The sequence below is a fragment of the Vicia villosa genome, linkage group LG6 (genome assembly GCF_029867415.1).
Source record: "Vicia villosa cultivar HV-30 ecotype Madison, WI linkage group LG6, Vvil1.0, whole genome shotgun sequence".
Lineage (NCBI taxonomy): Eukaryota > Viridiplantae > Streptophyta > Magnoliopsida > Fabales > Fabaceae > Vicia > Vicia villosa.
Window position 1 is genome coordinate 126,570,243 of NC_081185.1, and position 71,288 is coordinate 126,641,530.

Here is a 71,288-nt window from a genome sequence, read left to right on the forward strand (position 1 = left end):
ATATTTGTTAGCCAATATTTAAAAAATAAAATAAATTTTAGCAAATATTTTTATAATAGAAAATTCTTTTTTAATATATATAGGGATAAAAAAATTGGTGCCCCTAAAATTATTAGGCCCTGAGCTCCCGCCCCGCGAGCCCGTGCTCAGGGCCACCCCTGTATACGGTAAAGACTTTGGTTAATCCTATCTATAAAATTGGTTAATACAGTTCATAACTTGGTTAATGAGTTCTCAAACAAAAAAAATTAAATAGTAAAATAAAATTGGTTAATGGAGTGTAAATGTTGGTTAATATATTTATAATTTAGTTCAGAACATGGTTAATAGTATGTATTTTATTGGTTAATGAAGTAGTGAAAGTGGTTAATGAATTATAAGTAAAATAATTGGTTAATAACTTATATTTTTATGGTCAATACAATTGTGAAGTTGGTTAATGACACAATTTTACATTTGTATTATAAAATAATATTTTAAAAATAATATTTTTTTAAAAAAATAAAATATATTTTTTAAAAATAAAACTATTTTATTAAAAACGATGTTCACCGTATTTATACGGTGAACAGTGTATACGCTGTAAAAAGGGTGTAAGAATAGCATAGCTGGTATCTATATACAAAATTTACATATGTATTAAAAAATGGTTAAATATATAATACCTCTATGTAATATAGACGAAATTCACTTTACGGAAAAAAATTGGATCACCCGTTGAAATATTAACATCAATATTTTTTATCTCCTAAGTGCACAAGTTATCCCTGTAATTTTTTTTATTACCCTCAATATTTAATTTGTACGCTTAAGAAAAAATAAAATAAAAAATTACATAAGATAATTCAAAAAATATATATACTATAAGGATAAAGCAAAATCCGGCTACATTCAAAAGGCAAAGTGGTATTAATCCATTAAAAAAAATAAAGTTTTATTTAGAAGTGGATTCATTAACATGTCATTAACAATTTAATATATTTTACTTTGTATTTATGGTTAAATTGATTACACTAAATATATACCTTAATTATAGTACTTGTCTTTTCTCTTTTTTTTTAATACGATTTTTAATGTTTTAGTATGCATGATTTGGTCAATTCAATAACTTATTTTGAGATGAAAAGTGAATGAAATTTGTGCCTAAATTAAATCCATTCCTACTTGGTATCCACGAGAACAGAAATCCCCGCCTTATCAACGGTAATTTTGTTCTCTTTAAAACCATATAAATAATTCATGCTCATACGACAGCGTTTTGTCTCTTCTTCGTCTACCTCGTATCTGAACCAGAAAACACTCTTCTAGGGTTTCGCAATTCCAATCCAATCGCAAACCCTAATCTTTCTACTATTGCAATAATCATTCCATCAAAATGGCAATTGCGCGCACTGGAGTCTACGTCGACGACTATTTGGAGTGTAAGCATCTTTTCTTCTCTCTTATCTTCTCTCCATTCGCAAACCCTAATTTCACCCCAAATTTTCAACGAATTTCTTCAATTTCCCCCAAATTTTCTATTCAACAGACGCCAATACATTGCCCGCTGAGCTTCAGAGACTGCTTAACACCGTTCGTGAACTCGACGAACGATCCCAATGTAAATTCCTACTCAAAAAACTTTCTTTTTTTGTTTTTGTTTTGCACTAATAGCTTTTTTATTCATTTTTGTTGTTGTTGTTCTTGTGGTTTTGTTGTGTGTGATTGAAGCTATGATAAACCAGACTAGGCAGCAGACAAAGTACTGTATGGGGTTCTCATCTGGCTCTAAGAAGGGTAATCATAATCATAATTATAGTTATAATAATAATTACGCCAATGGCGACGATGACGCTTCTGTTGAAAAACTGCTAAAAGAAATCGAGGCAAACCAGGATAGTGCTTTGAGTCTATGCACTGAGAAGGTTTTGCTGGCACAGCAAGCATATGAACTGGTTAGCTTTTTTTCTTTATTCAGTTATAGCTTTTATGACTTGGACGAGAGGGTTTCATGTATACAAAATAATACCGAAACAGTAGCTTTTTCATGTTGTCTCAATTTACACTATGCGACTGAAGATAGTTGGGACTTGGGAATGTGGTTCTATGTTCTTGTCATGTCAATTTTGTGCATTTTGCATCTGGTTATATATTGCATACAAGGAAGATTGTACAGCTTAAGTTTCAAGTTTCAATCTTCTTGTATTTGCTTCAGATAGATAGCCATGTAAAACGACTTGATGAGGATTTAAACAACTTCGCCGAAGATTTAAAGCAAGGTAAAATAACTATTTGATTTGTACTCTGATTTATTGTGTCATTTATGCACAAATTATATTTTCAATATCAACCTATAAAACCAGTATGATCTGCAATTCTTACTTCTTTATTCGTTTTGCTCAAATTTATATTGGGGAAAATAAGACAGTATGTTCAATATGTTGGAAGTACATCATTTAGGTTTCTTGACCACTGACCAGTATAAAGAAACCTGTAATGTAAATATGTAATGTAATACACTAGAAAGGAAGTGCAAAATCAAAAAGGAATTTTGTTCTGGAATTTACGGGTTTGTTTTTTGGTTTGCTCCATCCCCTGCCTCCCCTGGAATTTCCCTTTTTTCTATAATCTACATTGTTATTGAATTTTTTTTCTCTACATTTTCAGTTTTTGTATTTCTTATATTCTTTGTTCTTTCACATTTGATTTTATCAGAGGGGAAAATATCACCAGATGAACCAGCCATTCTCCCCCCACTGCCTATTGTCCCTAAACCTGAAAAGCGCAGGCACGTGTATGGTACACCTCAATCGAAGAGACTTGATTACAGGGAAAGAGACTGGGATAGAGACTTTGAGCTGATGCCTCCACCAGGAGGCCATAAGAAGGATTATGCGACCCCTATGGATGTTGATCAACCCATTGATCCAAATGAACCTACATACTGTGTTTGCCATCAGGTCATGATATATATGTTGTGAATAATATGCCTTATTGTTCCATGTCTTGTATATTATCTTTTGTTTTTGCTTAAACTGAGCCAGTTTAGTTATCTTTTACTTCAGGTATCTTTTGGAGACATGATTGCCTGTGACAATGAAAATGTGAGTTCACTGTTGTATCTGTTTCATTTCTTTCTTTTTTCTCTCCGGAATTATTGTTACCGAGTTTTATTGTTATTCTTGATAGTGCCGAGGAGGTGAATGGTTCCACTATTCATGTGTTGGCCTGACCCAAGAAACAAGGTTCAAGGGAAAGTGGTATTGTCCAACTTGCAGATTACAACCACACTGCTAATAATAAATCTTTGCTCCAGTTGAACTAAATTCACAAGTAGTCATTGTTGTTTGAATATATTTTTGTTTCCTTTTAGTGAATGCATAGTTTTAGGGTTGTGTTTTGATTAATTAATGGGGGTAAAAGTTTGATGCAAATCCTCTTATAACTCTTTCCCTCTACCAGAAAATACATGTGGGATTTGAATGATTTGCCTTCTACTTTGCTTGACTATTTGCTTGACATATAATTTTCATAGGCAATTGTTTTTGTACTATTAATTTAAATTTTCAAAGTAAAATAGTAACATAAAATATAATAATGTTTGAGGTATGTTTTAAAATTTATCCAACATTATTTTATCATTGATAAAAAAAAAATGGATATTATAATGCTAATTAAAAATTAAAATAAATGAGGCTTGGACTGGACAGATTAAGAATAGTTTTAATTGATTATTTTATAATTGAATTGTTATTATAATATAAATAAAAAAATCAGATTATAGTCTATTAAGAAATTTTTTTAAAAGGAAAACTATAAATGTTTGGATTTACCCCTATTTAGTAATAATTGTGTTTCCTAAACTATTAAATCTAGGGTTAATACCCAATTCTCACATATTATGAGGCGAATTTGAAAAACACCTCCGGAAAAAACACAAATTTTGTTGTTGTTCGAAGATTTTCTAATTTTGCCTCTCAGCAAAATCTATAATATAAGAAAAGTTGTTGTTCTAGAAATCACAAAAATATCATTTTGTTATGATAGTCTAAATTAATAATTTGGGGGGGGAAAATGTCTTTTACTTTTTATTGCTTTATTATTATTATTTCTAATAAATTATTAATCAAAATATTTTAATAAATTATTTTTTAATAAAAAAATTATTATGATAATTTTAAATTATTGTTAAGTTACATTTAAAATAGTATTTAATTTTTAAGATTTAACTTTAATTACGAAGAAATATAATTTTAAAATAACTTTTATTTTAAGATACAATATCTTTTAAGAAAATAAATAATTTTAATTAAAAAAATTATTTCAGTTAAAATGAATTTAAAAATATACTTGAAAATGTGTGTTATTGGATAAAATACAAAAATGTCGGTCACTTACCATTAATTTTAATTTATATAATTCAAAATATTATATTAATATATGTTATTAATGAAGTTTATACAATTAAAATAATGTTTGCACAATTAAATATTAGAAAAATTATGTTATTAATGTGGTTTCACAAATATATGTTATCAATATAAATAGGATATATATATATATATATATATATATATATATATATATATATATATATATATATATATATATATATATATATATATATATATATATATATATATATATATATATATATATATATATATATATATGAGAATGTGAGAATGAATTTGAACTATTAGATTTTAAAATAAATGGTGGATATTATGTGTCAATCTTTTTTTCTCTCTCCTAACTCATTTATTTTAATAATGGAGGAGCGATAAAAAAAATTCACACATAATCTCCACCATTTATTTTAAAATTTAATGGTTCATATTTATTTTTCACATTCTCATATAAAGAAGGCGTTCTCATATGATATGCCATATATATATATATATATATATATATATATATATATATGGGGACGACTCAAGTGAGAACACTTGGTTATTATGAGAAATGAGAACAATGAATCATGACCATTAAATTTGATTTTAATGGACTGGATTGGTTTCTCTTTCTAAGATCCTTAATATTTAATGGACTGGATCCTAGAAAGAGAAACCAATCTAGTCCATTAAAATCAAATTTAATGGTCGTGATTCATTGTTCTCACTTCTCATAATAACCAAGTGTTCTCACTTGAGTCGTCCCCTATATATATATATATATATATATATATATATATATATATATATATATATATATATATATATATATATATATATATATATATATGGGGACGTATCAAATGAGAACTTTGGCTATTATGAGAACTGAGAACTTTTAATAATAACCATACGATTTAAAATCAATGCCTTAGATTTCACTCAAATTTTAAGAAACAATCAATAATACATAGATTCTGATTTAAATACATATCACACCAATGCAAATCTCAGCATTGATTTTTAATCGTATGATTATTATTAAAAGTTCTCAGTTCTCATAATAGCTAAAGTTCTCATTTGATACGTCCCCTATATATATATATATATATATATATATATATATATATATATATATATATATATATATATATATATATATATATATATATATATATATATATATATATATATATATATATATATACTTCAAGAGTAAGTGTAGAAGATTTACTCCAAATCTTAACCACTGATTTTCATTAATCTAACGATTTTAATTGATCTTTTAATATATATATATATGGGAAAAAAAGTTTATTACTTATTCAATTGTAACATTCTATTATTATTTATAGTTAAATTCTATTAGTATCAAATTCTATTGATTCAGATATTTTTGTAAATGATACCTAAACGTAAATAATATTTTTATATACGAAAAAAGATATTTATGATCCAAAAAAATTTTATTCGAAAAAGGTATATAGGAAAAAACTATTATTGATCCAAATCTTTTTTATGTAAACGATAAATATAAATAATATTTGTATACGGAGAAAATCTATTAATGATCTAAATATTTTTATATATAAAAAATGGTATTTATGATCCCAAAAAAAATTATTCAAAAAAGTTATACGGGAAAAAAACTCTAAAGTAAAATCCTTCGCTACAGTCTTGCCTTAAACTTTGGTTCTTCAATTTTCAGAATACCTTCCTTCTTCTTGAATATTCACTTACATCCAACCGCATTTGTTTCCTAGGTAGTCTCACAAGCTCTCATGGACTCAACAAGGTGTTCCTAATACTCTCCTTGAGAATAAGATGAGTAGAGTTTTTGCTGCACCTCCAGAAGAAAGATCAAAGGCGTTTTATAACACACCACCTTCAAAATATGAAATCATTGACCAGGTTAGAATTATATCATATGAACTGTGATTGGTTGATAATAGTATGAAAGATCTTTTATAGAGTAGTTTCTTTTTTCAGGGACGTGAGATTTTCTACAGGGTGATAAGAATGGGATTTGAGGATACTTATGTTTCAAGTCCTGGTTCGATGTCAGAGAAATATGGAAAGGACTATTTTGTATGCACTGGTCCTGCTTCAATGTTGGTGCCTGTGACTGTGAATCCTGGTGAAGAATGGAGAGGAGCACAAGTTATTGAGCATGATAATCTCTCATAATCACATAAATTAACAAATATTAGTTTACATGATTTTTGAAACATTTCCTTTCCTATCTCCCTTTGTTTCTCTCTGCATTGTTCTTCCTATGTATATTTGTTTAGTTGATTTATGTCCCTATAGTACACTACTATCAATAAAATATATTACATAATCTTTGCAGAATTTTTATTTCATTGGATCCCTTGCACTTTAAGAAATTAGCGTAGACATGAGATAAGCCCGCTGTTAGGCAAAAAGGAACAAGATTGAAATTTTCACAGCAAAGGGACTATATGCTAATGCTATAAAATGATTGTGTAATAATAGTTGAACCAGCCTAAACAGAGAAAATAATAGCATTTTTATGTGAAATTCCCACAGCTCATTTTTCTGTGTCCATATCGACATGCTGAGACAAACATATATACAAAGGTTTGAACCAATTAGCTTCCAAAATGTATAACATTGAGCTAGCTTTCTCATTGATAGGTTGACAGACTTATATACAAAAGAGATGCCTTGAGGCACAAATTAAAACAGAAAATAACTGTCATAGTCATAACTATCTATAACAGCTATAATACATATTAAGCTATACACTAATACCCTCCCTCAAGTTGGAGATTATTTAACTGAGATAGAAGCACACCGAAAGGTTGGGGTCCAAGGGTTCTGTGAGGATGTCACCCAATTGAAATATAGCTTAGAAGATAATTTTTCTCTGACCACATGACAATCTATTTCGATGTGTTTTGGTCTGTTCATGAAATGTAGCATTTGCTTCAATGTGACAAGCAGATTGACTGTCACAATATAAAACTATAAAACTGCATATGAAACACAAGACGGGAAATCCCGAGCATAGGTGTCATGACAGGCTTGGCACCATTGTGATGCTGGCTAGACCATAGGTTAAATGTTCCCCACTTTCTAAAGTAAGGCCTCGGATGCTTTGCCCTAACCAACCCTCTTTCTTGATTGCTTGAGAGCGAATCTCAGCGATGATCTGCTTGACTTCCCTTGGACCGGTTGTTACTGTCCTTGGTGTAAACCTGAACTAGCTCGTCGAAACACAGCTCTATTCGTGCTTGAGACTTTCCTTTTTATTATACTAGAAAACCCTTGGCGGCTAGCTTGTGTATAGTGATTTTCAGAGTCTACATACTTCAAGTCGCTGTGGTTGTGCAGCAGTAGAATACGGTATACCCCAGGTTGCCCTTTAAATATCGCACTAGGCTCAATGCAGGCTTCTGATGTTTTTGTGTTGGTTGATGCCTAAACTGAGAGCTTCCAATGTTTTTGTGTTGGTTGATGCCTAAACTGAGAGCTTCCAATGTTTTTGTGTTGGTTGATGCCTAAACTGAGAGAATCTGCTCACAGTACGAGAGCCCTGATCTTGTAAAGCACAGGTAGATAGGTCGTCCCTAGAAATCAATTCCATCTACTTGATGGTAGAGTTTTATATGGTCCCTACAAATCACAATGAATGAGTTCAAAAGAACCACTAGCTTTGTCATCGCTCAAAGAAAACATTTCCCTAGTTTGCTTAGCTTTGAGACACACATCACAAACCTTAGTAGCAGCTAATAAGACCTGTTATCTAATCTTTGTTAGTACTGAATTTCACCTGTTATCTTATCTTTGTTTAGTACTGAATTTCATGGGAAAAAATAGAGCTCATTATTTCGCTCACTCACTCCAATCAGCATCCCAACGTATCAACGTTACTTGTATAATGTTTTGCTCCAAGAAGCAACTCAGGAGCACAGTTGTTGATATGCATCTTTGCTTAGTTGATTTATGTCCTGCAGTACAATACAACACAATCAATAATAATAAATGACACAAAGTTTGCAGAATTGAATCGCTTAGAATGCAATATGGTGACTAGATGTTTCAGTTTGGATCCCTTAAGATAGAACAAGATTGAAATATCTATTTTATATTTATAGTTTAGCAAGAAGCTAATTAACACTAATTGCATGAGTTAACCACTAACTTTTGAGTCAGCTCTAAAAGATTTGAAGAAATAGATACAGTACATAAGGTACTGCAACAAGGAATTTGGAAAAATTGATGAAACATTATATGCTAAATTGATGAGCTTGGATCGATTGTAACAACAAACAAAAGACAGAAACTGCATTCTGGAAACAATTAGTAGAAACGTCACACATATATAGTCCCACATCGGTCGCGCAAGAGTTTTACCAAAAGTTTATATACCCAATTGGCGAGACTATATGTCACGACCTTACTTGAACAGGATCTGTTCTATAGGATCGTACTACTGTGTCCTTGATTTCAAAGGAGACAGGAACATAAATCTGGTGGATGAATCGTGACCGTGTGATCGGAGCGTGATTAACGGTTCTGTGATGAGACTCTACGAGTGTCATCATGTGTGACTGTAGATGATCGTTCTCAGCTGGCACTGTCTGGTTGGGTCGGTTACACGGTAGTCTGACAGATTTCAAAACTTTTTTTTTTTTTATTATCTTTCATTAAATTACAAAACGAAAAAACTACTGACAGATTTCAAAACTTTTTTTTTTTTTATTATCTTTCATTAAATTACAAAACGAAAAAACTAAACTAAATATTTTCTATATCAGATGAGTTTCAAGCTTAGTACATGAACTCGCTTGTTCCGTAACAGAGATTATCTTGCATTTGTCACCTCTTTCCTAAGCTTTTCCGAAAACTAGATCAAACGAAAACAACTAAAGTGCTCTTTAGTAAATAATAAATCGATGATAAGAATATTACCTTCTACTTCTTTGTGTTCTACTATTTAAAAGGATGCCTGTGGTGTGTCAAGGATTTTCCAAAATTGAACATTGCTGTAAAAAATATAATACCAAGCAAATGCATTTCAAATTGGAGAGGTAGAAGAAAGAAGGAAATAAAAGATGAAAAAGACCAACTTTTTTTTTTAGTGAAAAGAAGTCACTGCATATCTACTTGAGACTGAGTGAGTCATGGGGTGGGGTGGGGTGGGGTGGGGAAGATGCCACGTTTAAAATTATATATATATATATATTTAATTTTATAATTTTTTTAGCAATCACAAACGATTAAATAAACTATTTTACGTATTTATATTATTATTATTTTTTATCTTTATCCTACCTCTAATGTATATTATGTTTAGTGAATTAAATCTTCAAAACACTATATTTAACACTCATTAATGTAGTTAAGACCACAATTTTTTCCTTAAAAAAAGAGAGAATATAGGACTTTTAACTTTGTTTTTTTTAATACAATACGCCTTTTTAGATTTGATAGAGTTCTTGAGTTGTCCCATTTCATTATCTTTATCAAGGAGTGGATAATCTGGCTTGCAATGACTAGCTTTGCCATAGTTGTATTATAAACGTCTTGATTTTCCTTTCTTTTTGTCATCTTCCTTTGAGGATGTAGATTGTCTTTTAAATTTGATGATGTTTTTGTCAGAATTCTTTACATTTCTTTTGATGTACCTTATGTATCTTTTTGCAAAAAAAAGTACCATTTCTTCATCATCCAAATTCTCATTGTCACTTATTTCACACACACCTTGCTCATTTGATGAGGACCTTGAACTAGAAGTCTTTAGAGCGATATACTTATTTTCTACCTCTTTATCCATGCCTTTCTCTTTCTTAAGCTTCTTCTCATGATTTTTCTCATGTTTCTCTAAGCAAGTGAGTTCTTGCTCATGTTCTTCAAGCTTATCAAATAATATAGTGAGGTATAGTGTTGTAAGATCATTAGCTTCCTTGATCGCAGTGACCTTTGTTGCCAATCCCTAGTAAGACACCTCAAAAATTTATTAGTAGCAATTTCATTGGAAACAGTTTCCCAAGTGCATTTAAACGATCAATGAGATGAGTGAACCTCTTTTGCATTTCGGCAATGGTTTCACCATGCTTCATGCGAAATAGTTCAAGCTCTTGATTCAATGTATTAATTCTAGCTTGTTTGACTTCATTAATTCTCTATGGGCAACTTGTAATGCGTCCCACATAGCTTGTGCGGTTTCACAATGAGAAACACGATATATTCATCAACACCAAGTGTGAATATGAGAATATTTTGTGCTTTCCAATCGTAAGACCATTTTTTCTTATCATTATCATCCCATTGTGCTTCCGGCTTAGGTACGACAACACCATTATCATTGGTCGTTGTAATTTTGCTAGGACCATTGATAATAGCGTTCCATACACCCTTATCAACCGAGTTGATATGGATACACATACAAGCTTTCCAATAACCATAGTTTTCATGGGTGAAAATAGACGCTCTAATATGCGTCCCTTTAGGTTCGGTAGTCATTATCTAATAAGCGTTTTTTAAGCACAAAATAAACCGGAGCTCTTGAAACCACTCGTTTGATGATGAAAACTTATCTATAGGTGGGTGAATAGATCCCAAGGTAAAATTTCCTTTTTAAAAATTGTTTTTGAAACTTGCAAAATCTACGGCAAGCAAATGATTTAGCCTAGATCGAACAAGTAGTCTAAAGCAAACAGATGATTGGAAACTCGGATATGCACAATACCGTATAGAATGTATAATAATGATGATAAGCAAGTAATACACTGAATTCTCAACCACTCACTTTAATAGTTTCACTAAGAAATCCTATTTCCAATAAAATTAGGGGAAAACATAAAATAGCAAATTATCGAACAATTGGCGTGTAATTGATTTTTTTGATATTTCTTTTGAGTTTGTTGATATCAAAAACAATTTACAATCAATTTAATTGTAATGTAATCAACAAACCAAATTAACTTTGAACAATCAATAATTAACTCAAATTTTACAGTAATAATTAATAACTCAATATTATCAAAATAATTATTAAAGCAATATTAATAATTATTTTTTTATAATTATTTTACCTTACTAATTATTAACTCAATATTATCAAAATAATTACTAATTCAATATTAATAATATTATACTTTTTAAAAATTAATTATTTTACCTTAATAATTATTAACTCAATATTATCAAGATAATTATTAAACCAATATTAATAATATTTTTTTAATAATTATTTTACCTTAATAATTATTAACTTAATAATATTTTTTTTAATAATTATTGAGGTTTTCTGATAAAAATAAGGTTTTTTTGGGAAAATCTAGATTTTTCTGACACTTCGGGAAAAATTGGCACTTTCTGAAAAAATGATGATTATAAAAGATTTTATGAAAGCTTACGATTTTGAGAAAAATTGGTTTTACTGACATTCTCTTGAGAAAATGAGGCTGGAAGAAGCCTAGTGGGGGAGACTCTAGTGCCCCTATTAAGTGCTTCAAGTGTGGAGAACCTGGACATCGCATTCACGAGTGCAAAAGTGAGGAAAAGAAGTGCTATAGATGTGGAAAGGCAGGTCACATTGCTATTGAGTGCAAAGGGAACACTGTAACTTGTTTCAACTGCGGGGAAGAAGGTCATATTAGTCCTAAGTGTCCTAAGCCGAGGAAGAATCAAGCTGGTGGTAAGGTGTTCGCCTTATCTGGTTCAGAGACTACTCCAGAGGATCGGTTGATTAAAGGTACGTGTTTTATCCATGGCACACCTTTAATTGCAATAATAGATACTGGAGCAACTCACTCGTTTATTTCATTGGATTGTGCTAAACGACTGAGTTTGGAAATATCTGACATTAATGGAAGTATGATCATTGACACTCCTGCGTCGGGTTCAGTGACTACTTTGTTTGCTTGTTTGAACTGTCCAATTGATATTTTTGGTAGAGAATTCGGAATGGACTTAGTGTGCCTTCCGTTGGAACAACTGGATGTTATCCTGGGCATGAATTGGTTGCAATTTAACCGGGTTCATATCAACTATTTCACGAAAACGGTTATTTTTCCTGATGATGTCAGTGTTGAGGACTTAGAGATGACGGCTAGACAAGTGGATAAAGCAATGAAGGACGGAGCTGCCGTGTTTATGTTGATTGCGTCCATGGAAGTGAAAGAGAAAGCGGCGAGTAGTGACTTACCGGTAGTATGTGAATTTCCGGAAGTTTTCCCAGAAGACGTAAGAGAATTACCGCCAGAGAGGGAGGTGGATTTTGCTATTAAATTAATTCCTGGAACTAGTCCTGTGTCGATGGCACCTTATCGTATGTCGGCGTCGGAATTGACTGAGTTGAAAAGTCAATTGGAAGAGTTACTTGAGAAGAAATTTATTCGTCCTAGTGTCTCACCGTGGGGTGCACCGGTGTTACTAGTGAAGAAGAAAGAAGGTTCAATGAGGTTGTGTGTGGATTACAGACAACTGAACAAGGTTACTATCAAGAATCGGTATCCTTTGCCGAGGATTGATGATTTGATGGATCAACTAGTTGGAGCATGTGTGTTCAGCAAAATTGACTTGAGGTCGGGATATCATCAGATTCGGGTGAAGACGGACGATATTCAGAAAACAGCATTTAGAACGAGGTATGGTCATTACGAATATACAGTGATGCCATTTGGAGTAACCAATGCGCCGGGGGTTTTCATGGAGTATATGAATAGGATCTTCCATCCTTATCTGGATCAGTTCGTAGTAGTATTTATTAATGATATTTTAATATATTCTAAGAATGAAGAAGAGCATGCGGATCATCTTAGAGTGGTATTGGAACTATTGAAGGAAAAGAAACTTTATGCAAAACTGTCAAAGTGTGAGTTCTGGTTAAAGGAAGTGAGCTTTCTTGGGCATGTAATTTCTAAGGATGGTATTGTCGTTGACCCAACGAAAGTAGAAGCAGTGTCTCAGTGGGAAGCTCCAAAGTCAGTTTCCGAGATCCGTAGTTTCCTTGGTCTTGCGGGTTACTATAGAAAGTTCATTGAAGGTTTTTCAAAGTTAGCGTTGCCGCTAACTAAGTTGACTAGGAAGGGTCAAGCATTCGTCTGGGATTCGAAATGTGAAGAAGGATTCCAAGAGTTGAAGAAGAGGTTGACTAGTGCGCCGATCTTGATTTTGCCGAATCCGGCGGAATCTTTTGTTGTTTATTGTGATGCTTCGTTGTCAGGATTAGGGGGTGTACTAATGCAGAATCAACAGGTAGTCGCTTATGCGTCGAGACAACTCAAAGTGCACGAGAGAAACTATCCGACTCATGACTTAGAATTGGCAGCAGTGGTATTTGTGTTGAAATTGTGGAGGCATTACCTATATGGTTCAAGGTTTGAAGTATTTAGCGATCACAAGAGTTTGAAGTACCTCTTTGACCAAAAAGAGCTGAATATGAGACAAAGAAGATGGTTAGAATTTCTCAAGGATTATGATTTTGAACTGAATTATCATCCGGGTAAAGCAAATGTTGTTGCCGATGCATTGAGTAGGAAGTCCTTGCATATGTCTATGCTTATGGTGAGAGAATTGGATTTAATTGAGCAATTCCGAGATTTGAGTTTAGTATGTGAAGACACTCCTACCAGTGTTAAATTGGGTATGCTGAAGCTGACTAGTAGTATTCTTGAGGAAATCCGATAAGGTCAGAAGACTGATGTAGAGTTGGTTGATAAGTTGACTCTGATTAACCAAGATAAAGGAGGTGAATTCAGAATCGACGAGAATGGTATAATGAGGTTTGGTAATCGTGTTTGTGTTCCTGATGTTGCCGAATTGAGGAAGAGTATTCTTGAAGAAGGACATCGTAGCGGATTGAGTATTCATCCTGGTGCTACCAAGATGTATCATGACTTAAAGAAGCTGTTTTGGTGGCCTGGAATGAAAAAGGAAATAGCTGAATTTGTCTATGCTTGTTTGACTTGCCAGAAGTCGAAGATTGAGCATCAGAAACCGTATGGAGCTATGCAACCGTTATTTATTCCAGAATGGAAGTGGGATAGTATATCTATGGATTTTGTTTCAGGTTTGCCGAGGACGGTGAAAAATTGTGAAGCTATTTGGGTTATTGTGGACAGGTTGACAAAGTCTGCTCACTTTATACCAATGAGAATGGATTACCCAATGGAGAAGCTGGCTCAATTGTATATTGAAAGGATAGTGAGTTTACATGGTATTCCTTCGAGTATCGTGTCAGATAGAGATCCAAGGTTTACATCCAGATTCTGGGAAGGTTTGCAGAAGGCTTTGGGTACTAAGCTGAGATTGAGTTCTGCTTATCATCCACAGACGGATGGACAGACAGAAAGAACTATTCAATCACTAGAAGATTTGTTGCGTGCTTGTGTGTTGGAAAAGGGCGGTGCTTGGGATAGTTATCTACCCTTGATCGAATTTACTTACAATAATAGTTTTCACTCAAGTATTGGTATGGCTCCGTTTGAAGCTTTGTATGGTCGGAGGTGTAGAACGCCTTTATGTTGGTACGAATCCGGCGAAAGTGCTGTGATTGGGCCGGAAATTGTTCAGGAGACAACAGAAAGGATTAAGATGATTCAGGAGAAGATGAAGACTTCTCAGAGTCGGCAGAAGAGTTATCATGATAAAAGAAGAAGGACACTTGAATTTCAAGAAGGAGATCATGTGTTCTTGAGGGTGACTCCTACAACTGGTGTTGGTAGAGCACTGAAGTCAAGGAAGTTGACTCCGCGTTTTATTGGTCCGTTTCAAATTACGGAGAGGGTTGGAGAAGTGGCGTATCGCATTGCGTTGCCACCGACACTTGCGAATCTGCATGATGTATTCCATGTATCGCAGTTGAGGAAGTACATTGCTGATCCATCTCATGTGATCCAAGTCGATGATGTGCAGGTAAAGGATAATCTGACAGTTGAAACTTTGCCTATGAGGATTGAAGATCGGAAGGTGAAACAATTGCGTGGCAAGGAGATAGCATTAGTCAGAGTAGCTTGGGGAGGACCAGCCGGTGGAAATGTTACGTGGGAGTTGGAGAGCCAGATGAAGGACTCCTACCCAGAACTCTTTGCCTAAGGTATGTTTTCGAGGACGAAAACTTTTCTAGTGGGGGAGAGTTGTAACACCCCATAAAATTCTTTATTTAATTTAATTAATTTTTGGATTAAATATTAGAATTATTTGAGTTAACTGAGAATAATGAAATAATGAGGCTAATGGGCCAGGGTCGCGTGTGGTAGAAGGGGGGTGTCAGTGGTGAAGCCCATTACTAATGATAAGCTTATTTTCATAAAATAGAAGGAGTTGTGGAATAGAGAGAATTACAGCGTTTTGGGAAAAGAAGTCTGAACGTGAAAAGAGGAGAAGAGCGAAGAAGTGCGACGCGAGGAAGAGCGAAGAATCAACCTTCAGGTAAGGGGGGACTCTTCCGTTTATCTTCTATTATGGGACTATAGGTGGTATGATAGAATTTGATCATGTTATTCGGATCAATTGGGTTATGCTTAGGTTGTAGAAATGTTAGGTTTTTGGGAGAATTGATTTATAATGAATTGTATTGATCGTGTATGGTGATAATTGGATGGCTGAATGTATTATAAATGTGTTATAATATGTGTTATTTCACTGTATGCGAAATCTGGTTGGAGTGAGTTTGGTTTGGTAGTGATTTGGTGAAAGAGGGACGAAATCGCAGGCTATTTTCTGCTATTCGGAGCGCTGGAAATCGCCAGTTCGCGCCGCGTCCAGGAGTTGGCGCCGCGAACTTCTTGGCAGAAGGCCAGGAAGTTTTGTTGTGCTCAGTACGCGCCGCGAGAGTATGGCCGCGCCGCGAAGGCGTAGTTTCTTCTTGTTCCGCGCCGCGAAACCTTGTTTGCGCCGCGAAGGCGTTGTTCCGATTCGTTCCGCGCCGCGAATGTGTGTGGCGCCGCGTGCTGTTAGTTGTTGCGACAGGCCGTTTTGAAAAGTTCAAAAATGTGTAACTTTTAAACCGTAAGCCGGATTTTGGTGCCGTTTCGAGTACAGTGAAGCTAATCAAATAATTTATATACTCAAATGGTGTTTTGAGTTGTGGCTTGAATTATTTTTAAAACACTCGATCTTATTTGTTGTGGTGGGATATGCTTATAGGTTCACTAATGAATGTCTTACCTGTATGATGATGTGGTTATAACTGGTGTTTATTATACATGTATTGTTGGTATGAAATATGTGTTTTATTGATGATTATGACATTGATCGATGTATGTGGGTGATGAGCATGTTATGGTTGATGCATGCATTCATAATCATTTTGTGGCTGGTCCTTGACGATGGTGGATCAGTGGTAGCTAATTCCCATTGTGTGGAATTAGTGAGTGGGTGTTACCGTATCCTTGACGATGGTGGGTCGGTGAGTTGGGTTATCCCAGATTTTTGGTACCACATGCATGTAATTGCATTGCATTAGGCTGTTTTGCTATTATAACATGAATGGAAGATTGTCCAATGTTATAATATGTGTTAATTTGATTGTTTGCTTGCTGATTGTATGGTTTGAATCTGATCATAACTGTGATTGGGTGAATGGCATGTGAAATGATATTTTATTATCTATATCTTATAACATTAGTTAAATGTGAATGAGACTCACCCTTACTGTTGTTATTTTTCAGATTGAGGAGTAGCTCTCGTACTTGGTGAGGATTAGCTCGTCAAGTAGTTCGTTAGAGTCAGTTGGGTCCGTGTCATGCTCTGGTCGTGTAACACTGGGGGCGTCGTTTAGAGTTACTTGTTAAACTTTTTATTTTGGATGGATTTTTATGTTAACGTTTTAAGTCTGTGACTTGGCTGTTTGTTATTCAGATGTTAAAGATAATTCCGCTGTGTTAAACATGATGATCTGAATAAATTTGGTTGATGTTCTCCTTTATGGCATGACATGAGTATTATTGTTTAATTATTTGGAAGTTGTAATGCCCTTTTTCATGTTTACTCTGATTATTATTTATTATTTATGCGGGGTATTAGAAGGGTGTTACAATAGTGGTATCAGAGCATAGTCGGTCGTTTGAGTCAGAGTCTTAGTGTCGGTTGATCCCTCGTATGCGATTAGTGTAAGATTGACACTGTCGATACTTCTTGTTCTAATAAATATTGTTTGATATTTAGCAGAACAATGGCCGGAAGAGGAGGAAGGAACGACGACGCGATTGCTGAGGCTCTCGGTATGATTGCTGGTGTGTTGGAAGGGAATGCCAATGGAGCTGGAAATGGTGCTGACAGGCAGCTGAATAGTTTTCAGAGGAACAACCCTCCGTTGTTCAAAGGCACTCACGATCCCGAAGGCGCCCAGAAGTGGCTGAAGGAAATTGAAAGGATCTTCCGGGTGATTGATTGTGACGAAAATCTGAAGGTGAGATATGGGACTCACATGCTGTCTGAAGAAGCTGATGATTGGTGGATGGCTAGTAGGGACGAACTGCAAGCTGCAGGTGTTGCAATCACTTGGGCTGTGTTCAAGAGAGAATTCTTGCGGAGGTACTTTCCTGAGGATGTTAGAGGCAGGAAAGAGATTGAATTTTTGGAGCTGACACAAGGTAACATGACTGTGCCAGAGTATGCGTCCAAGTTTGTTGAGCTAGCAAAGTATTATGTCCACTACAATAATGACAAGGCTAGTGAATTCTCGAAGTGTGTTAAGTTTGAGAATGGTCTCCGTGATGAGATTAAACAGGGTATCAGATACCAGAGGATTCGCAGGTTTGTCGATTTGGTTGACTGCAGCCGAATCTTTGAAGAGGACAATATTAAACTGAAGTCGTCACACTCTCGCGAGTTAGTCGACAGGAAAGGGAAAAAGCATATGGATCGTGGTAAGCCATATGGTAAGGGTAATCAGAAAGCTGGAGGCTGGAAGAAGCCTAGTGGGGGAGACTCTAGTGCCCCTATTAAGTGCTTCAAGTGTGGAGAACTTGGACATCGCATTCACGAGTGCAAAAGTGAGAAAAAGAAGTGCTATAGATGTGGAAAGGCAGGTCACATTGCTATTGAGTGCAAAGGGAACACTGTAACTTGTTTCAACTGCGGGGAAGAAGGTCATATTAGTCCTAAGTGTCCTAAGCCGAGGAAGAATCAAGCTGGTGGTAAGGTGTTCGCCTTATCTGGTTCAGAGACTACTCCAGAGGATCGGTTGATTAAAGGTACGTGTTTTATCCATGGCACACCTTTAATTGCAATAATAGATACTGGAGCAACTCACTCGTTTATTTCATTGGATTGTGCTAAACGACTGAGTTTGGAAATATCTGACATTAATGGAAGTATGATCATTGACACTCCTGCGTCGGGTTCAGTGACTACTTTGTTTGCTTGTTTGAACTGTCCAATTGATATTTTTGGTAGAGAATTCGGAATGGACTTAGTGTGCCTTCCGTTGGAACAACTGGATGTTATCCTGGGCATGAATTGGTTGCAATTTAACCGGGTTCATATCAACTATTTCACGAAAACGGTTATTTTTCCTGATGATGTCAGTGTTGAGGACTTAGAGATGACGGCTAGACAAGTGGATAAAGCAATGAAGGACGGAGCTGCCGTGTTTATGTTGATTGCGTCCATGGAAGTGAAAGAGAAAGCGGCGAGTAGTGACTTACCGGTAGTATGTGAATTTCCGGAAGTTTTCCCAGAAGACGTAAGAGAATTACCGCCAGAGAGGGAGGTGGATTTTGCTATTAAATTAATTCCTGGAACTAGTCCTGTGTCGATGGCACCTTATCGTATGTCGGCGTCGGAATTGACTGAGTTGAAAAGTCAATTGGAAGAGTTACTTGAGAAGAAATTTATTCGTCCTAGTGTCTCACCGTGGGGTGCACCGGTGTTACTAGTGAAGAAGAAAGAAGGTTCAATGAGGTTGTGTGTGGATTACAGACAACTGAACAAGGTTACTATCAAGAATCGGTATCCTTTGCCGAGGATTGATGATTTGATGGATCAACTAGTTGGAGCATGTGTGTTCAGCAAAATTGACTTGAGGTCGGGATATCATCAGATTCGGGTGAAGACGGACGATATTCAGAAAACAGCATTTAGAACGAGGTATGGTCATTACGAATATACAGTGATGCCATTTGGAGTAACCAATGCGCCGGGGGTTTTCATGGAGTATATGAATAGGATCTTCCATCCTTATCTGGATCAGTTCGTAGTAGTATTTATTAATGATATTTTAATATATTCTAAGAATGAAGAAGAGCATGCGGATCATCTTAGAGTGGTATTGGAACTATTGAAGGAAAAGAAACTTTATGCAAAACTGTCAAAGTGTGAGTTCTGGTTAAAGGAAGTGAGCTTTCTTGGGCATGTAATTTCTAAGGATGGTATTGTCGTTGACCCAACGAAAGTAGAAGCAGTGTCTCAGTGGGAAGCTCCAAAGTCAGTTTCCGAGATCCGTAGTTTCCTTGGTCTTGCGGGTTACTATAGAAAGTTCATTGAAGGTTTTTCAAAGTTAGCGTTGCCGCTAACTAAGTTGACTAGGAAGGGTCAAGCATTCGTCTGGGATTCGAAATGTGAAGAAGGATTCCAAGAGTTGAAGAAGAGGTTGACTAGTGCGCCGATCTTGATTTTGCCGAATCCGGCGGAATCTTTTATTGTTTATTGTGATGCTTCGTTGTCAGGATTAGGGGGTGTACTAATGCAGAATCAACAGGTAGTCGCTTATGCGTCGAGACAACTCAAAGTGCACGAGAGAAACTATCCGACTCATGACTTAGAATTGGCAGCAGTGGTATTTGTGTTGAAATTGTGGAGGCATTACCTATATGGTTCAAGGTTTGAAGTATTTAGCGATCACAAGAGTTTGAAGTACCTCTTTGACCAAAAAGAGCTGAATATGAGACAAAGAAGATGGTTAGAATTTCTCAAGGATTATGATTTTGAACTGAATTATCATCCGGGTAAAGCAAATGTTGTTGCCGATGCATTGAGTAGGAAGTCCTTGCATATGTCTATGCTTATGGTGAGAGAATTGGATTTAATTGAGCAATTCCGAGATTTGAGTTTAGTATGTGAAGACACTCCTACTAGTGTTAAATTGGGTATGCTGAAGCTGACTAGTAGTATTCTTGAGGAAATCCGAGAAGGTCAGAAGACTGATGTAGAGTTGGTTGATAAGTTGACTCTGATTAACCAAGATAAAGGAGGTGAATTCAGAATCGACGAGAATGGTATAATGAGGTTTGGTAATCGTGTTTGTGTTCCTGATGTTGCCGAATTGAGGAAGAGTATTCTTGAAGAAGGACATCGTAGCGGATTGAGTATTCATCCTGGTGCTACCAAGATGTATCATGACTTAAAGAAGCTGTTTTGGTGGCCTGGAATGAAAAAGGAAATAGCTGAATTTGTCTATGCTTGTTTGACTTGCCAGAAGTCGAAGATTGAGCATCAGAAATCGTATGGAGCTATGCAACCGTTATTTATTCCAGAATGGAAGTGGGATAGTATATCTATGGATTTTGTTTCAGGTTTGCCGAGGACGGTGAAGAATTGTGAAGCTATTTGGGTTATTGTGGACAGGTTGACAAAGTCTGCTCACTTTATACCAATGAGAATGAATTACCCAATGGAGAAGCTGGCTCAATTGTATATTGAAAGGATAGTGAGTTTACATGGTATTCCTTCGAGTATCGTGTCAGATAGAGATCCAAGGTTTACATCCAGATTCTGGGAAGGTTTGCAGAAGGCTTTGGGTACTAAGCTGAGATTGAGTTCTGCTTATCATCCACAGACGGATGGACAGACAGAAAGAACTATTCAATCACTAGAAGATTTGTTGCGTGCTTGTGTGTTGGAAAAGGGCGGTGCTTGGGATAGTTATCTACCCTTGATCGAATTTACTTACAATAATAGTTTTCACTCAAGTATTGGTATGGCTCCGTTTGAAGCTTTGTATGGTCGGAGGTGTAGAACGCCTTTATGTTGGTACGAATCCGGCGAAAGTGCTGTGATTGGGCCGGAAATTGTTCAGGAGACAACAGAAAGGATTAAGATGATTCAGGAGAAGATGAAGACTTCTCAGAGTCGGCAGAAGAGTTATCATGATAAAAGAAGAAGGACACTTGAATTTCAAGAAGGAGATCATGTGTTCTTGAGGGTGACTCCTACAACTGGTGTTGGTAGAGCACTGAAGTCAAGGAAGTTGACTCCGCGTTTTATTGGTCCGTTTCAAATTACGGAGAGGGTTGGAGAAGTGGCGTATCGCATTGCGTTGCCACCGACACTTGCGAATCTGCATGATGTATTCCATGTATCGCAGTTGAGGAAGTACATTGCTGATCCATCTCATGTGATCCAAGTCGATGATGTGCAGGTAAAGGATAATCTGACAGTTGAAACTTTGCCTATGAGGATTGAAGATCGGAAGGTGAAACAATTGCGTGGCAAGGAGATAGCATTAGTCAGAGTAGCTTGGGGAGGACCAGCCGGTGGAAATGTTACGTGGGAGTTGGAGAGCCAGATGAAGGACTCCTACCCAGAACTCTTTGCCTAAGGTATGTTTTCGAGGACGAAAACTTTTCTAGTGGGGGAGAGTTGTAACACCCCATAAAATTCTTTATTTAATTTAATTAATTTTTGGATTAAATATTAGAATTATTTGAGTTAACTGAGAATAATGAAATAATGAGGCTAATGGGCCAGGGTCGCGTGTGGTAGAAGGGGGGTGTCAGTGGTGAAGCCCATTACTAATGATAAGCTTATTTTCATAAAATAGAAGGAGTTGTGGAATAGAGAGAATTACAGCGTTTTGGGAAAAGAAGTCTGAACGTGAAAAGAGGAGAAGAGCGAAGAAGTGCGACGCGAGGAAGAGCGAAGAATCAACCTTCAGGTAAGGGGGGACTCTTCCGTTTATCTTCTATTATGGGACTATAGGTGGTATGATAGAATTTGATCATGTTATTCGGATCAATTGGGTTATGCTTAGGTTGTAGAAATGTTAGGTTTTTGGGAGAATTGATTTATAATGAATTGTATTGATCGTGTATGGTGATAATTGGATGGCTGAATGTATTATAAATGTGTTATAATATGTGTTATTTCACTGTATGCGAAATCTGGTTGGAGTGAGTTTGGTTTGGTAGTGATTTGGTGAAAGAGGGACGAAATCGCAGGCTATTTTCTGCTATTCGGAGCGCTGGAAATCGCCAGTTCGCGCCGCGTCCAGGAGTTGGCGCCGCGAACTTCTTGGCAGAAGGCCAGGAAGTTTTGTTGTGCTCAGTACGCGCCGCGAGAGTATGGCCGCGCCGCGAAGGCGTAGTTTCTTCTTGTTCCGCGCCGCGAAACCTTGTTTGCGCCGCGAAGGCGTTGTTCCGATTCGTTCCGCGCCGCGAATGTGTGTGGCGCCGCGTGCTGTTAGTTGTTGCGACAGGCCGTTTTGAAAAGTTCAAAAATGTGTAACTTTTAAACCGTAAGCCGGATTTTGGTGCCGTTTCGAGTACAGTGAAGCTAATCAAATAATTTATATACTCAAATGGTGTTTTGAGTTGTGGCTTGAATTATTTTTAAAACACTCGATCTTATTTGTTGTGGTGGGATATGCTTATAGGTTCACTAATGAATGTCTTACCTGTATGATGATGTGGTTATAACTGGTGTTTATTATACATGTATTGTTGGTATGAAATATGTGTTTTATTGATGATTATGACATTGATCGATGTATGTGGGTGATGAGCATGTTATGGTTGATGCATGCATTCATAATCATTTTGTGGCTGGTCCTTGACGATGGTGGATTAGTGGTAGCTAATTCCCATTGTGTGGAATTAGTGAGTGGGTGTTACCGTATCCTTGACGATGGTGGGTCGGTGAGTTGGGTTATCCCAGATTTTTGGTACCACATGCATGTAGTTGCATTGCATTAGGCTGTTTTGCTATTATAACATGAATGGAAGATTGTCCAATGTTATAATATGTGTTAATTTGATTGTTTGCTTGCTGATTGTATGGTTTGAATCTGATCATAACTGTGATTGGGTGAATGGCATGTGAAATGATATTTTATTATCTATATCTTATAACATTAGTTAAATGTGAATGAGACTCACCCTTACTGTTGTTATTTTTCAGATTGAGGAGTAGCTCTCGTACTTGGTGAGGATTAGCTCGTCAAGTAGTTCGTTAGAGTCAGTTGGGTCCGTGTCATGCTCTGGTCGTGTAACACTGGGGGCGTCGTTTAGAGTTACTTGTTAAACTTTTTATTTTGGATGGATTTTTATGTTAACGTTTTAAGTCTGTGACTTGGCTGTTTGTTATTCAGATGTTAAAGATAATTCCGCTGTGTTAAACATGATGATCTGAATAAATTTGGTTGACGTTCTCCTTTATGGCATGACATGAGTATTATTGTTTAATTATTTGGAAGTTGTAATGCCCTTTTTCATGTTTACTCTGATTATTATTTATTATTTATGCGGGGTATTAGAAGGGTGTTACACTTTTGCTCTTGTTCTTACTTTGGCATCGGAGTATCTTGCAAGTACAACCCCTTTTTTTCTCTCTCAACCATCACCGAAGATCATGATGTCGCTGTTGGCCATCTGTTTTGACTATACCCGAACATGAAGTTTTTAGGATAACTTATAACCAAACAACGGACAAGGCTTTGAGCAGTTAGTCTCCAAACAAAACAGAGATTTTCCACAGGTTGATCTCGAATCAAGAAGGATTTTTTAGTTGGGCTATCCTTCCGACCAAACAGGGGTTTTACATAGGTTGATCACGAATTGATCCAAGATTTTTACCAGGTTAATCTCAAACCTACTAAGTTTTAACACCAAAATGAACTCATAAACCAAGAGATATTTCAATTAGGATGATCTCAAATCGGTAGAGCTTTTAAAGAGGCTAAGCTCAAGAGCTGTCATGGAGATTTTCACAGGATGATCGTCACGAACCAAAGAGAGTTTCGTCTTTAATGGATAACATCACGAATCGAACGAAAACTTCCTAAGACAATCCCCTAATATAAACAAGAGCTTTTAAATGGTTTAGCTCACAACAAAAAAATATCAAGTTCCTGTGGAAGAATTATTTACATAAGAGAAAAAATGTACTCTTGGTAAATTTACAACTTTGCCCTCACCTAGAACAAATATACCCACTTAGACTCAAGAACACTCTCGAAACACTACGTCAAAATTTGTGAGAGAATATGAGATATTTAGAGAGGTGATGAGAGAAATGAAAAGTGAGGTTTTTTACATTTTCTGAATGTGTAAACATGATAGATAAGCTCTCTATTTATAGGTCAAGGCATGATATAAAAATAGAAACAATCCATGGGCATATTCAATGTCTTAATCGATTAGACTAATTAATTAGGAACCTCCAATAATCAATTGTTGAGGCCCAAAATAGAAGGTTTTGATATAGATTTGTTACCTATCATTAAGAGACTGTCTCAATAGATTATAGACTCAATTAAATATCATCTAATTGAGTAAGCAAAAGATATAATAGATTAGACAATTAGAAAAAGCCTCATAATCAATTGGCTATGCTTCAAAAACATTTTTTGGTGATTTAATTTAAAAAGTGAGAGGCTTCTCAAGTTGTGTGTGCGTGTGTGATTTAGCCATAATGTTTTCATAAATACCCTTGTGTCTTTATGAGACACTAGTAACTCAAATAGACACAATCACACGAGATTTCACACTTTCTCTCTTTCTTACTCTGAAGCTTCAAGTCTTGGCATCACACAAGAGCCTTAAGTCTTCTTGATAAGGTCTAATATGTCTTAATGTTGATGACCATCATCTGAGAGTTTAAAGGGTTAAACCACTAGTGATCCTTGAAACCTAAGTCTTAACTTGAGAGTCGTTGGACTATAATGTTAAATTTAAATATGTCTAGCTTGATTCGGGGGATAACTTGATCAACCATATTTTTCATCTTTGACTGCTTGAGCTATATTCAGCAATTGCTTGACATCAAGTGTTGTCATCATCAAAAATAAGCAGCAGCTAGTTTACATGCATCTTTGTTATCCATAAGCTTCACCATCTTGGATATTTTTTGACTAAATATGCAAGCTCATAGATTCACATTCTCCCCCTTTGGTGATGACAATGCATCTCTCAAGGAAGTTGTAAAAGAGAAAATAGATAGATAAAATTTGGAGTGGTTAAACTATCCTTCACATGAGTATATATTATACTCTACTCCCCCATTTTAATAATAAAAAAGATAGGTAATGATGCTAGAAAGTAATTGTAAATATGCAAGCACATAGTTTATATAGATCAAATAAATTTTACTCAAGAAGGAAAACATATAGTTATTTTAGATGAGATGGTTTAAGTCAAACATGAACAACTTTCATTAAATAATACATGTTTTGTTCAAAGACAACAAGAAATAACACGGAGGAATGGAAAATAAAACAGGAAAGGAAAAACATCTAAAACAAGCAAGCAAACATCTAATCTGCCTCCTCATCATTATTGTTGTGTTAACTATTGATATGTACAAGTATACTCAGTCAAATAGTAGAAAATAATGTAAAAGTAAGAGTAACGTTCACAGAAAGATTGTAATAACTTAAATTGGTTCTCACATTAAAGTCTTATGAATAGCCATGAGCAAAAAGGTAACAATAATAATGGGTTATCACAAGACTTTAATGTGAGAATGATGAACAATGATGAAGTTAAATCAATAGTAAGAGGGGTGTTAGGCAGTGATCCATATAATGAAAGTTCATATTTTGTATGTGTCTGATGAGATCAGTCATGCCAGATGATGTAACACCCCTACATTATTTTAATTAAATATTAAAATATTTGATTGTGTGTGTTATGTGATTAATTTTGATTAATGGTGTTATTATTGGGATTTGGGTGTTTTAAGGGTATTTTACTAATTTAATAATTACTGAAATTATTGAGTTTGAGAGCGTGAAAATTTAAATTAGAATTATTTCATTTATTAGTTAATTGGTAGTAATTAAGATAAATAGAGTTTTAAAATATAAAACATTAGTTTTAATTAAATAATTATTTAATTGAGATATTTAACTATTTAAAAATAAAGGGTTACAGAAGAATTTTGTTTAGTAAGAATAATTTATTTATTGGGATAAGGATGTCGAGTAGGGAAGTCAATGGGGCGGGGAATGTTCAGTGAATGCTTCCCTGTTCTTCGTCCCGCCGCCAAATTTATTCTCCATCCCCACTCTCCACTACGGGGGAATATTTTCCTCCATCCCAATCGCCACAGATTCTCACAGAGATCCACAGAGACTGAATCTAAAGAACATTTCTATATTTTTTTAATCAAAACTATGACACTATCAATTCATAATTTTTTTCCTCTTAGAAAAACATATATATATATATATATATATATATATATATATATATATATATATATATATATATATATATATATATATATATATATATATATATATATATATATATATATATATATATATATATATATTGCATTTAAATCTAAAGAACATTTAAATCTTTCAGCTACTTTTCTCTATGTTGTTTCAATACTAACACAAATTGATGTTTTAAATAAACATTTAAAAAAAAAATAATCACGGATTTTAAATAGAACAATTTACCCGCCCTATTCTGCTTGGGTTATTTGTTCAACACAAATATGATATCATCCACATAAATTTGAACTAGTTAAATGACATGCTCAAATTTTAGTTAAAAAGTCATTTGAATAAAATAATTTTTAAAAATGATTAGAAATATTTTACAAATATGATATCATACCAAACTCTAGGAGTTGTTAAAGTCCGTAAAGAGCCTTTTACATTTTAAAAACATGATTAGAAATAATTGGATTTTTAAAACCGTAATTTCTCTTTTTTGTGAAAATGTCATAAGAACCATTTTTTTTCTCTCAATTTTAAAAAAAAAAAATCTCATTTTCTCAAGAGAATGTCAGTAAAACCAATTTTTCTCAAAATCGTAAGCTTTCATAAAATCTTTTATAATCATCATTTTTTCAGAAAGTGCCAATTTTTCCCGAAGTGCCAGAAAAATCTAGATTTTCCCAAAACAAACCTTATTTTTATCAGAAAACCTCAATAATTATTAAAAAAAATATTATTAATATTGGTTTAATAATTATTTTGATAATATTGAGTTAATAATTATTAAGGTAAAATAATTAATTTTTAAAAAGTATAATATTATTAATATTGAATTAGTAATTATTTTGATAATATTGAGTTAATAGTTATTAAGGTAAAATAATTTTAAAAAAGTATAATATTATTAATATTGAATTAGTAATTATTTTGATAATATTGAGTTAATAATTATTAAGGTAAAATAATTATTAAAAAAATATTATTAATATTGGTTTAATAATTATCTTGATAATATTGAGTTAATAATTATTAAGGTAAAATAATTAATTTTTAAAAAGTATAATATTATTAATATTGAATTAGTAATTATTTTGATAATATTGAGTTAATAATTAGTAAGGTAAAATAATTATAAAAAAATAATTATTAATATTGCTTTAATAATTATTTTGATAATATTGAGTTATTAATTATTACTGTAAAATTTGAGTTAATTATTGATTGTTCAAAGTTAATTTGGTTTGTTGATTACATTACAATTAAATTGATTGTAAATTGTTTTTGATATCAACAAACTCAAAAGAAATATCAAAAAAATCAATTACACGCCAATTGTTCGATAATTTGCTATTTTATGTTTTCCCCTAATTTTATTGGAAATAGGATTTCTTAGTGAAACTATTAAAGTGAGTGGTTGAGAATTCAGTGTATTACTTGCTTATCATCATTATTATACATTCTATACGGTATTGCGCATATCCGAGTTTCCAATCATCTGTTTGCTTTAGACTACTTGTTCGATCTAGGCTAAATCATTTGCTTGCCGTAGATTTTGCAAGTTTCAAAAACAATTTTTAAAAAGGAAATTTTACCTTGGGATCTATTCACCCACCTATAGATAAGTTTTCATCATCAAACGAGTGGTTTCAAGAGCTCCGGTTTATTTTGTGCTTAAAAAACGCTTATTAGATAATGACTACCGAACCTAAAGGGACGCATATTAGAGCGTCTATTTTCACCCATGAAAACTATGGTTATTGGAAAGCTTGTATGTGTATCCATATCAACTCGGTTGATAAGGGTGTATGGAACGCTATTATCAATGGTCCTAGCAAAATTACAACGACCAATGATAATGGTGTTGTCGTACCTAAGCCGGAAGCACAATGGGATGATAATGATAAGAAAAAATGGTCTTACGATTGGAAAGCACAAAATATTCTCATATTCACACTTGGTGTTGATGAATATATCGTGTTTCTCATTGTGAAACCGCACAAGCTATGTGGGACGCATTACAAGTTGCCCATAGAGAATTAATGAAGTCAAACAAGCTAGAATTAATACATTGAATCAAGAGCTTGAACTATTTCGCATGAAGCATGGTGAAACCATTGCCGAAATGCAAAAGAGGTTCACTCATCTCATTGATCGTTTAAATGCACTTGGGAAACTGTTTCCAATGAAATTGCTACTAATAAATTTTTGAGGTGTCTTACTAGGGATTGGCAACAAAGGTCACTGCGATCAAGGAAGCTAATGATCTTACAACACTATACCTCACTATATTATTTGATAAGCTTGAAGAACATGAGCAAGAACTCACTTGCTTAGAGAAACATGAGAAAAATCATGAGAAGAAGCTTAAGAAAGAGAAAGGCATGGATAAAGAGGTAGAAAATAAGTATATCGCTCTAAAGACTTCTAGTTCAAGGTCCTCATCAAATGAGCAAGGTGTGTGTGAAATAAGTGACAATGAGAATTTGGATGATGAAGAAATGGTACTTTTTTTTGCAAAAAGATACATAAGGTACATCAAAAGAAATGTAAAGAATTCTGACAAAAACATCATCAAATTTAAAAGACAATCTACATCCTCAAAGGAAGATGACAAAAAGAAAGGAAAATCAAGACGTTTATAATACAACTATGGCAAAGCTAGTCATTGCAAGCCAGATTATCCACTCCTTGATAAAGATAATGAAATGGGACAACTCAAGAACTCTATCAAATCTAAAAAGGCGTATTGTATTAAAAAAAACAAAGTTAAAAGTCCTATATTCTCTCTTTTTTTAAGGAAAAAATTGTGGTCTTAACTACATTAATGAGTGTTAAATATAGTGTTTTGAAGATTTAATTCACTAAACATAATATACATTAGAGGTAGGATAAAGATAAAAAATAATAATAATATAAATACGTAAAATAGTTTATTTAATCGTTTGTGATTGCTAAAAAAATTATAAAATTAAATATATATATATATATAATTTTAAACGTGGCATCTTCCCCACCCCACCCCACCCCACCCCATGACTCACTCAGTCTCAAGTAGATATGCAGTGACTTCTTTTCACTAAAAAAAAAAGTTGGTCTTTTTCATCTTTTATTTCCTTCTTTCTTCTACCTCTCCAATTTGAAATGCATTTGCTTGGTATTATATTTTTTACAGCAATGTTCAATTTTGGAAAATCCTTGACACACCACAGGCATCCTTTTAAATAGTAGAACACAAAGAAGTAGAAGGTAATATTCTTATCATCGATTTATTATTTACTAAAGAGCACTTTAGTTGTTTTCGTTTGATCTAGTTTTCGGAAAAGCTTAGGAAAGAGGTGACAAATGCAAGATAATCTCTGTTACGGAACAAGCGAGTTCATGTACTAAGCTTGAAACTCATCTGATATAGAAAATATTTAGTTTAGTTTTTTCGTTTTGTAATTTAATGAAAGATAATAAAAAAAAAAAAAGTTTTGAAATCTGTCAGTAGTTTTTTCGTTTTGTAATTTAATGAAAGATAATAAAAAAAAAAAAAGTTTTGAAATCTGTCAGACTACCGTGTAACCGACCCAACCAGACAGTGCCAGCTGAGAACGATCATCTACAGTCACACATGATGACACTCGTAGAGTCTCATCACAGAACCGTTAATCACGCTCCGATCACACGGTCACGATTCATCCACCAGATTTATGTTCCTGTCTCCTTTGAAATCAAGGACACAGTAGTACGATCCTATAGAACAGATCCTGTTCAAGTAAGGTCGTGACATATAGTCTCGCCAATTGGGTATATAAACTTTTGGTAAAACTCTTGCGCGACCGATGTGGGACTATATATGTGTGACGTTTCTACTAATTGTTTCCAGAATGCAGTTTCTGTCTTTTGTTTGTTGTTACAATCGATCCAAGCTCATCAATTTAGCATATAATGTTTCATCAATTTTTCCAAATTCCTTGTTGCAGTACCTTATGTACTGTATCTATTTCTTCAAATCTTTTAGAGCTGACTCAAAAGTTAGTGGTTAACTCATGCAATTAGTGTTAATTAGCTTCTTGCTAAACTATAAATATAAAATAGATATTTCAATCTTGTTCTATCTTAAGGGATCCAAACTGAAACATCTAGTCACCATATTGCATTCTAAGCGATTCAATTCTGCAAACTTTGTGTCATTTATTATTATTGATTGTGTTGTATTGTACTGCAGGACATAAATCAACTAAGCAAAGATGCATATCAACAACTGTGCTCCTGAGTTGCTTCTTGGAGCAAAACATTATACAAGTAACGTTGATACGTTGGGATGCTGATTGGAGTGAGTGAGCGAAATAATGAGCTCTATTTTTTCCCATGAAATTCAGTACTAAACAAAGATAAGATAACAGGTGAAATTCAGTACTAACAAAGATTAGATAACAGGTCTTATTAGCTGCTACTAAGGTTTGTGATGTGTGTCTCAAAGCTAAGCAAACTAGGGAAATGTTTTCTTTGAGCGATGACAAAGCTAGTGGTTCTTTTGAACTCATTCATTGTGATTTGTAGGGACCATATAAAACTCTACCATCAAGTAGATGGAATTGATTTCTAGGGACGACCTATCTACCTGTGCTTTACAAGATCAGGGCTCTCGTACTGTGAGCAGATTCTCTCAGTTTAGGCATCAACCAACACAAAAACATTGGAAGCTCTCAGTTTAGGCATCAACCAACACAAAAACATTGGAAGCTCTCAGTTTAGGCATCAACCAACACAAAAACATCAGAAGCCTGCATTGAGCCTAGTGCGATATTTAAAGGGCAACCTGGGGTATACCGTATTCTACTGCTGCACAACCACAGCGACTTGAAGTATGTAGACTCTGAAAATCACTATACACAAGCTAGCCGCCAAGGGTTTTCTAGTATAATAAAAAGGAAAGTCTCAAGCACGAATAGAGCTGTGTTTCGACGAGCTAGTTCAGGTTTACACCAAGGACAGTAACAACCGGTCCAAGGGAAGTCAAGCAGATCATCGCTGAGATTCGCTCTCAAGCAATCAAGAAAGAGGGTTGGTTAGGGCAAAGCATCCGAGGCCTTACTTTAGAAAGTGGGGAACATTTAACCTATGGTCTAGCCAGCATCACAATGGTGCCAAGCCTGTCATGACACCTATGCTCGGGATTTCCCGTCTTGTGTTTCATATGCAGTTTTATAGTTTTATATTGTGACAGTCAATCTGCTTGTCACATTGAAGCAAATGCTACATTTCATGAACAGACCAAAACACATCGAAATAGATTGTCATGTGGTCAGAGAAAAATTATCTTCTAAGCTATATTTCAATTGGGTGACATCCTCACAGAACCCTTGGACCCCAACCTTTCGGTGTGCTTCTATCTCAGTTAAATAATCTCCAACTTGAGGGAGGGTATTAGTGTATAGCTTAATATGTATTATAGCTGTTATAGATAGTTATGACTATGACAGTTATTTTCTGTTTTAATTTGTGCCTCAAGGCATCTCTTTTGTATATAAGTCTGTCAACCTATCAATGAGAAAGCTAGCTCAATGTTATACATTTTGGAAGCTAATTGGTTCAAACCTTTGTATATATGTTTGTCTCAGCATGTCGATATGGACACAGAAAAATGAGCTGTGGGAATTTCACATAAAAATGCTATTATTTTCTCTGTTTAGGCTGGTTCAACTATTATTACACAATCATTTTATAGCATTAGCATATAGTCCCTTTGCTGTGAAAATTTCAATCTTGTTCCTTTTTGCCTAACAGCGGGCTTATCTCATGTCTACGCTAATTTCTTAAAGTGCAAGGGATCCAATGAAATAAAAATTCTGCAAAGATTATGTAATATATTTTATTGATAGTAGTGTACTATAGGGACATAAATCAACTAAACAAATATACATAGGAAGAACAATGCAGAGAGAAACAAAGGGAGATAGGAAAGGAAATGTTTCAAAAATCATGTAAACTAATATTTGTTAATTTATGTGATTATGAGAGATTATCATGCTCAATAACTTGTGCTCCTCTCCATTCTTCACCAGGATTCACAGTCACAGGCACCAACATTGAAGCAGGACCAGTGCATACAAAATAGTCCTTTCCATATTTCTCTGACATCGAACCAGGACTTGAAACATAAGTATCCTCAAATCCCATTCTTATCACCCTGTAGAAAATCTCACGTCCCTGAAAAAAGAAACTACTCTATAAAAGATCTTTCATACTATTATCAACCAATCACAGTTCATATGATATAATTCTAACCTGGTCAATGATTTCATATTTTGAAGGTGGTGTGTTATAAAACGCCTTTGATCTTTCTTCTGGAGGTGCAGCAAAAACTCTACTCATCTTATTCTCAAGGAGAGTATTAGGAACACCCTGTTGAGTCCATGAACCAGGCTTCAATTCAGGCTCGGCACCAAATGAAATGAATCTAGTAGGCTCAGATTTCATTGCTTCCGACGGACTCAAGATTTGAAAAGGCGAAGCAAGAGGAGGATGTGTGCAGTATGAGCAAGCTTGAAGACCTTTAATAGCAGCACCACCTCTTCTCTTAAATTGAAAATGGCTTAGTATAGCATTCGTTAGAGTAACGGGCTTCGGAGCTTTGTTCTTAACTATAACCGCTGTTGCCATACTCACAGGATAGAGCGACACAATATAGGTCATGTCAAAAAATTTATTTGTGCTTATCAATTCAACCTGCAGAAAACATAGTACATATTTTACTGTCACAATAGCTTCGAAACGTAGAACCAAACATAGACACAGCATTTTCAAGCAAAAGGGTATGTAAATATCAATGAAATTCTACCTGGAGAGCATCAATGGCATCATAATCAACATCTTTTACGGTCCATTCTAGCGTAGAAGGAAGCAACTCTTTTGCACCAGGTTGTAACACTTCATTCAAGACCAAACCAATTCCACCTTTAGCTTTATAAAGACCTGTTTCAGTAGCAGGAATTGTGTAAAGAAATTCCTCGAATCCATCGTCTTTCCAAAACACTTTTGGTTTGTAAGATGTTACATGAGCATCAGGTAATCTTAGGCTCAAAGAGCTTCCATTTCTAACTGTCAACTCAACAATGGGAATGCTATTGGACTCCGAGAATTTGATTCCTTTTCTTCCAAATTTCTCATTGAGTGCCTCGGGAGTTGAAAGAGGTGTTGAAGTTGTAGTAGCTGAAGAGGCTTTTATTAAGTTTAGTTTGGGAAGAGATAAGGAAAGAAAAGAAGCCATTGAGAATAAGCAAATTGTAAGGTGCTTTTTAAGAGATTCTACAGAAGCAGATTATGAGCATGCTAATGCTAATTCAAACACAACACTTTTTGGTTGAATTTTGGTTACTCAAAGGAGTTTCATGTGATTGATTATGTGTGGAAGGACATGTTTGCTTTGAACTCATGGCTTACTATTGAATGAATCAATCTTAATAGTTTCAAAAAAGGACAAAGAGTGCAACTCAGCATTGCCACATATATTTCTTGTTATCCATTTTGATTTTTTTTTTTCTTTGGTGGGTTTTATTTGTTTTTACTTTGTTGAAATGTTAATTAAATTCAATATATATGAACCCAAAAAAATAGTATATGAATTGTGAAGGATAGTGAAAAATGTGGTTTCCAAGAAATACAATTTGTATAGACAAAAAAAAGTCAAATAGAAAATTGTGTTTTAAAAATAATATGATCATTAATATTAGTTTCTCGAATGAATAGATAATATTTAGGAACAAACTTACTTATAATTGTTAGACTGAACTAGAGTTAAAATGCATTAAAAGTTAAAAGCTTAAAAATTATTAAGATTCTTGGTACAAAAAGTAAATAAAATTTGGAGATTGTTCAACAATTTATTCAAAAGTATACATAACAAAACAAACTATGTTTGATGTTGCCGTTTAGTCAGGTATGTGAACACCAGATAAGAGAATAAACTACAACCTTCTTGATGCAATAAGCATATATATGTTCGTCTGTAACACAAATTGTTACAGGTGGCAAAACAGACTCGGTCCGTCGAACATGTCTATTACATATTTCAATGTGTCCATAAACATTCCAGCAAGTTCTATTTCTGCCAAGGGTGGTTCTACCTGAGCAGTCAACTCTCTCCAACGCTGAGCATATTTTTCGAAGGACTCTTTCTAAGACATGTTTTGCAATTCTCAACGATCATGCGCCATGTCCAGATTGTACTTATACTGCTTTAAGAAGGCATCAGTCAAACTCTATCAATTATGAATATGGCTCTTCTCTAGCCCCATATACCATTTCAACGACGCCCCCACTGAAATTGTCTTGAAAGCAATGAATGAGCAATTTATCGTTCTTTGTATGAGCATCCATTTTGCGATAATACATAACTAAGCGACTCCTAGGAAAGGTGTGCCCCTATTTCTCCAAATCAGGAGTCTTGAACTTGGTCGGAATAACCAAGTCAGAAACTATGCACATATCGATGGCAGTAGCTCCAAAGATGTTGTTACCTTCGATGGCCCTCAGCCTCCTCTCAAGGGTTTGGCATTGTTCCTTCACCTCCTCAATCTTATCACCTTCCTCTTGATCATTATCAGCGGCATGATACACAAAACGGAGATCATCAAAAGGACCGTGAGCAACAGTAATAATTGGTTGTGGTTCTGTGACCATTAGGATCTGCACAACTTGCTGAGTGGACTGACCCACTCCAGGGGTATTTTCAAATGGTGGAGAGTAGTTGGGCGGCAAGCCAAACTCAGACCAAGAAGTCATCACCCTTTGGAAGTTTGGGGATCTATAGTTAAAGCAGACATTTATGAGATCATTGTTCTCTGAGGTTGATCTTCTCTAATTTTCAAAGCCTACAAAATCTCCATGATTTTACTCACACTCCCCTTCAGTCCATTAATGTCTTCTCTCATCTTTTCCTGCCACTGCTCAATGTTGTCCATCTTTCTTTGGGTATGGGCCTTAGTTCTGTAGTTGTGTCGAGGAAACAGCTTGTCGATTCAAGATCTCTAAGGACGATAAGAGGTAAAAATGAGTTTTTGTTTTCTTGGAAATTATGCATGTGAATTGATGTAGATGCATGATTATGCAAGAATTATTTTTATTTTCAAGGGAATCTTTAAGACTTCGTTAATTATTTGCAAGCATCAAGAAGCATAAGAACAAAAATAAAAGATAAAACCACAATTGATGCAACATCAAATTGTCTTATTCATTCATTGAAGGAAAGCAAGTACAATACTTTTAATAAGATTACAAGATAAAAATCAAATTGCCTTTCGTGCCCTTTTTCCTTGAGCTCTTTCAACTCCTCCCTGAACCTTCCCAACATATTCCCACAGAACGGAACAAGGTGGAAGAATGTAGGATGGGTATTGTCCTTATTCATATCAAGTTGCCTTCCTTGCCCTTTTTTGGATTGAATTTATGTACTCTTGACTTATAACTTTATATATGACATTTTCTTCCTAGTCTTCGTATTGTTGAATCATAGTATACCTTATAACTATTCGATATGAGAAACATTTAACTTTAAAATAATCATAATTTACTGTTTGCACTAAATACGGAGATACATCTCTGAATTCTTTATGTAAATATATCTCTGAAATAACATTTAACAAAAAAAAAAGCTTCCGGAGATTCATCCCAAAACAAACTAACGTTTAACAAAAAAAAAACGTTCAAAGATACATCTCTAAAAAATGAGGATCATTTTGAGAATTTTGAAAATTACATAGGGTCATTTCCAAGTTCATAGGGTGGCTTAAAAAATTCCCAATTTAAATTCTCATTTGACGCCCTATACTTATTGACGAGCTCTATACTACAAATCCGACTTTTCTATTTTAACCTTCCACGCCCCTTTACCTAACAACGCCCTAAAATTTCTAATACCCAAACCACTAACTATTAATGACCACACACCTTCTCTCTACTAACTCAAAATTATTTTAAATTTTATTAAAATTAATAAGCATCCACTTGAAATTTTACACATTCTCTCTACTAACCCAAAATTATTTTAAATTATTAAAATTAATAAGAGTCCGCTTAAAATTTTAAAATACATGGAGACCAACTTTCAAATTTTATAAAATTATTAATAATAATCAATTTGAATGAAAAATAATTTTCAAATTCTTTACTTGTCATTCAAAATTCTTTAAAGTTAATCCGGACAAAATACTTCTTAAATTATTTTTCCTCATTAAAATATTTCATACAAAGATACTCTGAATTTATAATTTCTATTTTATGCTAAGTTAATATTTTACCAAAGTTTATTTAACTTTTAGACATCATTTTATAATATCAGTCCATTATTAACTTATGCAAAAGAATCGTTGAAACAAAATTTGTAGTAAAAATTATCTGAATCCTACTAGGAAATTGAGGACTAAACCAGACACATTTTATATTATTAAATTAAACGAGACAAGAAATTAAAATGAGTTACTACACTCCATACCAAGGTCAAATAGGCATAAATTAAGACTCAAAAACACCACAACTCTTACACGACTAATGAAATTGGAAGAAAACAAAAAGAACCAGAAAACAATGAAAACACAAATAAAACAAAAACAAATATCAGCAAATAACTATGACTAATTTAACTGCTCTTGGAAGAATCTTCGAATGCTGGGGTGGATCCATTCCTTTCTATCAATACATCTGAATTCACCTTTCCTTGTGCTGCATCTGCAGTAGCTGATTCATTCTTCAAAGTTGAATCAAGAGATTTGGATAATGTAACTGAGCCAAATGTTATATCACTGCCATTGTTGATGGCATTGTTGACCTCTTTTGGTAACTGCTGATGCTCCTTATGCTTCCTCTCCTGAGTGGTCTTTTCACGAGACTCATAAAACCCAAAATCATCCAAGATGCTTGTTTTGCTTGAATGTTCCTTGAAAATCTTTACAATTTGAATGCCCTTATCAAACTTAACCTGCAGAAATAGATATATAAGCATCTAGCCGAAAGAGAGTTTTTGTGCATGGAGTAAAACGAAACAAGTAATTAAGCAAAATACCTCCTGAGTATCCCTGCTATTAGTTACAGGTTTGTCTTCATTGTTTTCTAGTGTTATGTGTCTTAACACACCATTTGGGATATCCTTAATAACATGCCACTTCACATTAAAGCAGCCAGTCCACCTGTCCTGCTGCCAATACTCTACAGTTTTATCAAAATCAACTGGACCAGTCATCTCAGCTAAACCAACAAATTGACCGCTAGTGTTGACCTGTACGGAAAAAAATGAATTAGGGAAAACAAGCAGTTTAATAAAAACAAAATATAATCTGGGAGTTTACAGAGAGAATGATGCATATGACACTCACTGAAAATAACAAAAATATGGGACAGCCACCAGACTTTTCCTTGGCTTCTTGATATGCTGCATCCAGCTTTTTGTTGCCGTTGGGAGTGCTTGCCCAAACATTATATTTTATGCTCTTATGAACATCATCCTCGCTATAGGATTTGATGACAAAAAATTTAGCATCGGAATAATTCTCAGACAAATCTTCTCCATTGTATTGTTCTTTATTCGGAACCACCAGAGGCGCTTCTTTGTTATCACTCTTCACTGGAAGGTTCTGTCCTTTAAGTAATAATGTGACAGATCCAAGACTTTTCACGCCTTTATTATCAGAAATCTTGGCAGCTCTTGGTCCCTTATTTAGCTCACTGAAACCGTCCACATTTCTTCTGGAATCATTAGCAACATAGCCATTACCTATGGCTCTAAACTTGTAATCATAAGAGCCTGTTCTAGATCCATATGCAGAAGAGCCAAAGCGAGAATTAGCTCTGAATGTGTTTCCATATTGGCTGAACATACTGTTGCTTGGATACAAGCTGTTCATGAATCCAGGAACTAGTTCCATTCCAGATGGATGCCGGGAACCATTCAAGTTCTGCAACAAAGAATTTAAGTTTAAGTTGAAATTTAATTGATTTACACATGCACCACGACAGTTGTACTGATACCAATAATAGATGCAGCAATGATATAAAAGGAAAATTGTTTGGTAAACATAACCGATTTGAGTGGATGTTACTAATTAAGACCCCACAGCATATAAGATTTGAGGTTTTGATGATGTTATGGAACTCGTAAAAAAAAACAAAGTTAAACACATCAAATGCAGTTGCACTTAGGAAAAGGAAGATAAATCTGCCATACCATGAATTGTGGAGGCGGCTGAGTGTGTCTACGATTTCTTTGAGATGAGAAATCTTTGACAGGCATAACTTGTGAAGATAATCCAACCTTTCCTCCATGTTTGGTCTGTCTATCAGAAACCAATGACAGATCTGTAGGGATTGATGACTGTGTACCATGAGTACCCAATCTTTGACCCTGATATCCTGACAATGGAGCACAAGCTGGCAAACTAGACCCTTGATAAGAATCCCTTGTATTCAAAGATGTGTGCTGGGAACTGGTAATAAATGACTTTAACCCATTAGGGTTTGTACAATCACCATTGACCATGCTAGCAGAGTTTCCATTATTCATAACATTAGAAGGAACACGGTCCGCATTAACTGCAGTTGACACTTCCCGTTGTGCAACACTGGTTTTGTTCGGAGCAAATACATCAGTAGAAGTTGGGGAATTGTAATAAGAGCAAGGATACTGATACTGTTGCAGCCCGTACAGCTGACCGTCGTGTTGAACCATTGGAGAAGAGGAGTTTGGCGAAGCATACGCTCCATATGGTGTATATCCATAACCTTGATACATATAAGAGCAGTTATCCCCATAAACACCCTGTAAATAGATCCAGCGAGAAAAACAATTATTAAGTGGTTAAAGGCATCTCTTAAAAAAAAAAATGATATTTCAACGAACAAAAATGACAAGCCCAAAAACAACAACAAAGAATTGAAAATTCAAGAGTAGAGGATCAAACTATAACTAGATTCACTACCACTTTAAGATTAGAGAAGAGAAGCATTTGCAAAATACTTCATAATCATTTTAAATTCAAAACAGCCACATTAGTCTACCAACGTAAATGGGTAAAACAGTCTATATGTCTCATAATCATTTTAAATTCAAAACGGCCACACTGGTCTACCAACATAAATGGGTAAAACAGTCTATATGTCTCAAAATATTCAAAACAATTTACGATACAGCAAGCACCAATCAACAATCTTTCAATGATGTAGCTAACATATAACAAAAGCAGCCACAGGTAGAACCTGTGGCAGAAATACAAAAGGACATACATTCATCACAACTCATGAAATCAAAGAACATAGCACTTACTTGAGCCATCCCTCCGTCAAGGTTTGCATAATTGGAATAGCCACTCCAATCTCCTTGACCATCATAACCTGGAAAAAAAAAAAAACAAATGGCCAGGTCATTTTTCCATAAGGTAATACAAATAGTTCAAATATTAACTCAACAATCTTTGCATTTTTTAGGTGATCAGCAAGTGTGTCTGTGTGTGTATATATCCTTACAATATTAAACAGCTTACCTTACCTCCGTAATAATATGCAGTGGACGCGTATCCATTAGGAGCAAAACTTGGATTTGGATTGAATGGCTTGCCCGTCCCCTTAGCTTTACTACCGGCAAAACTAGGTCCATTCTGCATACAATTGATAACAAAGATCAGTGAACACAACAACAACAACAGCCTTATATTGTTATATCAATTGACATGAATATTTGCAACGTTCAACAAAAAACATATGCAGCAGCAATCAGATGAGACTTACCTTCTTCACGGGCTCAGCATCTCCATTAATAGTCTTGGACTGTGAATCCAGAGTCAAATTCTGCAGTAAACTTGCAGCTTCTATAGTAATTAGGTCAAGAAATTACAACTTCATAAACAATGAAAAATACATATATAAACCGCATAACAAACTAAATAAAATTAAGAAAGATTAAACAACTATACACCAAAAATAAATTTCACCGATAGAATCTATGCTTATACAATACAGCCAAAAACCATATACATATATTAATAACCATTAGGTTTCAGTTATGAACTACAAAAACTAAAAGCGAGCCAAGAAATTACGAAACCCTAAGAAAGAGACTACACATGCATACAACAGCAATTCGATGCAGAAAAAAATGATAACCTAGTTAATTTTTGAAACTAAAGGAAAAGACGGAGATGAGAAAGTGAGAAAGAAGGATACTGTCAGGGGAAGGAGCAACAGCTGCCATGATCTAATTGAGAGAGTGAAGAAGAGAGGTGTGGTGTAGCCGCCAAGAGTGTGAAGTTTGGGTTTTATAGAAACGGTGAGAGAAGAATAAAAGGAGGAGGTTTTAAGGGGCGCGTTAATTTATATACCAAACCAAACAGGGAGATGAAACGTATCCGGTTAAAATTTGAAGGTAAAAATTGCGATATGGTGTTTTTGTGTATATTTTTTTTAATATATAAATATAAATATGTAATCTAAGTGAAGTTTTTATTAAACGGCCAAGATTGGCTTTTATGAAATCTAGTTGGGAGGTAATTAAAGAAGATGTGTTCAAATTAGTTAGAGATTTTTATTCAAAGACCAAACTCATTATATCATATATCTTGTATAGCATTTTTATAGTTCTTATACCTAAATCAATAATTTTTAAGTTTTATCTGATTATAGACTCATTTGCTTGGTGCAGTGTCTCTATAAGATTTTGTCTAAGATTCTGGTTCACAGGCCGAGGGAAGTGGCTGGGAGGTTAGTTCCAAGAATCAAACAGTTTATCTTTCAAGGAGGAATATTTTGGATGGTGTTTTGATTGTAAATGAATTTTTAGATTTGTCTAGAAGGGATAGAAGGAGTTGCTTGATGGTGAAGGTAGATTATGAGAAGACTTATGATAGTGTAAATTTGAACTACTTAAGGTTTCTTCTCAATATTAATGGAGTTTAGGGAGAAGTGGAAGCAATGGATGGAGGCATACTTTTTAATAGTTAAATTTCTGTAACTGTTAATGGGAGTGTTAGTAAGGATTTCAAAGTAGAGAGGGGTCTGAGGTAGAGGGATCCTCTATCCTCATTTCTGTTTGTTTTAGCCATGGAGAATCTCACTATGATGATGAAGAAAGTAGTGAAGATAGGAGAATTCAAGAGTTTTTGTCAATGATATGGTGAGATGTGATATTTTATAGTTTGTTGATAAGGAACTTCAAAAAATCGATGGTGTGTAAAGTCAATGCTCATGGGGTTTGAATTGGTGTCTGGATTAAAAGTAAACTTTTGCAAAAGTCATATTTTTGGGACTCATATTAAGGATAATGTGTTGAGTGTTGTTGTCACTTTTCTATCCTGCAAAATGGTTTTTTTTTCTTTCAAGTTTTTTGGAGTGAAGGTGTGGGATAGCCCTATAAGAGTTAACATTTGGAGTGAGGTCATATGCAGTTTGAAGAGAAGATGATCCTCTTGGAAGAAAAGGCATTTATCTATAGGAGGTAGAGTTGTTATGATAAACTCGTTGCTAAACTCTATACCTCTTCACACTCTTTATTTCTACAAGGCCCTTAAAAAGGTGCTTAATCATATCAAAGTATTCAAGGTAGTTTTCTTTGGGGCGGTTTTAAGGTTAGGAAAAAGGTGCATTTGGTGAGTTGGGATAAGGTTTACACGGATAGATAGAAATGAGGGTTGGGTTTAAAGGTTGTTGAAACCTTTAACATTGTGTTGCTCTTAAAGTGGAAGTGGCAGATCTTGCAGGAGAAAGACACATTATGGTATGTAATTTTGGCACATAGGTACAAAATTTTGGAGAAGAATATGTTCATAAATGATAAAATATTTATCAGAAATAATGATTTTATATGGTGGAGATACCTAATCACTTTGGATGTTACGGATGGGTTAGAGAAAAATACTTTCTAACAATATTGTGTGTAATTTGGGTCAAGGGGAAACATAGTGTTTTGGTATGGTAAATGGCTGGGAGACCAATCTTTGAAAGATGTTTTCCCTGATGTGTTCTAAGTAGCAGTAAATAATTTTATGAGTATTGCAGAAGCGGGGGAGTGGAACGGCCGGGATGGATTTGGAAGTGGCAGGATTGTATTGCAGACAATAATCATGTTGTTGTTGATCAAATGGAGGAGATGAAAGCGGTTGTACGGGAGGTGGAACCTAAGCCAAATTATGAGGATGGATTCATTTGAAAAGTTGATAGTTCCAATGGTTTTTCCATTAGTATTTGTTAATCATAATTAGTTAGAAAAGATATTACTCTCATTTCTAATGCATATGTCATTCCGAGTTTGTTAAACTTATGGCTATGCAAAATTACTTCAAAAGTGCTTATTTTCGGGTGGAGATTGGTTCTCAATAATCTTCCAACTAGATATCAACTAGTGAAAGGAGGAATCTGAAGGAAAATTGTGATACAAGGCGCATCAGAAACAAAAAATTTCCTTTAGAGATTCTTACGAATGAGCATGATCAATGATAGAAACAGTTACCTCTTGTGGAGATTAAAACCTTTGATGCAGAATCGAATGAGTGATCACGAGCGTTGATGAAGAACAATGCATCCACTCAGTTCACATGAACAGAATGTCTTCAACCTCAGTGCTAGCTTCTACGAATGAAGGCTTTGAGTGAGAGAGAGAGAGAGAGAGAGAGAGAGAGAGAGAGAGAAAAGAGAGAATTACGGTCAGAGTTTCACAAACTAAATTTTATCAAGTGAGAAAGCTTATGCACAACAGTTGTATTTATATAACCACTTGCGTAGGCTATAAGCAATAAAGTCGAACTTAAGTGTACTTTATAATAATAATAATAATAATATATTATAATAACTATTATTATAATAAACATATTTTATTATTATTATTATATTTAATAATAATAACAATTATTATTATTATTATTATTATTATTATATTATACGATGTTCCATATTTCACTTAAGTACATCGCATCTTACGATGTTCCATATTTTACTTAAGTACAATGTACCTTACATTGTTCCATTATTCTCTCAAGTACGACGTACCTTACAGTGTTCCTTATTTACTATATATCTTATTAATTTGTTCTTATGTGTGTGACCCTGTAGGTTCTCGCGACGTTGGCAATTATATTAAATCACACATTTAACATAATAAACAGTGAGCGGTATCTAGCAACATATCACTGCTACCCAAGTCATGAAAATTTCATGTGATCTAACAAAACATTTCCTGTGATATTGTTTGTGTGTACAATCACCCTCTGCCCTCATGTCTATATTCAACACAAGCCATAGACCGTGTCACCCTTGTCTAGTTCAATATTGGATCCTTAGACATTTATCTTGTCACACAAGATGGGAAAATTTCATCTAGGTCACTCATGTCCCTCAGCATGCTTTGTGGAGTATTCGTCAACTTTCTTTATGGTCATCTAGTTACAGACAATGTTAGATCAACAATAAAGTACTTAACTCTACATCTAGGATCCATAGTGGTTTCAGGTCGAAGGGGGGTATGCATCATTATCACTGTGAGAATAACTTATGACACTTTGCATAACTTTCTATGTAGTATTCTCATAGCGGGTCAATCCAGTAAAAATATTGCTCCAATATTCATACCTATGCGAAGATTTGACAACTCTTTATCCATGATCCATGAGATGAGATCATCAATTTATCCACATAATAGTCTCAATGCTTTAATGTTATCCAACTTTGCAATAAAACTCGACTACGGATACTTTAAGAATAGTGTCCCTGTGTTTAATGGAATCTCATAATTAAGTCACACTTAACATTTCATTAAACAGACTATCTATTCTAGGGACTTTATTATTTTGAAAAAACAAATATAATAAAGAAATGCTTTTTAATTATTAATAAATAATTCGATACAAGTATCAAAACTATTGGCCTCTAGGGCTTACACCAACAAAATCATCGGAGTGGATAACTCTAATTGTAGAAGTTGTGTTCTTTTGTTTTCATCCACGAATGTAAGAGTTGTATGACTAGCAATAGCATTGACTGACGTATATTGTACTTGTATTTAATACTCGTCTTTTAGAGCGACTAAACTCAAGTTTCTGTGGTTGGTGTGTAAATTTTGATCTAACCATACTTCTTGACTGGATGTATTATGATTGATACCCATTTGACATATCCATCCAGTTAGATGAATCCTTCCTACTTACATTTTGAGTGTATGCACTAGTTGAGAATTAAATTGTATTGGATGTTATTTGCATGCCTCGTATATCCTTCCTTTATTAGTAACATGTGTTTGACTAGCTCCTCAGCCAAACCCGACACTTCATGATAGCTCAACCTGAAACAATATCTGTATCAATCCATCAGTCCCACTAATTTACTCATTTCTACCTTAGTTAATAATCTAATAATTATAGTTATTTTAGGTTCCTTATGAGTCCATGTGTTAACTTCGACTAATGGGTCTTGTGTTGTAAAGGATGAAAGCTTCTTTTGAATGGGTGATTGAACTTCATTATTAATAATACCTTTACCCAAAGTCATATGTATCGTCCACTCTTTTAATTCTCCTTCCCTTTTTATCACTTGAAAAAATGGCATCCAATATTATGAATTTGACTTCCAAATGTCTCTAGTTAATCTAGCAATCCCTTTAGCTTTAATGATTGACTATTTATCGAGAAGTTCTTCAAACAACTGTAGTTTAACCGAGCTTTTAGTTGGAAGTCTTCATCAATAAGATTGCATGTTTTTGATGTTACCTTCTTGTATTCTCGAGGAAGTGTTATATGTCTTATGTGAGGTGCATAAAATATGGCTTCAAACATCTTAACTCGGTTCTTATCAACTTCCATGCTTTCTACTATGTCACCTACCTATAACATTATTATCTAGTGGAATCTAGATAGTACATGTCCACTAATATGAATCCAATCCCTATATTAAATGATAAAATAGGAGGATTTACATGTATAAAAAAGGTTAATCATACCTTATTTAGACCTATCACAACATTGGTCACGATAATTTCAATTATACTAGATGTTACACCCACATAGCTAGCCATTTACAATTTGGTTGGGATCAACTCTTTTATGTTTATGCCAAACTTTTTTAAGGTTGAACAATGCATAATATTTAGGATGACCCCACCATCTTGTTGTTGATGGAAGATTTTATGAATAAGGATTTTAGATGACTTACCATATTTTTAGTGGATTTTTCAAACAACATACATTTGGTTTCTCTACATCCGTCTAAGGTATTCACTTAGTATCTTAAACAAAACATATTCTTCAAGTTCCATCTTGTGAGCATCATTTGCCCCCATAATTTGAGAGGCATCAAACCAGTGACATATATCTCAACCATAATGCAATCAAAATCTTCATTGAACATGATTTCTAACATTGAATCCTCGTAGGATTCAAAATAGTCATCCAATCCAACATCACTTAGATTTGTAAATTCAATTAACTCTATCATGTATTGGTACTCGACTTCTTCTTTGAATGATGGTGTTTGTGGTTGTTGGAACAAAATTAGTTTGTACCATATCTCGAAAGTTTTGATAATAACAAAGTATTTAAAGAATAATTGGTACACTATTATATGTTCAAGTGTGCAAGAACATAAACTAAAATTTGTTATATAAACTAAGTAATGATATTGAAAAAAGAAAATTTAAAGATAAGCTAAAAGATTCAAAATCTGAAGAACCAGAACCTAAGAATTACACTCTAAAGGAGGTCAATTTCTAAAGACCATAGTTTGAAGAAAGTCAGCCTCTAAAGATCCAGACTCTGAAGGATGAGAAGTTGGGATCCAAACTCTGAAGCAGGTCTAACACAAGGATTAAGAAGACTCTGATAGGTCACTATTAGACTCATACATAACTTTCTCTTTTTCTAATCACGTGCAGAACCAAACAAAAATATGCATAGACAACAGGGATGCAATATATATTTCCTTTTGAAGCAAAGGAAATTCAAATGTCTTCTCAACGATATTCCAAATGTCTTTTCAATGATGTTATCCATATCAATAAACATTCCATCATCGATGGTCAAGTTTCTCCAAGACTCACTTGTACAAACTTTTTTCTTCAATAACTCTTTTTTGTCTCTCTCTATATATAAGGAGTTGAAGACTTGAAGAAAAATAACCAATCATTCACAATTAAAAGAGTTGTTACTCTGTCAAATCAAAAGCACAAGTTTATCTTATAATTTCTTATCGTTTGTATATCTTAAAAGAGTTTAAGTCTTAAGATTCTTATTGAGTTTTATTTTGTTTACACCTCTGATTGTATATCAATTGTAATATCCAAACAATCTTTTATATGATTAGGATAAATTGTTAAAAGTCTCTTGCTTGTGTGCTTGAGCATCTGGAGTCTCTTACTTGTGTGTTTGAGCTTTGAAAGTCTCTTACTTATGTGCTTGGGCATTGGAAGTTCATTGTTAGTGTGATAGAGCATTTGTAATCATTTGACTATAGTGAAATACATTGGAAGTGTATGGGAACTTTACTACTCTCGTCTTGTGGGAGGAACCAGCATAAAATTGCATGTGTCTTTTTTTTTTCATTCTCTGACTCTGAACTTGTTTCTCCGCTGCAAATAATCAAATTTTGTACCTTGTTTTTAGAATCTTATAATAGTGTTTTACAAAAAAAACTAACACAATTCAACCCCTTTTTGTGTTTTTCTCACATTCAGTTGACATCAGAGCAGGGTCTGTGCTCTAAACACTTAACAATGGTACATAAAAGACCCTAAAATAAAAACATGCCTAGTGGTGATGAATCTTGTGTTAGTATTAGTCAACATGTTGTGAACCATGATGAAAAAGAACAACTATACTTTTAAACATCTAACCTTCAGTGGATATTCTACATAGCTTAAAACTATATACATCCACCACTTTAAGATTTGCAAGATCATTTGCCATGAAAAGATCTCTACAATGGATTGCAATAGCAGAAAATTATTTAGGTTTAAGGTTTGTGTTCTTATAAATTTATTTGAGCAAAAAAACATTTATTTATCTTATCATTTTTTGTTTTTTTTTTTCTTTCAGGAACAAATGCATACAAAAGTAATTGAAAATATTCTGTACCCAATATTTTCTCTTCTCCAAAACTCTATGATTCGAAGATTTAAAATCTAGTTCTTCATAGAAATTAATTTTTACTTTAATATTCTGTGTAAACAATGTAATATTTTTGTTAAACAATATAGTTTGTAAACAAATTAATTTATTAGTAATTTGTGTAAACAATGTAACGAATTAAAAAAACTCATCTTACCCCACAATTTTATGGATAAACCAAGAGGTATGATGCACTAGTTTTGAAAATAATTAAAATGCAGAAGTTAGGGTTCGAACCCGTGTGCAGATAATGTAACCCCTTGGTTTTTTATTAATCGATGGGTAAAGTGACAGTTTTTTATGACGCCCTTCGTTACCTCGCTTATGTAGCTGATGTTAAATGCATTTTGTGTCTGAAGTGAAACGTATTATTTGTAATAGTGAAGATAAAATGCATAAAATATATAGACTGGTTGATTGAATGTGTCAAGTAATTTATAATATGAAATTATTTTATGGGATATAGAATGTCGATGGTCTACTAAGATAATACTGTCTTATTTTGTTAATCACGCAAGTAGAGCATTAGTGTTCCATCTACTTTAGGATATGCAACATCTCATATTTGACATAGTTATTATTATGTTTCTCGATATATTCTGTTGATATTATCCTTAGTGTGCAGCTTTCTTAGGTTTTGGTTCCACAATATATGTCTTATTAAACCAGTGGTATTATCAAGATGTAACATGACCATAAAGTCCAATTGTCTGTCTCGTCTTGACAACCATGATAGACCCCAACAAACTTGAGAAAGATTGAGTTGATTCATTTTCGGTTGTGTCTTCACCCACGTGGATTGCCATTGACTCAAGGGAGATCATTTATCTATAAATAATCTATTTGTTAATTTGAGCTGATGTGTAATTTAATCTTAGGTGTAAAGAAATCTCCATTTGTGTTGTATTGTCGACTAACTTTGAGACGCGAGATAATGTTGCATAACCAGTAGTTATTACGCTTAAATAAGGTCATCGTTATGCCATAAAGTAGAAAATTAATTGATATAAACCCTACCTTGGCTCCTAAATAGTCAAAACTTTTAAACTTGATGTCGTTGGAAAAAGTAAATAAAAAAGCACCACTGATTTATAAATAAAACACAAAATTGTTGTCACTGGGAGTCGAACCTATGGCCTGTTTAGCTTTTCCCCTTAGTTGGGAGTTGTAAACATGGTGAAATGGTATGTGTTTTTAATATAAAAATAAAAGAGGAAAGAGCTCGAAGTCGCACCCCTGACCTCTATAGCTATCCCTCGGGTTTGTAGTTCCAACTGATGTGATATTTAATTTATTTTAATTTCAAAATAAAAAAGGAAGGCATCTAGTTTTAAAGGTCAATCTTTGGGCTTACGAACAACTGAGGGAGAAACTTATTAGAAAATGTATATTTTATTGTAGTGCGAGGTTGAATCATGTGTAGAAATAACCAACTTAACACAAATTAATGAGCTAAAATATTACCTCTCTAATAAGATGGTACATGCCAACGACAAATAAGCTTGAAAGATCAAACAAGTTGTTGACTAGTGTGCCCTCATAGACAAATTTGTACACGGGAGAATTCTCATAATCTCTGTTGCTATGATTGGAAGAGAAAGAAGCAAAGTACGACATTAAATAAATCTAAGAAGGGTTGTAAGGAAATCAATGTGGGGCTAGAACTTAGTCTTAAAAGTTATCAGATTAAGATGCTATTAGCTAACCATACAATTATATTGCAACGAAATCATCCATAAATGTGACAAATGATAATAATTCACCAACCAACCACACTACCCTACCAAGGTCTTAAATTAGGCTGTGTGGTTGTTCAATTGGGACTTGAAATCCTTGACCTTCTTACATTAATATAATGGAACTTGACATCCTTATCCATTATCACTGCAGGGAAAAAAGGAAATTATGTTAAGATGGATTTTTTTATATAAGCACAATCTCCTCAACACGTAAACCATCCTTTAAAATGGTTTATAGATCTTATGTGACAGTATTAGTGAAACTCACATTAGTGTCTATCTGAGCACACATATCAAGCGAGTTCATATGGGATCTAAACATGAGAACTAGCCTAAATCTCTTTGACGAGGTCAGAGAGTTTTCACACGTCATTGAAAATACCACAAAATTCAATGTTGCTAACAAGTTTAACATATAAAACTTAAATCTGAAAACTTCAATTAAGGAGTCTTAGTCATTTGAAAATGAAATACTATAGAGGTAAAGACAGAGATTGTACAGGAAAATATCAACTAGTTAGAAAAGTGTAACATCCTAATATTTCTATATACAACATATTTAACATATTTAGTAAGTTTTATTATCTATTCAACAATTTATCTTATGTATAAAGTGAATACAATTATATGGGATCTAAACATGAGAACTAGCCTAAATCTCTTTGACGAGGTCAGAGAGTTATCACACGTCATTCAAAATACCACACGTCATATTTATCCCATATTTAGTAAATTATATATATATATATATATATATATATATATATATATATATATATATATATATATATATATATATATATATATATATATATATATATATATATATATATATATATATATATATATATATATATATATATATATATATATATATATATATATATATATATATAATTTATTTTAATTATTTATTTTGTGAATAACTATCTTAATAAGTAAGTGATATTGCGATTAACCTTAATTATTTGTGTAGTCATTATGTTGTGATAATTTTACATATAAATTGATTGGATTTAATAATTATCATTTAGTGTCAATATTATATTTATTATTTTGATAAAATTTATAATATATGGTAATATTTTAATATGAATATTTTAATAAATAATAATTTAAATATAATTGAATAAAATAGATAAGTGTATTTTTATATAATTTAATTGAAATATGTGTTAGAAATAAAAAGGTGGGAGTTACTAAATAAATAAAAAAAAAAGTATGACTCAACTACTAAAAAAAAAGGAAGAGAAAATTAAAAATAAAAGCTTAAGTAAATAGAGTTTTATTAATATATGAAAAAAAATTAGAGAAAATTGGTAAAACGACTTAAATTTCATTATCTTCTATCAATTAATTTGTTATATTTTTATATTTATTTTATCTTCCCATCTTCTTTTATATCATTTAAAAAATCATTTTCTCTGTTTGATTAGTGTCGCTATTTTGTTCATATTTTCATCGTCGTAACTTTGATTTGCACAAAACCAACGACAAAACAACTAGGTGAACGTAAGTGATATTTTTATCAAGTTTGAATTCCGTTTTGGGGTAATTTTTTTCCTAATTTCAAAATTGGTATTTTTAGTGTATTTTAATATCATATTTTTAAATATTTATTCATAAATGATCGAAAACGAAACAATTGAAAGATGAAAATTTGAGAGATTGAAATTTCTTCATGTGAACTCGAAACAATATGTGAAAGCATGATGAAGATTGGGTTTTTCTCGAAGTGATCTTTAAATGCGACTGAGAAGAAAAATGTCTATAGAAAAGGCATTTTCCCATATTGATTATAACAAAACTAATAGTTAGATATTATAGAATAAAACGATACAATGCATAATTATTCTAAAGAGAAAAGATAATTGAAATATAGTTATTTGGTAGTTTAAAAATAGGAATGATAGTTTTATATATAGTATTTTTTAGTTTGTTGATGTGATGTGGATGAAACACTGTGTTGTTTGTGAGTTGTTATTATTATGTGTAGTCGCAATGTAAACCATATGAATTGTGTTGGTTAAAACTTAAAAGTCTATTAAAAAGATTGAAATTGATTATGTTTGAAAATGAACTATTATGTGAAATAAATTTTAAAATGATATGAGTTAATGAGAGTTTGTTGAAGGTATATGTTTTTCATGGCATATGCATATTTTGCCTTTGTGGCAGGTTGCCTTAGTGGCGTGTTTGCATTTTATCATCATCATGACATGGCATAAGCGTGTGGTGCCTTAATGGCAGAGTTATTTTCCTTATTAATATGATATGAATTCAGTGTGGTGCCTTTGTGGCGAGTTGATTATATCTGGATATTGTAGTTATAAGAGCATGCATATTCATATACGTAAAGATATTTGTAAAATAATGATTTTTTGTGAATTTGATTTCTCTTTGGCTATTATATTTTGTATGATTTGTTTTATAATACCGTACTATATGTTTTTGTTTGATTTGATATGGATGATGGAAGATTGACCCCTTACAACGAACATTTTAGGTACCTATGAATTTGAAGATGTGAAGTGAAAATGGTGTGTTGTTTCACGCGATCACTAGGAGAAAATTAGGTTTTTATCAAACTAATTTGATTTACTTTAAATTACATATCTTTCAGAACTTGTAATTGTAATTTTATCTTAAAAATAAATTGTAGCATTTTATAACGTAAATTTAGTTTTTTAAGTAATGTCTTGGATCAAAATATGTGGTGTTACAACATCCATTTCTAACGCCCCAAACTGCTTTCAAAAATACCGAATGACCCCACAAACTAACACGGGTATTTTCAGTATGCTTTGTCCTCACTCATGCACTCTCTAGGAAACTTTCTAGTAGGTCACCCATCCAAATACTACTCCAAGTCAAACACACTTAACTATGGATTTCTTATTTGTTAGGCTACTGAAAAGAATATGTGTCTTGTTGGTATACATAGTACAAATTAATCCTTATAAGTCTTCCTTCAGCCATGCAGTCTCATACTTGCATAACCTCGAGATTTCTCTCATTCCAATGTGAATTCCATTTTTGCTTAGAAGCTTCTAGGAGCCGCTCATTGTCATGCCTTGTGCACCGGCGACCACTCCCCGCCCTCGTCGCCCTTGGGTGTTATAGAAAGGCCATATCATATCGATTGTGTATCCCCAAAACGTCATATGGACCATAAGATATAATAAATAAATTATATTCAAGGACTTGGAATGCCACACAACTCCAAATTTACTTTCACTAGAACCACGTATCATGATGCTGTGATTAATCTACTTTGACATTTTTCCCAATTTTTTTTTTATTTTAAAAGGTTTTAACAAGACACTGCTCTTTTCCTTTTATCAATAAAATCTTTATATGGTAAACCATGCTATCTTGAAATCTTAAATACAAACACATAATCTTGATATTCACATGAACACCCTGATATGACAAACTATCGTGGTGGCATACAAGCTAAACATGTAACTCTAACGCCCTAACACGACATCCTGCCAACAAGATACACAAATGTATTGGATAAAAGTACAATAAGTGTGACAACCCTTAATGGATAAGGGTTATTAGAGGCTTTATGATTTTTTGAGGATTAGAGCTAGCTCACACTATAGAATGAGAAACTCTATATTAGTGGTTTATCTTTTTGTTAGAGATATGCCCTCCTTAGTATGATAATATCGATGTATTTATAATCTCAGGAACTAAATAGAGCCCTATATAATTTAACAACCACTTTAAACGTGTGTGGTGAGTTCCTAACATTTAGGAGGTGTGGTCCCACGACTTCCTACATAGAGTTAGTAGATCCATTAGACACATGATTGTGTATCTTGTAAGGGAAATATGGAGATTTAAGCAAAACATATAGACAAAGGAAGCTCGAACCAAGACAAGGGCACCCAAGCTAATGCAAGGGCAATTTGAGAGGATGAAGTGTACGCCCCTTACCTCACACTAAGCTTCTCTAAGTTATACCACTACAAAGCCCCTAAATCACGAGGGCTCGCAAAGACAAAAATGTTTAAACTTATTATTCATATTTGGAGCTTCGGGATGAGCTTCGTCGAAAATCTAACCTGAATCTCGAATGTTACCTAAGGAAGAAACTTGGTTGAGTCCCTCATGCAAGACTTGGTTGAATTCTTCAGATGAGACTTGCTTGAATTCCTCAGGCGAGACTTGGTTAAGTCCCTCAGGAAAAACTTGGTTGAGTACCTTAGGCGAGACTTGGTTAAGTCACTCAAGTGCTCTTACAAGTGTCGACTTGGGTGACGCGTATCAGCTGAAAAGACTCAAATCATACGTTGGAGAGAACATATGAGGTATTTAATATCATCAATGATGATTTACGCTTAGGACGCCCAATTGGTCTTTTCCCATAACACTTCTTAAGTCGTGCAAAACCTTTCACCTCCGATTTGAAACCTATAGACCTTTGATAATTCCCTATTCCCCTCCATATTTAAATAGACGAGAACCATATTTATTCTCATTTTTTACAAACTTCCTCGTTTAGGGTTTGCAAATTGTTTCTTCTGCTTTGAGAAATTTCTCCTTATTCGCGAGTTCGAGTTATAGTCCTATGTAAGTATTCTCACTTTTCTTTTCCCTTTTCTTCTAGTTCTTTAGTGCTTGTAAGTCACAAGTAATATTGAAATGTATATCATAATCAATAAGAATAACATTAGAATATGCACCTCTCGTAGATGAAATATCTCAAACATAGTCCTTATTTGTCACTAAATCACTCAAATAACCAATAAGACACATATAGGGTGCGTTTGATTTATAAAATGATAAGTACTGGACAGGACAGTAAATGACATTGCAGAACAATACAAGATAATTTTTGTACTATATTGTGTTTGATAATTGAGGCACTGGACAAATTTTTTAATCTATTTTGTTTGATAAGTTTGTTTATTGAATACAATAATATAATTTTTTTTTATATAATATTCATTATTATATATAAAATATGATATTTTGATAATTTGTGTTTGGGACAAAAAGTTGTCCTATGGTTTGTTGAAGGACAAAAATTCATATTTTTGTTTAGTCCCCTGACACATTTTTTGTCAAGTCCTATGATCTATTTTTGCATCAAACAGGGTATAGGAAAAATTGTCATGTCCAGTCCCTCAATTTTGCAATTTTTTTAATTATTTTTATGTTCTTCATTATGTTTGTTAACTTGGTTATCCATCAAATAGTTAACATCAACATGGTTGACCTTGTGCATGTGCAATGAGACCCATAAATCAAGGCCTCAAATAACCAGAGGCCCCAATTTTGTGTCGGACTTTATAGAAATATAATGAAATAGATAGTATATAACCATGTTTTTGAAAATAAATAATATGTAGCATGTAGCCTAGCAATAACAATGAGTTTTAATGTGTAAAACATCATTGGTTCAAGTCCATCTACAAGACATTTGTACTTTTAATTATTTTAAAAGGTTATATTTTACTATTTGCCTCAGACCTCTGTATGTTTTGGTTCAACCATGATCTTTAATATGTAATGGGATTGCACAAGAAGTGTTTTAGAAAGGATACTTGGAATTGTCATTACCTCACAGACGTCTTTCGCTTGCGACCAATGTGATTCTAGCTAAATATCACATGAGACAACTTTTAATGACTATAAAATAACCTATTTAAGGATATGTTTAGTAATGAGTTTTCCCCCAGTATATTCATCCACACACTTTTGTCTTAGAAAATCTTTCAAAGAATGTCCGGTTATCAAATAAGGTCGTTGGAATTGTCAAATAATTGGTCATTCTTTGAAAGATTTGCAAGCAATAGGAGTGTATCATATTATACATCGACATTAAAGACATAACCTCTTTTTCCTACCAAAAGAGAGTCGTGTAAGAATTCAAAATATCAATCCACCACTAATATAACTAAATACCCAAGCTTTTTACTACTAGTGACTTTATCTAATGCTAAAAGAATTCTAATACCCCATAAAATAGTAAAAAGAATCGTAGACCTCTAATATTCAAGAGGAAACAGTGAAGCCTGATTCAACATTGAACATTAGTTTTTGTTCTATGCATATGTTTAAATTTGACATGAACACCATAAACGTCTCTAGCTTGCGAGCTACGTGATTCTAGTTAAATATCAACTGCCACGATCTTTAATGAGTATAGAATAATTTTCTTAAGGATATATTTAGTAATGGGTTTTTCCCAATATATTTTAGAGTAAACTATTCATCCACACGCTATTGTCTTAGAATATCTTTCAAAGTATGGCCAGTTATTTGACAAGATTCGCAAAATAATATGAGTGTATCATATTATACATCAACATTATAGGCATATCTTCTTCTTCCTACAAAAAGAGAGTCATGTAAGAATACTCAAGCTTTTTGCTACTAATGACTTTATATAAAACTAGAAGAATTCTAACACCTCATAAAATAGTAAAAAGAATTGTAGACCTCCCACACCCAATAGGAAAACTGCGAAATCTAATTCAACATTAAACATTAGTTTTTATTATGTGCATATGTTAAAATTCGACATCTAATTAAAAAACAAAATATTTTCATTGTAAGGATCCAAGCTCTCGCAGTAAAAACTCTATGTAAAATTCAATAGATGAAAAAGTGAAAATAAACAACCCTTTACCAATAGATGTAAACGACTATTTGTCCAATACCTTCCAAATGTTGTTTAATTTGTCATGCAAGCCATTTAAAGTGAGATGAGTATTATATTTCATGAACATTAATCTCTCGTGAATGAGAGTTTTGCAATGGTCAACCTCGACAACATATGTTGGTTTCATAATTGTAATAATAACCACATCACATTTAAAACACGGTGTATGTAATTGATATGTCAAAGTGTTCTTTAAAGTTGTTCAAATACCAATAACTATTATCATTATTCTTTTCGATCAAATTTAATGCAATGGATGTATCAAGGAATGACCTAGACAACTATTGATAACACATTGTCATTGAAATTATGCTTAAAATACTTTCAAAATTAACCAATATCAAATACATAATTACGATTTTAATAGTTATTTTAAAATCAACATTAAATTTCGAGAGAAGTTTCAAGTTATCTGTAACTACTTTAAAGATACGAGTGATTTTAACTAATTTTTTTATCTACCAAAGACGAGTGGTTTTAACTCATTTTTTCTATTGTGAAATTTCATATCAAAATCACTAGCCAATCTTTTCACTTAAATAAGACGATATTCACATAAATATGTGTTTCTTCTCATTTTTCGTGATTTCATCACATGAGTCTAGGAGTGGAATTAGGCTAGGCTATAGAATGTCTAAGTCGGACCTTCGATAAACTTAAAAGGCTTGAGTCGTGTCTATGACCTATTATAGACTCTTTTTTGGTATGACCCGGTCTTTTTAAAAGTTTGGCTTGGTCTAAAAGCCTATTTAAAAGTCTGTTCTCATTAAAATTTTCAATTAATTCATATTACTTAAGAAGTCTTATAGACTGACCTATATGTGCATATATAGTCCGACATATTTAGTCTTTGTTATAATATATATGCATATATAAGTCTTTCTATGTAGTATTTTTTTCTAATATATATATATATATATATATATATATATATATATATATATATATATATATATATATAACATATTCATCCTATTTTTAATACATATAAAAATATAGGTCGGTCTATTTATGCATTTGATAGTATAAACTTAAAACATTGTGAGTTTATTTGTAAATTTGTATTGTGAGTTTATTCATAAATTTGTATTGTTAATCTTTAAAATGTGTTTGAATTGTTACCAATATATTTTTTTCAACTTAAATGAACAAACACATTATTTTAAAAAAATCCATAATTATTTACAAAAAATAATTAAATAAACAAAATTAAAACACTATTAAATAAAACAAATTACAATAATAAAAAAACAATGCTATTTGAATATCTAAAATCTGTAACGGTTTTCCAGTACAATATTAAATTATATAATTTACTATTTATAGCTAATTGATATCAAGATTTTTTTTTTAAAAAACAAAATAATTTTGAAGCCATGATGTAAAAAAATAACATTTTTGACAATAAAATATAATACATGCCTTTGGATATTACGAAGCCACATTTGCATGGTGCATATAGTCTCCCACACACAACAACACTCACACACGTACACAACCAACAACAACAGCAATAAACTCACCATTACATTACCGCATTCTCTCCGTAGAGCGAAAATTAAAAATAAAAAAGAAACAAAAAGAGAGAGAAACCATTATATAACAAAAACCGATTATATCTAATATCTTCTTCTTCTTCTTCTTCCCAACCGCTCTTTTCTTCTTCCTCTTCTCACAAACCCTAATTTCATTCGTCGTTCATCGTTCATCGCGATGCTTTCTTCCTCGTAGTTTCTTTACTTTCCTTTCACAGTAACCAACTCTTCCAATTTTTTCACCATTACGCATTTGTTCTTTTTTTTTGTTCTCTTACTGATTCTTCCACGATCGTTGCTTTCGTCGCGTTCTCTTTTGTTTCGTTCGTCAATCGTTTCCCGATCCTTCTCGTTTTGCAGCTATACGTCTCGATCTGTAAGTTTTTTGTTTTTGATTTTTTTTTGTTGTGTATGTGTGCGTGTGTTTGGATTATTCGTTTCTTCTTCTTTCTTTTTTATGTTTTTTTGCGATCGGTTTGGATTTTTGTTGACGATGAGCTAGTTTGATGACGGTTATTCAGTTTTTTTTTGTTTTGTCTTGGTAGACTTTGATTTTTTTTTTTTGGTGTTGTTTTGTGGATGATCGGGTTTATGATTGGTGATATTCTTTGAGTGTTGAATTGAAAAAGTCAGTTTTGGATTTTTGTGTTTTTGGTGATGGTGTTGTTGTTGGCAATCGGTGGGGTTTGCAGGTTGGAATTTGTGTACTTTGTTTTGGAGATGGAAGGGTTAGAATTATAACTTGTCAGTTTTTGTTAAATAAAGTGTTTGAATTATTGAAAGACCATGATAATATATGAAGTGTGTGTTGAATTTTGAATGCAGAAAATGATAGTTTTCTTTGTGTGATTTTAGGTACATTGTTTTTGTTGTGGAGAGTGTGTATTTTGCTGAAAGTAATATCTTTTTCTTGGTATAGAATGTCTTTTCAGTATGCTGCTTTCTTTATGTTGTTATCTGATGTTGAACTGAGGGTTGTTTGATATATGTTTTTTTCGAACTTTTTAGTGTGATGTGTAGATGTAGCTAAATATCTTTGGTTTATTTTGGAGGTTCTGTTGTTGTTGCTGAAAATTTGTTCTAGATGAATGCGTTGATCTCATTTGTCTATTTGCTGTGGTTATTTTTGTTGCAGAGTCTGTTTTTGGGGTCTATAAGGTGGGCTATGATTTGAATGGGGAGAGGATGCCAGAGTTGAGAAGTGGAGCTAGAAGGTCAAAGCGACTTGGAGATCTTCAGCCTGGTCCTGTACCTGTTGACCAAGGAGAAAATTGGGCACAGCCTGAACCGAACAGAGGTAGGAGGAGAGTTGGTGGTGGAAGAGGAAGAGGTGGTAATGCTACAGGTTTAGGTAAAGGGTCTTCACCAGCTGTTCCCACTAGGCGACCTGCAGCTGGTAGAGGCCGCGGAGCAAGATTGATTGATTTGGATCCTGAACCTTGTGAGGTCCTTCCTGAACCTGTTGCATTAAGGGCTCAGGAACCTGTTTACAATCACTTAGAGGTGGTAGCTAATAATAACATTGTAATGGAGGGTGGAAGTGGTGATAAAGTGGCAGCAGCCGCCGAAGAAGAGGCAACCACAACCCCTGTCCCCGAGAGGGTATCTTCTTTGTTGCACATTTCTTCTCTTGCATTGCCTTATTGCGTTTCAAAGATATTGCTGCAAATTTGTTTTAATAATGTGATAATTAGTTGTGTCATTTATTACATTTCTTCGCCGCTTTGCTGTTTCCATAAATGTTGTTAACATATATCAATTGGGCTGTTCTGGATTTTTCAAATGGTAATGGAGATTTTGGTTTTACATTTTGTATTAAATAGTGTCTGTTATTCTTTGGTTCACCGGTTCATCCATGAATTAGTTATTCTAGACTGCATTGCGCTGTTGTTATTAACATCCTGTTGATATAGGTTTGGTAGTATCTTATTTTATTTGAACACTTATTTATGCAGGTACAAGTTGGTAACTCTCCTGTATATAAGACAGAAAGGAAGTTGGGTAAGGGTGGTTTTGGCCAAGTGTATGTTGGCAGAAGGGTTAGCGGTGGCTCTGATCGAACAGGTCCTGATGCTATCGAGGTATTACTAAGACTTTCAAACTCTCCCACCTTCCCTCTCCCCTTCTCTGTCTTTCAGATCCAATGAAATATTAATAACTCTTGGAAGATACATTACCATTTTTTTATTTAACTCTGTTTAAAGGTTGCACTCAAGTTTGAGCATAGAAACAGTAAAGGCTGTAATTATGGGCCTCCTTATGAGTGGCAAGTTTACAGGTACAAACAATCTGACTTTCATATATGAAAAGGCTTACCAATAATGCAATTTATTCAAGTGCTTTAATTTTATGATATCCAATTCTCACTTTTGTATTTTTGGCATTGGTTAGTACTCTGAATGGTTGTTATGGCGTTCCCTGGGTTCATTACAAGGGTCGACAAGGAGATTTCTACATTTTGGTGAGATATGTCTTCAACTTCCCTATATCAGCATATGTTGAGTGGCTCTTTGTTCTAAAGAAAAACATATTATTTCAGGTGATGGACATACTTGGGCCCAGCCTTTGGGACGTATGGAATTCTCTTGGTCAATCGTAAGATTTATTTTAGACCATTTGTTTCATTATATAGGTTCACTTGGTGTAACTGCGAACTCTTTAAGTTCGTTCCATTTTTGCTCCTCTAAACTTTTAGCATCTTGACAGGATGTCGCCAAGTATGGCTGCTTGTATTGCAGTTGAGGCAATATCAATTCTTGAGAAGCTCCATATGAAAGGGTAAATCCTTTTTATAGCTTTTTAGAGTCAATAGTAATGTTCCCACTTGTTATGACTAGGTTATGGGTGAGTACATTTTATAAATGAAATTTGTATCATTAAATTAAATTAGGTTTGTGCATGGAGATGTAAAACCGGAAAACTTTTTGCTTGGTCAACCTGGAACTGCTGATGATAAGAAGTTGTATCTTATTGATCTTGGTTTAGGTATGTTGCATTTCCACTGAGTTTTATTTTTCTCTCTATCTACCCTTAGGCTTTAGTTATTTGGAGTTATGCCATATTTAGACCGTGCGTTCATGTCCATACCATTTGTATGTTGTCTTCAGCTTCGAAGTGGAAGGATGCATCATCTGGTCAACACGTTGAATATGACCAGAGACCTGATATATTCAGGTTTGTAAATGTTTTGAATTTGACATGGTTTTCTTGTGTTTACAAATTACCTATGGATACATTGTTAATATGTCCCTTTTTGTGCAGGGGAACAATAAGGTATGCTAGTGTACATGCACATTTAGGTAGGACTGGCAGTCGAAGGGATGATCTTGAGTCACTGGCATACACCTTAATATTTCTCATAAAAGGGAGATTGCCGTGGCAGGGTTATCAGGTGTGTTTTGTAGTATCTCATCATGTATAGATTATTGCTCGCTTCTTGGAGGTTTCATCTGATATGCATGATTTGTTTCATTTACCCCAATCTACAGGGTGACAATAAAAGTTTTCTTGTTTGTAAGAAAAAAATGTCCACTTCTGCTGAGTTGATGTGCTGCTTTTGTCCCGCTCCATTTAAGCTGTTCCTGGAAGCAGTTACGAACATGAAATTTGACGAGGAGCCAAATTATTCCAAGCTCATATCACTTTTTGACAGCTTGATCGAACCATGCACTCCATTGAGACCTATTAGAATTGATGGAGCTTTAAAGGTTATTTTAACTGCCGTTCGTATTTATGTGAGGGAAGTGCTGCATTGATTATTATTTATCTGAATACTTAACCTTATATATAAATAGGTTGGTCAAAAGCGAGGAAGAATGCTTATAAATCTGGAGGAAGATGAGCAGCCTAAGAAAAAAGTGCGATTGGGGAGTCCTGCTACTCAGTGGATATCAGTGTATAATGCACGCCGTCCCATGAAGCAAAGGTAATTATTCTATCGACTTCAATATGTCATCTTCTTAATGATACTGTTATATGATATGTTGTAATGTGATATTTTCTTTCTCAATGTTTGTTTTTGTTTCTAGCTTTGCTTTGTATCTATGGGTTTCTTCTCCATGGTTTTGGTTATTGGTCATTGGTTATTGGTTATTCAACCTTCATCTTTACTTACATATTGTGGCTCCACAAACTGGGATGTTTCACTCTCATACTAAACCGATGCCCAGAGTTCTCCGTCTGCTTTGCTGGACGATGCATTGCATTCCCTTCAAAGGGTTATCATTCACAATAACAATCCCGTGCATCTGCATCAACTAATGTAGTATAGAAATGTTAGACTCCTACAAATGTAGCATATGCTTAAGCCTAGAAATGTTAGACTCCCCCAAATGATCCTGTGCATCTGCATCAACCAATGTAGCATAGGCTAAAGTATAGAAATGTCAGACTCCTACAAATGTAGCATATGCTTAAGCATAGAAATGTTAGACTCCCCCAAATGAGGCTGTGATACATGATTGTCTGCTACCTCCTTCGAGAACACTGCTGCATACTCCATTTCTTTCCAACAACTGTCTGGCAGGTTGGATCAATTTGTTAGGAACCCAGGAGAGGGGAATGCAGAACTGATAGAAACAATCAGACAAAATGAACTATTTTATTGATTACATAGAATACTATATGATAAATACTTATCCATGAATTTTCCTTTTACAACCTGGCCACTGTTTTTCTGATGTAACAAATCTCAACCCCCTCCCTTCTATCCGTAATTCTATTAATGCTAAACCATCCATGATTCATATCCTTCTAACCTCTCTTAATCTCTACTAATGATTATACTGTTATGACTGCCTATAACTGACCATTTATTTGGGAATATCTAACATCTACTAATTTTCAAATTTGTTAACTAGTTTAATTGATGTACCTGATCTTGAAATTTATAGATTTTGATTGAACATTGTACTTATCTCATTACAATGCTCTATAAAATAATTTATACATAGTAATGCTGTGTAATTGCTGGTGCATGGTAAGGGACCTGTCTTTAAAGGAGTGTACAGACAATTGATTGCCCATTGTACATTTGTATGTGTTGCTTATTCATTTATAAGTGGTCTCTCTATTTTGCTTGGTTTAAGTAACACTTTCTTGTGTTGCAGATATCATTATAACGTAGCGGACAATAGGCTCGGGCAGCATGTAGACAAGGGTATTGAGGATGGGTTGTACATAAGCTGTGTGGCCTCTTCAGCAAATTTGTGGGCGTTAATCATGGATGCGGGAACAGGTTTTTCTTCCCAAGTTTACGAGCTATCACCTGTCTTCCTGCACAAGGTTGGCCTTTTCTTTCCCTGATCCCTATATTTCATTTTCTACAAACAAAACTTTATGAACAGAATAATTGATGTTTGGCTGCTGCTATTTTGATAATCCATCAGGATTGGATTATGGAGCAATGGGAAAAAAATTACTATATCAGTTCAATAGCTGGTGCAGTTAATGGAAGTTCCTTGGTTGTCATGTCCAAAGGTTTGATCACTACACTCTTTTGCAACATTTGTAGATTTATGATGTATTTTTGCTCTCTTTCATATTGTCTCAACCATTTTTATGTACTATTTATTATCAAGGAATTGTGTCTTGCTTATCATTGTCCCTAACCATCACTTTTCCACTCTCTTTTTTCCTCTTATTGCCTCAATCATTTTTATATACTATTTATTATTGAGGTATTGTTGTACCTTGCTTGCCATTGTCACTATTACCATCACCTTTGCCATTTGTGCCCTAGTCATAGATATTTTTCCAATGTTTGTTTTTTTCTTAATTTTTCTGGGTGGTTTGTCTCTACTGTTTTTTCTTTGTTCTTTTATGGTTACTATGGCATATAAGTTATGTGTGAAGAGAAACACTGCAAAGTTGTAAAACTACACTGCAAGTGTATGCCATTTTTATACCAATTTAAGCGCTACCTTGTATTAACATGGATGACAAAGTTCATAGGTGCAATCGGGGAATCATTTGGTCCTTTAATGAAGCCTGACCTAAGTTTTCTCAGGTTCTAAGAAGCCACTTTTTTGGTTTTCTGCCTCCTTGGCCCCCTTAGACATGTATACATTTTTATGGAATTACAAAATTATTATAAAGAAAAATTAATTCTCTCCATGTTCAATCTGCTTTCCTATTTATGTGATTCAATTTGTAATAGTTCATTTTGGAAACCTGCAACAGTCTTGGCATAAAAATGAACCAACGAGACAACACTTCCTTGTAAAGAACTTAATTAGTTTTAAAAACTGACAGATTTCAAATTGTTTAATCAAGGGGGGTGCTTCTCTTTACCTCGTTTAACTTCTCCGGGCTGTGAAAAACATTGACTATTCTTCGAAATATGACTCCCTGTTTATTATCTTATGGTAGAGTCTTTGCTGTGCAGGAACTCCTTATACACAGCAGTCCTACAAAGTGAGCGATTCTTTTCCTTTCAAATGGATAAACAAGAAGTGGAAAGAAGGATTCCATGTTACCTCCATGACTACTGCTGGCAGCCGCTGGGGTGTTGTAATGTCCAGGAATGCTGGGTATTCTGAGCAGGTATATAACCTTTTTAACAAAGATTTTTGGTCATGTTTGGGTTTTTTAACAGTAACATACTTAATATCTCATTTGGTGATTCAAGGTTGTGGAGCTTGACTTTTTGTATCCAAGTGAAGGAATTCATCGACGATGGGAGAATAATTTCCGGATTACTTCTATGGCTGCTACTAATGATCAGGCAGCCTTCATACTGAGCATACCAAAACGCAAATTACTTGATGAAACTCAAGAGACTCTGAGAACATCTGCTTTTCCTAGCACCCATGTAAAGGTATATTGCATTCATTGTGCCCTATTATATCTAGAGATTTGTGCAGTTTTAGCATGCCTGGTGTTTGGAACCCCTTATTAGCATGCCTGAGTATCCGGTGGGTACCGACTGATATTAATTGTACCTAAGCAGTTTGTATGGGGTGTGTCCTTTTCCCTTGTTGAATCAGCCAAGTGACTTTTCTTTTATTTGGGAATGCTTGTTAATGCATGGAATAAGGGCTGGGAAAAAAGTATAAAAACAATTCCAATTCTTCGTCTTCACAGCTAAGGGGAAGAAGTACTTGCTGTCATCTGTTGTGTGAAGTCCTCACTGTCTTCTGTGTGCCACTGTTATTCTCCCCCTATTCTTTTTTCTGTCTCACAACTTAGTAACATCTAATTTGATTGTATTTTTTCCCGTCTTCCAATATTAAATGTTAATCTTCGCTGAGAGTTGTAGTTGAGAGCATACAATTGCTCATTGTTGAGAATGATCAGTTAAATCTCTGTGATTTTAAAATCCTGATTGCAGCCTCATGTCTGAATTTTCTGTGGTGTGTGCTGCTGCTACTATCTCTTTTGGGTTTTTCCATCACCAAGTATTAATATCCTACTTGATGATTTTGCAGGAAAAATGGGCCAAGAATCTCTATATTGCCTCAATATGTTATGGGCGAACTGTTTGCTAGCTTCTGCAGTGAATGATTTGCTATATCCTTTTGGAAAGATGGGAGGATTTACGCTATTAAAGTTGGGGATGGGGTGGGTAGGTTTGATTTTACCCCCAAACTCAGTCACTGCCCAAAAGTTTTCCCATATAAAAAATTGCGTTATAATTGTATAAAAAAGAAAAGGGTAAATGAGAAACAGAAGCGATCTATGCCGTGAGATCATGTTCAATGGGAGCAATGATTTGTTGAATAGTATAACATGTTAAAGGGGCTGGCTAGTTTGGCCATGTTTCATGGTTGCGCGTTAAAAAAATTATTACGATTTTGTTTGTAATGACATAAATTTTTACCAACTTCTTTATCATAATCATAAAATAATGAATTCTAAAGATATAATAGTTTCTAGATTTGAAGACTCTAGTTTCTCCAGTCCTTGACTATTAGTTGTCAGGGTTTTCACTATATTCCCGATATCTAAGCAACAGGGGCCACTAATAATGTTTAAAAGGCAATTTCTTTGAATAAGTAGTTCATGCTTTTGAGAAAAAAGGACTCATTCATATGTTTTTAGTCTCTTTCCAGCTGTCTTACTAGTTACTCTCATTCTCTTTTTGATGAGCTGCAAACAGTTAGGAGTGCTCACATATGCTGATACAAATGAATTACAAATCGTTTATTTTTAGTCTTTACCGTCCATTAGCGGGGGCCCCGTATAAAGCCAGAGTAAAGTTTTATATAGATTGATTCAACACAAAGTTACTCTTTTGTATAGATTGATTCAACACAAAGGTTGTTAACACCTAGCTGGATTCAAATTCAAGATTTTGAGAGAAACACATTCTCAATACCTAAGTCTCCACCACTAGACCAACCATTGGGAGTTGATTATTCTAGCATTTGTATGGAGGAGGGTAGTCATTTGAGTCTGATGAAAAAAGAACGCCCTGATACCTCATTCTTTTGGCCTGTCTTGAATCCACCTCTCCCCTGTTCTCATAGTCAAAAATTTTTGCTCTATTGTGATCGTATTGCTATAATCATTCTTGACGATGCTATAACCATTCTTGACGACGAGTAAACTAATGAACAAGGGTGATCGTATTGCTATAACCATTGTTGGAGCTTCAGCGGTAGAAACTTGCAAACAGAAACTTTATGGTCAAATTATTTGGCCATAAATTTGTCTCCCCTGAAAGTTAAAGCCTTGGGAAAAAGCATTCTCTTACATGGAATTTCTCTTAGTAAGTGGGGTTTAGTTTCTCTAAGCTTTTTTTTTTTTTTGTGAATTTTTTTAGGTAAAATGGGTTTAATTTTTCTAGACCAGGGCTTTGAATTTACCTTTTCTTCTGTTGAAGATTAGAGAAGATTTGAGAAGTGTCGGAGTCCTAAACTCGTGGAACTTAAATCTAGGGTTATTAAAGCTATTTGATTAGACAAAATATTTTTTTTTTATCAAATTGTCTTAGTGGTTGAAATTCACCTTAGGTTTATTAAAGCTATTTGATTAAACTCGTGGAACTTAAATTTAGGTTTATTAAAGCTATTTGATTAGACAAAATATTTTTTTTGATCAAATAGTCTTAGTGGATGAACAAGTGCGATATCGTAGGTTCAAACCCGCGATGCTACATTTCATATCCCTGCACAGCTAACAATTGAGCTGACTTAACGAGTTTGAACAAGAGATTTTTAATTCTTATGTGCAACACCAATTTTTCCCACATGTTTGAATTAGGATAACTAAGTTTTCTTAGGAGTATTGGAGGCCGAAGATTTTGTTTATCATTGACTCGCTTATTTGTATGGATGAGACTGTCAAAAATTTGATGTATGATAGGTCATCTGAACATTTTGCTAGAGTCCTTGTGGATTTGGACTCTACTATAAGAATTAGGAAAAAATCTAGTTGAAAGGAAAAGCTTTGCCTTTTTGTGGAAATTCAATATGAAAATTTACCAAATTTGTGATCACTGAAAAATTGTTTGTCATAATGTGAGCAGTTGTTTAAGAACATGTAGGATTAATTTGAACTCTGAACCAAATAGTAGGAAACCAATGATCAAACTAAAATCTATGTGGCGAATGATGTCAATCTTTTCGGAGTCGATGGTATTTCTGTTCCTGTTTCACTAATTGAAAAGGATATTCCTAATTTAAATATGCAAAACTCAGTTTAGTCAGTTAACACCCACCTGTGTGCATGCTAAGATGGAAAGCTGCACAAAGATCTTCATCTGGTTCAACATTATTCTTCTGATCATACTATTGAAGGTGCCATTAATGTTGACAAAAATTCTGACAGTTCTGATGCTTTTGAGTACGTGGAGGCTTTTCAATTGGAACCCAAATTGACATTTGAGTCACCTATTCATAATGTTCCTGAATCTCCAAGTACCATTCAACATGACATGAATTTTCTCAAACTATCTTGGGCTAATATGGATGAGGATCAGGATAAGCAGGTAGGCCAAACTGAGAAAACAGTATTAGTGGTGCAAGATTTCAAAAAAGATAAGTCTCTTAACCAATTTATGGTGCACATGCTCTAATAATTTGAAAATGAGGTTATTAATATCGACGACTTACAAGTTTCTTTTTTGTCAAGCAAGAGAATATCTCTTTTGGTAGCGCTATCATTTATGCCTCAACTAACTATATTAAGAGAATGAATTTGTGAAATGCTTTACATAAAGTACGAATTCTGCAACCTATTCATTAGTGTTTGGTTGGTGATTTCAACTATATTATTGGCTGTCATAAGCACATGGAGCCTGCTGCCCCTGCTAGAAGAAATGGAAAACTAACTACTTGATTCATTTACCTGCAAGAGAAGGTGCATTCACTTGGTTTAATGGTAGAAAAGGTAGGAACCACATTGAAATAAGACTAGATAAAGTCATAAGTAACCACAATTGGATCAATCTTTACGGTAACTGTAACACCCCATACATATTGGTCTAAAATAATATATAACGATGTTATAAAATGGTACATAGAAACATATAAAAGCAGGAAATGATAAAATAAAATCGTATACAAGTCTTTACTCAAGACATTCTAGAAATTCTTTCACATCTCAACTGTATTTGAAAAACGATAATAGGAATGGAGTGAGGTTGCTAAATCTTAGTGAGTCCCTTATCTTACGGGTCATCTCGGATCTACATGGTACATGCATCGAATACAAATACATCATTGATTCAGGGTTTCCCCACTGTCCAATACAAGAAAACACAAACATCACATATCATTACAGTTGGAGACCATTGACCACCCCAGCAAGCACAAAATATAACAATCCAATCAAGTATGCAAACCCGTACCCAAGTACGAGGAATCCATAAGTAGCTCATACTTTTCGACCTAGGTCACACACGCACACCAGTGATAAGTAACCAAGTGCCTGGCGTCAAGAGACTTGCATAAGCACACAACACGATGAGTCAGATGAGTCCACGTCAAAACATAACGAATTCCAGAACCAAGTGAATTACGCCTATGTGGCTACACAAGCCCGCTAGAGGTGAGTAACAAAGCTACATTGCCTACGGGGCGTTACAAACCCACCATACCAATCATCTGTGTGAGTATCCAAGTGAGTATTCGTCTTGTCAGGCCCCACAACACAACGATCGATAGCTTAGGGTTGTACTTTCGAACCCAGACTAGTATCCCAAGTGATTTACCACCTCAATTTTAGGACTACTTCGGCTAAAGCATACAACTAAATCACATTCGAACATTCAACCAGAATGAACGAGTAAACAAATGATCACAACATATCCACCATAAGCAATGATGCGTCACACTAGGCACATACATAATTAAGCACAAACTGGTGATCACATCATATCATCAATCATCCACAATGTATTACAATAAGCACATATTTAAATACCATATTATGTCATTCATCATAGTGCATTATTTTAAATACAAATATAAGAAAGGCATGGAAAGTGATCACGTCGTATCGTGTGTCAATCCATAATTCATCATGTCGGTCACACAATAGGAGGCGTCCCATTCATATCACGGAACACAAATGCACTCAGGGGAAACAGAGATAAAATTCAAATAACAGAGGCTCGCCAAGCGAAGGCAGAGCGAGCACCAAGCGAGGCATGTAGAACTTCCAAAAGTCAGAACCTTGCAACCATAACCAGGTATCTCCCAAACATGTTTATAGATCCATAATCATGCTTAAAACAACATCCCTATATCAACATTAGTGTGTCAGCAAATCAATTCAAATTTAGAATTAAACAAGTAATCTATCATAACTTATCACATATTCCAATTAGTAATAAAAGCATGATATTCAATAATAATTTTGACCGTGCGTAAATCAGAGTTAGGGTTCTCGAGTTACGTTGATTTTAATTATGAATTTTCTCACACAAACAGTGGTAACCGGTTCCACTCAAATCTGTAACCGGTTACATGCTCGAAAACAGCTCAAAAACCCATTTTTCTTGCAGGTAACCGGTTACCAACTGCTAGTAACTAGTTACCACTGAGTCCAAAGCCAAGATTCACCTATTTTATCACATTTATTTTAATATACACCCATTTTCAACATGTACCAACATATACCAGTATCTTAACATGTAATGTCATCACAAAACACAAATTTTCACTGATTAAATGAACATGCAATACATTCTGACAGTTTCAGGCAAGTAACTCACTACCCATCAACATGTAATTCCCTCCCCCCCAAATCCTCACACCAAGCATGATTCTTGTTCTTCATCCAAGATCACCAAGTTCACATACATGCATGATGATGATGGGGCTTGAAACCATATTTACATTCTTCTTCAATAATTGTCCTAGCTCTCTCTCCTCTATCTTCTACTTACAAATTCTGATATGAGAAGATAAATGGGTGTAGAGAAAATGAGATTTCTTCCTCTTCTTAGACTTATATAGGAATTATGAGAAAGTCCCAATATGCCATTGCCTTTAAAGTGAATTTACTTAGCATTCCATCCTTGATTAATTAACTTACTAATCACGCCACTAATGAGATTAATAACTCAATTTTACTTAATTATTTACTAATTAAAACATCTTATTCAAATTTCCTCTAAAAGGCAATAAACAAGCTTAAGTGAAAATCAGGGTATTACAGTAACACTTCATGCTCTACCTTGGCCAGAGTTAGATCAGATCACTTTCCAATTCTATTAGATTTCAATTTTCAAGCAATCAAGGTTGTTTCTCAATTCAAATCTAGACTAGATAAATGTTGTAAAATACTGCTAGAACACACCCACGGTTGGCAGGCCAATGTATATTCTCTCTTAGAAACGAAAGAAATTAAAAATTCAATTTAAAGAATGGAATAAAAATATCTTTGGTAAGTGCACAACCAACTCAATCTAGATTTGGAGAATTTAAATGTTATTCAAGGACATATTCAAGACGAAGGACTGTTTGATGAGCTTATGGAGAATGCAAAGAAAAAATAGATCTTAATAATGTCTTAAATATGGAGGAGATTTTCTAGCAGGAAAAAAGGCTAATATTAAATGGCTTAGAAAGGGTGACCGTAACACTTCATACTTCCATCAAATTTCTAGAATTAGACATTGCACCATACTGATTTCTTCTATCAGAGAGGGCAATAACCTAATTATTGAACATGTTTTAATAGTTAATCATGTGTCTAATCATTTTGACACGATCCATTCTTTAGTCACTTCGGATATGAACGGTGTTCTGACTATGCTTCCCTTTATATGGGAGATCTATAATGTTGTTCATAGCTTGAACAAGGATGGTGCCCTTAGGCCAGGTAGCTTTGGATCCTTTTTCTATAAATCTTACTGGGAAATCATCAAACAAGATATTTATAATGTTATTTTTCATTTTACCAATATTTTGGATGCCTCCAAATTGGAATGCTAATACTATTGTATTAATTCCCAAAGTACCTAATGCTGATTCTATGGAGACATACAAACCCTTAGCCTTAGTCAACTTCAAATTCAAGATACTTTTAAAAA

At 34.1% G+C, this 71,288-nt stretch overlaps 5 protein-coding genes, 2 long non-coding RNA genes and 2 other non-coding genes across 12 annotated transcripts; 5 read left to right on the forward strand and 4 right to left on the reverse strand.

Moving 5' to 3' along the window:
- Positions 1-1,151: 1,151 nt before the first annotated feature.
- LOC131612304 (PHD finger protein ING2) lies at positions 1,152-3,465 on the forward strand. The gene is made up of 7 exons (XM_058884106.1): positions 1,152-1,421; positions 1,529-1,600; positions 1,711-1,934; positions 2,195-2,258; positions 2,695-2,939; positions 3,045-3,083; positions 3,169-3,465. The coding sequence occupies exons 1-7, from the start codon at positions 1,376-1,378 to the stop codon at positions 3,274-3,276; spliced, it is 798 nt and encodes a 265-aa protein (XP_058740089.1). The 5' UTR covers positions 1,152-1,375; the 3' UTR covers positions 3,277-3,465.
- A 2,693-nt stretch (positions 3,466-6,158) lies between these two features.
- Positions 6,159-6,725, forward strand: LOC131609919 (photosynthetic NDH subunit of subcomplex B 2, chloroplastic-like). Its single transcript, XM_058881748.1, has 2 exons — positions 6,159-6,284; positions 6,363-6,725. The coding sequence occupies exons 1-2, from the start codon at positions 6,198-6,200 to the stop codon at positions 6,558-6,560; spliced, it is 285 nt and encodes a 94-aa protein (XP_058737731.1). The 5' UTR covers positions 6,159-6,197; the 3' UTR covers positions 6,561-6,725.
- Positions 6,726-6,975: 250 nt separating this feature from the next.
- On the reverse strand, positions 6,976-9,522 carry LOC131609920 (uncharacterized). Of its 2 annotated transcripts, XR_009286369.1 has the most exons (3): positions 9,312-9,516; positions 8,115-8,347; positions 6,976-8,012 (listed from the first exon to the last, which is right to left on the reverse strand). It is a non-coding gene; the product is annotated as an uncharacterized LOC131609920 (long non-coding RNA). The 2 variants fall into 2 exon arrangements; XR_009286368.1 differs by having other exon boundaries at positions 6,976-8,347; positions 9,312-9,522.
- Positions 8,791-9,015, forward strand: LOC131615450 (small nucleolar RNA U3). The gene has a single exon (XR_009287859.1). It is a non-coding gene; the product is annotated as a small nucleolar RNA U3 (small nucleolar RNA).
- Positions 9,523-29,774: 20,252 nt separating the features above from the next.
- Positions 29,775-32,321, forward strand: LOC131609922 (uncharacterized). 2 transcript variants are annotated; one of them, XR_009286371.1, is made up of 3 exons: positions 29,782-29,985; positions 30,950-31,182; positions 31,285-32,321. It is a non-coding gene; the product is annotated as an uncharacterized LOC131609922 (long non-coding RNA). The 2 variants fall into 2 exon arrangements; XR_009286370.1 differs by having other exon boundaries at positions 29,775-29,985; positions 30,950-32,321.
- Positions 30,282-30,506, reverse strand: LOC131615451 (small nucleolar RNA U3). Its single transcript, XR_009287860.1, has one exon. It is a non-coding gene; the product is annotated as a small nucleolar RNA U3 (small nucleolar RNA).
- Positions 32,322-32,571: 250 nt separating the features above from the next.
- LOC131609921 (photosynthetic NDH subunit of subcomplex B 2, chloroplastic) lies at positions 32,572-34,174 on the reverse strand. Its single transcript, XM_058881750.1, has 3 exons — positions 33,566-34,174; positions 33,013-33,453; positions 32,572-32,934 (listed from the first exon to the last, which is right to left on the reverse strand). Exons 1-3 carry the CDS (start codon positions 33,992-33,994, stop codon positions 32,737-32,739), a joined length of 1,068 nt encoding a protein of 355 aa, XP_058737733.1. The 5' UTR covers positions 33,995-34,174; the 3' UTR covers positions 32,572-32,736.
- Positions 34,175-37,137: 2,963 nt separating this feature from the next.
- On the reverse strand, positions 37,138-41,086 carry LOC131609923 (YTH domain-containing protein ECT2-like). Of its 2 annotated transcripts, XM_058881751.1 has the most exons (8): positions 40,933-41,086; positions 40,498-40,577; positions 40,259-40,367; positions 40,037-40,104; positions 38,942-39,532; positions 38,094-38,672; positions 37,784-37,996; positions 37,138-37,699 (listed from the first exon to the last, which is right to left on the reverse strand). In XM_058881751.1, exons 1-8 carry the CDS (start codon positions 40,958-40,960, stop codon positions 37,361-37,363), a joined length of 2,007 nt encoding a protein of 668 aa, XP_058737734.1. In that variant the 5' UTR covers positions 40,961-41,086; the 3' UTR covers positions 37,138-37,360. The 2 variants fall into 2 exon arrangements, with proteins under 2 accessions (XP_058737734.1, XP_058737735.1); XM_058881752.1 differs by lacking the exons at positions 40,498-40,577; positions 40,933-41,086 and having other exon boundaries at positions 40,254-40,365.
- Positions 41,087-57,753: 16,667 nt separating this feature from the next.
- LOC131609924 (casein kinase 1-like protein HD16) lies at positions 57,754-65,627 on the forward strand. Its single transcript, XM_058881753.1, has 17 exons — positions 57,754-58,181; positions 58,941-59,407; positions 59,761-59,886; positions 60,010-60,083; positions 60,197-60,266; positions 60,345-60,400; positions 60,512-60,583; positions 60,696-60,790; positions 60,913-60,979; positions 61,067-61,196; positions 61,294-61,512; positions 61,600-61,730; positions 62,914-63,088; positions 63,193-63,283; positions 64,191-64,348; positions 64,434-64,622; positions 65,233-65,627. The coding sequence occupies exons 2-17, from the start codon at positions 58,991-58,993 to the stop codon at positions 65,290-65,292; spliced, it is 2,130 nt and encodes a 709-aa protein (XP_058737736.1). The 5' UTR covers positions 57,754-58,181; positions 58,941-58,990; the 3' UTR covers positions 65,293-65,627.
- The last annotated feature ends 5,661 nt before the right edge of the window (positions 65,628-71,288 follow it).

Excerpts from the sequence above, each read along its gene's own strand:
- LOC131612304 (XM_058884106.1), top strand. The coding sequence starts at position 1,376 with ATGGCAATTGCGCGCACTGGAGTCTACGTCGACGACTATTTGGAGT. Across the intron at positions 2,940-3,044 it reads CATACTGTGTTTGCCATCAG|GTATCTTTTGGAGACATGAT; the intron begins GTCATGATATAT and ends CTTTTACTTCAG. Across the intron at positions 3,084-3,168 it reads TTGCCTGTGACAATGAAAAT|TGCCGAGGAGGTGAATGGTT; the intron begins GTGAGTTCACTG and ends TATTCTTGATAG.
- LOC131609919 (XM_058881748.1), top strand. The coding sequence starts at position 6,198 with ATGAGTAGAGTTTTTGCTGCACCTCCAGAAGAAAGATCAAAGGCGTTT. Across the intron at positions 6,285-6,362 it reads AATATGAAATCATTGACCAG|GGACGTGAGATTTTCTACAG; the intron begins GTTAGAATTATA and ends TTCTTTTTTCAG.
- LOC131609921 (XM_058881750.1), bottom strand. The coding sequence starts at position 33,994 with ATGGCTTCTTTTCTTTCCTTATCTCTTCCCAAACTAAACTTAATAAAA. Across the intron at positions 33,454-33,565 it reads ATGCCATTGATGCTCTCCAG|GTTGAATTGATAAGCACAAA; the intron begins GTAGAATTTCAT and ends TGTTTTCTGCAG. Across the intron at positions 32,935-33,012 it reads AATATGAAATCATTGACCAG|GGACGTGAGATTTTCTACAG; the intron begins GTTAGAATTATA and ends TTCTTTTTTCAG.
- LOC131609923 (XM_058881751.1), bottom strand. The coding sequence starts at position 40,960 with ATGGCAGCTGTTGCTCCTTCCCCTGACA. Across the intron at positions 40,578-40,932 it reads TGTTGCTCCTTCCCCTGACA|AAGCTGCAAGTTTACTGCAG; the intron begins GTATCCTTCTTT and ends TAATTACTATAG. Across the intron at positions 37,700-37,783 it reads ATAGCAGGGATACTCAGGAG|GTTAAGTTTGATAAGGGCAT; the intron begins GTATTTTGCTTA and ends CTATTTCTGCAG.
- LOC131609924 (XM_058881753.1), top strand. The coding sequence starts at position 58,991 with ATGCCAGAGTTGAGAAGTGGAGCTAGAAGGTCAAAGCGACTTGGAGAT. Across the intron at positions 59,887-60,009 it reads CAGGTCCTGATGCTATCGAG|GTTGCACTCAAGTTTGAGCA; the intron begins GTATTACTAAGA and ends CTCTGTTTAAAG. Across the intron at positions 61,731-62,913 it reads CGCCGTCCCATGAAGCAAAG|ATATCATTATAACGTAGCGG; the intron begins GTAATTATTCTA and ends CTTGTGTTGCAG.